Below are 72089 nucleotides of genomic sequence, written 5' to 3' on the forward strand. Positions count from 1 at the left end.
GATACTAAGTGCGACTTGAGCTGCCGCCCAAAGCGGAATTGGGCCCACGAGTACTTGGATCCTGGAATGGTTCTCCAATTCAAAGTCTTCAGGTTTCTCTTATTAAACGTCAGCTCATCCAGGCTCGAGGTCAGGGCCGTAATGATCACGGCGTTTATATAACCCTGAAGACCGATCACTTGGTATGAGGTGCAGTAATTAGTTGTGTCGGGGACAGTGGTGAAAAATGGATCGAACAGGATACCCTGAGTGACCCCGCCAGTGCAATAAAACATGGCTTGGACTGAAGCATTGGCCGAAATGACCAAGGGGTTAGTGGTGCGTATGGGGATTTTTACGACCTGCCCTCCTTGCATGATTAGTCTTTTGCGGAGGGGCCCCGAGGTATAGTCGACATAAGTAGCTTGAGATGCACTGACGTAGGCAATATCAGAACCTGTCTGGAACGGCAAAGGAGAAAGGACATACTCCTTGCCCCAGCTGGTCACTGGGTCCAACTGTTCATACACATGAAAGCATTGCTTATTCAGCCAGGTACAACTATCTCCACTCAACACAGCCACCGGCTTTGTAGACACGATCCTCGTTCCCGATAGGTCGTTATTGCTCTGCAACTGAAAGGCTTGTTGAGGTTGCAGTTCCACGCTGAGCGGTTGTCCCGAGGAGTAGTTTTTGCCCTGAAACATCACCCAACCTTTGATGAAGATCTTCACGCTCGTTGGCCACCGAGAACAGATCACCGCAAATTCTTTTAAATTATTAAATGCCCCTTCGCTTGGGATCACGACGTAGTATTCAGTGCCGAGGTCTTCGGCGGGATAGACGACTATTCGGGAAACGGACAACGACTTGGAGTTCATAGCGGTCACCGATATGGCTTTGTTTGAGATTATGGAAACGGTGGAGTTGAAGACCCCGCTTCCGATCATCTCGGCGCCGTTCGGCAGTATTATCATCCTCGATTCTGAAGCGCTGAGAAGCAGAGGCACCGTGAATGGGGGCTGTTTCATTCTGATTGTAACCAATGTGTTGTTTTTAAAGGCGGTGATGGTTATATTAAGGTTGGCGTTGGGTTTTGTGTAATTTCCATTCTGGAGGAAGGCAGTGATAAATTCCTGGCCAATATGGACACTTAAACTTGAACCTAAAAGAGAAGAATGCATTTATATTGCTCATACTACGCAATATAGTACAGGTATGGGATCTGTTATCCGGAAACCCGTTATCCAGAAAGTCCTGAATTACGGAAATGCCATCTCCCATAGACTCCATTATAAGCAAATAATCTAATTTTTGGAAATAATTTCCTTTTCTCTGTAATAATAAAACTTAACCTTGTACTTGATCCCAACTAAGATATAATTACCCCTTATTGGGGGCAGAACAGCCCTATTGGGTTTATTTCATGGTTAAATGATTCCCTTTTCTCTGTAATAATAAAACAGTACCTGTACTTGATCCCAACTAAGATATAATTACCCCTTATTGGGGGCAGAACAGTCCTATTGGGTTTATTTAATGGTTAAATGATTCCCTTTTCTCTGTAATAATAAAACAGTACCTGTACTTGATCCCAACTAAGATATAATTACCCCTTATTGGGGGCAGAACAGCCCTATTGGGTTTATTTAATGGTTAAATGATTCCCTTTTCTCTGTAATAATAAAACAGTACCTGTACTTGATCCCAACTAAGATATAATTACCCCTTATTGGGGGCAGAACAGCCCTATTGGGTTTATTTAATGGTTAAATGATTCCCTTTTCTCTGTAATAATAAAACAGTACCTGTACTTGATCCCAACTAAGATATAATTACCCCTTATTGGGGGCAGAACAGCCCTATTGGGTTTATTTAATGGTTAAATGATTCCCTTTTCTCTGTAATAATAAAACAGTACCTGTACTTGATCCCAACTAAGATATAATTACCCCTTATTGGGGGCAGAACAGTCCTATTGGGTTTATTTAATGGTTAAATGATTCCCTTTTCTCTGTAATAATAAAACAGTACCTGTACTTGATCCCAACTAAGATATAATTACCCCTTATTGGGGCAGAACAGCCCTATTGGGTTTATTTAATGGTTAAATGATTCCCTTTTCTCTGTAATAATAAAACAGTACCTGTACTTGATCCCAACTAAGATATAATTACCCCTTATTGAGGGCAGAACAGCCCTATTGGGTTTATTTCATGGTTAAATGTTTTTCCTTGTAGACTTAAGGTATGGAGATCCAAATTACGGAAAGATCCCTTATCTGGAAAACCCCAGGTCCCGAGCATTCTGGATAACAGGTTGCATATCTTTAATAGCATTCCTGTTAACTTTAAACAAAATACAGGTATCGGACCCCTTATCCGGAAACCCGTTATCCAGAAAGCTCCGAATTACGGAAAGCCTATCTCCCATAGACTCCATTATAAGCAAATAATTCAGAATTTTAAAACTGATTTCCTTTTTTTATGTAGAAATAAAACTGTACCTTGTAATTGATCCCAACTAAGATATAAATAATCCTTATTGGATGCAAAACAATCCTATTGGGTTTAATTAATGTTTTATTAATTTTTTAGTAGACTTAAGGTATGGAGATCCAAATTACGGAAAGACCCCTTATCCGGAATACCCTTGGTCCCGAGCATTCTGGATAATGGGTCCTATACCTGTATAACACTTAAAGGGGTTGTTCGTCTTGAAATGAACGTTTAGTATGATGTGGGTATTGATATTCTGAGCCAATTCGTAATTGGTTTTCATTGCTTTTCATTTATTTAACTTTTTGTTCAGTAGCTTTCCAGTTTGGAATTTCAGCAGCTATCTGGTTGCTAGGTGCTTGGTTACCTTGGCAACCAGGGAGTGGTTTGAATGAGAGACAGGTATATGAATAGGGGAGGGGACTAAATAGAAAGATAAGGGATAAAAAGTACCAATAACAATAAAACTGGAGCCTCACAGAGCAATAGGGTTTGGCTGCCGGGGTCAGTGACCCCCATTTGAAAGCTGGAAAGAGTTGCTAGGGTCCAAGTTACCTTAGCAACCAGGGAGGGGTTTGGATGAGGGACAGGTATATGTGTAGGGGAGGGGCTGAATAGAAAGATAAGGAATAAAAAGTAACAATAACAATAAAACTGGAGCCTCACAGAGCAATAGGGTTTGGCTGCCGGGGTCAGTGACCCCCATTTGACAGCTGCAAAGAGGCAGAAGTAGAAGGCAAATAATTCAAAAACTATAGGAAAATAATAATGAAAAGTTGTTTACAATAGGTCATTCTTTAAGATACTAACAGTTAAATTAAAGGTGACCCCCCATGTGTATTTAATGCTGCTGCTCATTGTGATGCCCGCATTTACTTTGTTGTTGCGGTCAGGGATAGACTGGGGGGTACAGGGCCCATCTGCACAGCCACCCCAGGGGCCCCATACCCCCCAATGTGCCCCTGCTGGCGCTGGGCCTACCCAACCGATATCTGGCCTAAAATTAGCCAGATCTTGATTGGGCAGATTTGAGTTTTGGTCGGATTAAGGGCCAGGAAGGCGGGCATATCGGGAAGGCGGTCATATCTGGAAGGCAGGCATATTGGGAAGGCGGGCATATCTGGAAGGCGGGCATATCAGGAAGGCGGGCATATATGGAAGGCGGGTATATCGGGAAGGCGGGCATATCGGGAAGGCGGGCATATCTGGAAGGCGGGTATTTCAGGAAGGTGGGCATATCGGAAGGCGGGCATATCGGGATGGCGGGCATATCGGGAAGGCTGGCATATCGGGAAGGCGGCATATCGGGAAGGCTGGCATATCGGGAAGGCGGCATATCGGGAAGGCGGGCATATCGGGAAGGCAGGCATATCGGGAAGGCGGGCATATCGGGAAGGCGGGCATATCGGGAAGGCGGGCATATCGGGAAGGCGGGCATATCGGGAAGGCGGGCATATCAGGAGAAGATCCCAGGGTAGGAATTAGTTGTTGGCATAAGATGCACCTGCCTAGGGAGCGGGGGCACCAAGTAAGCGCCTCCTCTTTCACCTACCCCTAGTTCTGGGCCCTTTCAACCACCACATCACCCCCCTCCAGCAGCCCTGGCAACCCCTACTCTGTGTCTGTGCGGATACCTGGGGGGGGTGCCAAGCCGGTCAGGTTGCCTAGGGCACCCGGCACTGGAAGATCCGCTCGTTGGCCGACTTTGCCAAGTACATGCCCACCTTTAGCCTGGGGACTAGTTGTGATTTCTGACAACCTCTCTCTGGTACGGTACCAGGCTTACGGCTTCAGCAGCAGCGCTGAACTATAACGGCCCAGTGACTGATTACTGCAGCCTTTTGGCTCACATACGCAGTTATACAAGTACAACATGTAGTGAAATGTACCCTGATTGGTCCAAGGCTATTAAAGGGCATGCAAACCTTACATTTTCCTCCCAAACTGCATTATCTGTGCTGTGTATATCCCCTCGGCCATTTTCCCTCTCACACATCTTCAGTCACATTTACATCAGCACACATTCTCTTTAAAGTTTATGCAATGAAAAATGCAGGCTTACACAGGCAGAACATAGTTTGATAAAAAAAAAAAAGTCCTGCTTGGACTCAGTGCTGTTATGGTTTAGCTCAGCTCAGGAGAGGAGGTTAGGAGAAAAAACATGTGCAAAGCTAGAGCAGAGTTTCTATGGAAACCAGCAGTGCCATCTCTTCATTGGCTGCTAGACTGGAGGGTGTGTTTGGTAACCTGAGTTAAGGAGAACTGAGCATGCTCAGTAGCCAAGAGCCAAAGCAAATTCCTAAGGGAGGGGGCCGAGTGGGTTACAGTAGGAGAAGGAATCCCAAGTGATTAAGGGGGTGTTGCAGCCTTACTATTAACCTTGGAACAACCGGAGTGGCAGGTATGAACGATTTCAAAGAGGCTATTCACTGATAAACATCATAAACCAAATTTTATTTAAAGGAGAACTAAACCCTAAAAGCGAATATGAATAAAAATACCATATTTTATATATTGTATTGCACCAGCCTAAAGTTTCAGCATCTCAATTGCAGCAACGCTCCATTGCTTCAAACTTGTCACAGGGGGACCCCATCTTGGAAAGTGTCAGTGGCACTGCACATGCTCAGTGGGCTCTGGGCTCCCTAAGCTCAGATAAGTGACAGCAGAAAAGAAGATGGGGGGCTACTGGGGGCATTTTTGGGGGCACAGATCTTCCCTGCTAAAGGCCTGTGGTTGGTACAGAAGCCCAAAACATAATCTACAAAATTTCTACCCTAATTCCTTAGTTAGGCTTTAGTTCCCCTTTGAACAGTTTGAAAAATAAGCATCTTACCACAATACTAAAGATACATGAAATAAATACAAGTCAAGATCTAATGAACTCACCGCACAACAAACTCACGCAGAGCAACAGTCGGGAGAGGATGGGGGGCGCCATTTTGGAGAGCAATACCCTGCAACACATGGATGAGAGTCAGTACATTCTATTGGGTAACATATTGATACGGGAGAAAATGTATTTTCACCACAGAAGAATTCATTTATTTCCATTTAAAAAAAAATTTGAGTGCAATTTACCCTTCCCCTATCCCCATGTGTTTTCTTTAGCATATTTTATCCAACAGAGAAGCACCCATAACTCCAAATGCTGCCCCCTATATGTTTTTGTATTCATTGATTCATGGGTCATTTTTTTCCATTGCCTGTGGGTCTAGATATACACGTGTAACCCTTTCTTTGGGCTGTATACTTGCTTTAACGGGAGATTTTGTTCTCTTAGAAATGTAAAAGATACAGGTATAGGACCCATTATCCAGAATGCTTGGGACCAAGGGTATTATGGATAAGGGGTATTTCCGTAATTTGGATTTCCATACCTTAAGTTTACTAAAAAATCAATAAAACATTAATTAAACCCAATAGGGCTGTTCTGCCCCAATAAGGGGTAATTATATCTTAGTTGGGATCAAGTACAGGTACTGTTTTATTATTACAGAGAAAAGGGAATCATTTAACCATTAAATAAACCCAATAGGGCTGTTCTGCCCCCAATAAGGGGTAATTATATCTTAGTTGGGATCAAGTACAGGTACTGTTTTATTATTACAGAGAAAAGGGAATCATTTAACCATTAAATAAACCCAATAGGGCTGTTCTGTCCCCAATAAGGGGTAATTATATCTTAGTTGGGATAAAGTACAGGTACTGTTTTATTATTACAGAGAAAAGGGAATCATTTAACCATGAAATAAACCCAATAGGGCTGTTCTGCCCCCAATAAGGGGTAATTATATCTTAGTTGGGATAAAGTACAGGTACTGTTTTATTATTACAGAGAAAAGGGAATCATTTAACCATGAAATAAACCCAATAGGGCTGTTCTGCCCCAATAAGGGGTAATTATATCTTAGTTGGGATCAAGTACAGGTACTGTTTTATTATTACAGAGAAAAGGGAATCATTTAACCATTAAATAAACCCAATAGGGCTGTTCTGCCCCCAATAAGGGGTAATTATATCTTAGTTGGGATCAAGTACAGGTACTGTTTTATTATTACAGAGAAAAGGGAATCATTTAACCATTAAATAAACCCAATAGGGCTGTTCTGCCCCCAATAAGGGGTAATTATATATTAGCCTCCTCTATACTCTATACTAGCCTCCCCTGTACTCTATACTAGCCTCCTCTCTATTCTATATTAGCCTCCTCTATACTCTATACTAGCCTCCTCTATACTCTATACTAGCCTCCTCTATACTAGCCTCCTCTATACTCTATACTAGCCTCCTCTAAACTCTATACTAGCCTCCTCTATACTCTATACTAGCCTCCTCTATACTCTATACTAGCCTCCTCTATACTCTATATCAGCCTCCTCTATACTCTATACTAGACTCCTCTATACTCTATACTAGCCTCCTCTATACTAGCCTCCTCTATACTCTATATTAGCCTCCTCTATACTCTATACTAGCCTCCTCTATACTCTATACTAGCCTCCTCTATACTCTTTACTAGCCTCCTCTATACTCTATATTAGCCTCCTCTATACTCTATACTAGCCTCCTCTATACTAGCCTCCTCTATACTCTATACTAGCCCCTCTATACTAGCCTCCTCTATACTCTATACTAGCCTCCTCTATACTCTATATTAGCCTCCTCTATACTCTATACTTGCCTCCTCTATACTTTATACTTGCCTCCTCTATACTCTATATTAGCCTCCTCTATACTCTATACTAGCCTCCTCTATACTCTATATTAGCCTCCTCTATACTCTATACTAGCCTCCTCTATACTCTATACTAGCCTCCTCTATACTCTATATTAGCCTCCTCTATACTCTATACTAGCCTCCTCTATACTCTTTACTAGCCTCCTCTATACTCTATATTAGCCTCCTCTATACTCTATACTAGCCTCCTCTATACTAGCCTCCTCTATACTCTATACTAGCCCCTCTATACTAGCCTCCTCTATACTCTATACTAGCCTCCTCTATACTCTATACTAGCCTCCTCTATACTCTATATTAGCCTCCTCTATACTAGCCTCCTCTATACTCTTTACTAGCCTCCTCTATACTCTATATTAGTCTCCTCTATACTCTATACTAGCCTCCTCTATACTAGCCTCCTCTATACTCTATACTAGCCCCTCTATACTAGCCTCCTCTATACTCTATACTAGCCTCCTCTATACTCTATATTAGCCTCCTCTATACTCTATACTTGCCTCCTCTATACTTTATACTTGCCTCCTCTATACTCTATATCAGCCTCCTCTATACTCTATGCTAGCCTCCTCTATACTCTATACTAGCCTCCTCTATACTAGCCTCCTCTATACTCTATACTAGCCTCCTCTATACTCTATACTAGCCTCCTCTATACTCTATACTAGCCTCCTCTATACTCTATACTAGCCTCCTCTACTTATGCTAGCCTCCTCTATACTCTATACTAGCCTCCTCTATACTAGCCTCCTCTATACTCTATATTAGCCTCCTCTATACTCTATTCTAGCCTCCTCTATACTCTATACTAGCCTCCTCTATTCTCTATACTAGCCTCCTCTATACTCTATGCTAGCCTCCTCTATACTCTATACTAGCCTCCTCTATACTAGCCTCCTCTATACTCTTTACTAGCCTCCTCTATACTCTATACTAGCCTCCTCTATACTCTATACTAGCCTCCTCTATACTCTATACTAGCCTCCTCCTGTATACTCTACACTAGCCTCCTCTATACTCTATACTAGCCTCCTCTATACTCTATACTAGCCTCCTCTATACTCTATACTAGCCTCCTCTATACTCTATGCTAGCCTCCTCTATACTCTATACTAGCCTCCTCTATACTAGCCTCCTCTATACTCTATATTAGCCTCCTCTATACTCTATACTAGCCTCCTCTATACTCTATACTAGCCTCCTCTATACTCTATACTAGCCTCCTCTATACTCTATACTAGCCTCCTCTATACTCTATACTAGCCTCCTCTATACTCTATACTAGCCTCCTCTATACTCTATATTAGCCTCCTCTATACTCTATACTAGCCTCCTCTATACTCTATGCTAGCCTCCTCTATACTCTATACTAGCCTCCTCTATACTAGCCTCCTCTATACTCTATACTAGCCTCCTCTATACTCTATACTAGCCTCCTCTATACTCTATACTAGCCTCCTCTATACTCTATACTAGCCTCCTCTATACTCTATGCTAGCCTCCTCTATACTCTATACTAGCCTCCTCTATACTAGCCTCCTCTATACTCTATATTAGCCTCCTCTATACTCTATACTAGCCTCCTCTATACTCTATACTAGCCTCCTCTATACTCTATACTAGCCTCCTCTATACTCTATACTAGCCTCCTCTATACTCTATACTAGCCTCCTCTATACCCTAATTAGCCTCCTCTATACTCTATACTAGCCTCCTCTATACTCTATGCTAGCCTCCTCTATACTCTATACTAGCCTCCTCTATACTAGCCTCCTCTATACTCTATACTAGCCTCCTCTATACTCTATACTAGCCTCCTCTATACTCTATACTAGCCTCCTCTATACTCTATACTAGCCTCCTCTATACTCTATACTAGCCTCCTCTATACTCTATATTAGCCTCCTCTATACTCTATACTAGCCTCCTCTATACTCTATACTAGCCTCCTCTATACTCTATACTAGCCTCCTCTATACTCTATACTAGCCTCCTCTATACTCTATGCTAGCCTCCTCTATACTCTATACTAGCCTCCTCTATACTCTATACTAGCCTCCTCTATACTCTATACTAGCCTCCTCTATACTCTATATTAGCCTCCTCTATACTCTATACTAGCCTCCTCTATACTCTATATTAGCCTCCTCTATACTCTATGCTAGCCTCCTCTATACTCTATACTAGCCTCCTCTATACTCTATACTAGCCTCCTCTATACTCTATACTAGCCTCCTCTATACTCTATATTAGCCTCCTCTATACTCTATACTAGCCTCCTCTATACTCTATACTAGCCTCCTCTATACTCTATACTAGCCTCCTCTATACTCTATACTAGCCTCCTCTATACTCTATGCTAGCCTCCTCTATACTCTATACTAGCCTCCTCTATACTCTATACTAGCCTCCTCTATACTCTATACTAGCCTCCTCTATACTCTATATTAGCCTCCTCTATACTCTATACTAGCCTCCTCTATACTCTATATTAGCCTCCTCTATACTCTATGCTAGCCTCCTCTATACTCTATACTAGCCTCCTCTATACTCTATATTAGCCTCCTCTATACTCTATACTAGCCTCCTCTATACTCTATACTAGCCTCCTCTATACTCTATATTAGCCTGCTCTATACTCTATACTAGCCTCCTCTATACTCTATACTATCCTCCTCTATACTCTATACTAGCCTCCTCTATACTCTATATTAGCCTCCTCTATACTCTATACTAGCCTCCTCTATACTAGCCTCCCCTGTACTCTATACTAGCCTCCTCTCTATTCTATATTAGCCTCCTCTATACTCTATACTAGCCTCCTCTATACTCTATACTAGCCTCCTCTATACTCTATATTAGCCTCCTCTATACTCTATACTAGCCTCCTCTATACTCTATATTAGCCTCCTCTATACTCTATACTAGCCTCCTCTATACTCTATATTAGCCTCCTCTATACTCTATACTAGCCTCCTCTATACTCTATACTAGCCTCCTATATACTCTATACTAGCCTCCTCTATACTCTATATTAGCCTCCTCTATACTCTATACTAGCCTCCTCTATACTAGCTCTTATACTAAGCCTCCTCTATACTCTATATTAGCCTCTCTATACCATACTCTATACTAGCCCCTCTATACTAGCCTCCTCTATACTCTATACTAGCCTCCTCTATACTCTATACTAGCCTCCTCTATACTCCATATTAGCCTCCTCTATACTAGCCTCCTCTATACTCTTTACTAGCCTCCTCTATACTCTATATTAGCCTCCTCTATACTCTATACTAGCCTCCTCTATACTAGCCTCCTCTATACTCTATACTAGCCCCTCTATACTAGCCTCCTCTATACTCTATACTAGCCTCCTCTATACTCTATATTAGCCTCCTCTATACTCTATACTTGCCTCCTCTATACTTTATACTTGCCTCCTCTATACTCTATATTAGCCTCCTCTATACTCTATACTAGCCTCCTCTATACTCTATATTAGCCTCCTCTATACTCTATACTTGCCTCCTCTATACTCTATATTAGCCTCCTCTATACTCTATACTAGCCTCCTCTATACTAGCCAATCAATATAGTGCAGTGGTTCTCAACCTTCCTAATGCTGCGACCCTTTAATACAGATCCTCATGTTGCGGTGACCCCCAACCATAACATTATTCCTAAGACCATCGGAAATATGTGTTTTCCGATGGTCTTAGGCGACCCATGGGAAAGGGTTGTTCGACCCCCAAAGAGGTCCCGACTCACAGGTTGAGAACCGCTGATATAGTGGTTTGTTTGGTACATAACCATGATGCTCCATAGCATAAACCAAAAGACTTACTGCTATAATTATTACATCCCCCCTCCGCGTCTTTCACCAAAAAACCCCACATTGCTACCCGTACTTTAGTCTGCAAAGATATTGGGGCAGATTTTTCAAAATGTGACATTAGAGCTTAATACATACAAACCCACCCATGTTCTAATCATTCCTATGGGATTTTTAGAAGTGTATTCATCAATGGGTAAAGAATTTTATTAATACACTTCCAAAAACTTCTAAAAAAACATTTCTATTAAATGACCCCGATGTGTATAAAGTCTACACTCCATGTTCCCACTGGTGCTAGAGTAATACTCATGTACTACTTACTCTTTGTGGCATCTAAGAATTTGAGACTTACCTGCATCAGGTACCTTCCCCAAAATGAACTTGACTTAAGCATCGTTGGGCTATATAAAGACTTCCCCTACATACACCGACCAATTGGAAAGGGTTTCAGTCCCCTTGGTAATTTCAGAAGGAAAAGTACGATCAAAGAATACATTAAATGAAGCCGCCTCCCACTCTGGCTATCGGGGAAGCATTCGGCGGAAGGAGACCTGTATAACGAATGAGACTATTGTTGTGTGACCTGATCTTCATCAGGGCTTGAAGCTACACTACCTTCATTTATACGAGAAATTAATGAAAACCGACAAAACAACTTCTGTGAGAACAAACTACAGAATACGGAATTTTTAAGGGCAAACTCTTTATTTGTCATTATAATAGGGCTTTAAAGGTAACATTAAACCTAAATGAATACATTGGTATTTTGTTGTGTCTGTTTTGGGTGGCTTATCTTCTATTTTGCCCCATCTCCTTGGTAGGACATTAATTCTCCATTAATTAAACTCCATTATATACAGTATTACATTGTGTAACACTATAGATTTACTCCTCTCTTCATTCCCTCTGGTAGAACATGGGAGCTCCTTACTCTCAGTCCACGGTAGATCTAAAGGGGGGTATCATGGTGGCACATTGATGTAATGACACAATAATGGGCACCAGTGAGGGGATTACAATGGGCAGGGGATCAGAAATCACGGGGCCCCGCCCAACCAAGCTCCGCCCACCCCAGCCATCTGGTCCCTCCCACCTATGAGTGCTAAAACAGGAAAAACACTTTTGCCACCAAGTCAAGGTTTACTCTTTCAGCAGGTACCTAGTCTAACCTCAATATTACAATTTGTTCTACTAATGTACAAATAAAAGCCATTTGGTGTAAATAACAAGAACCAGTGGTGGCTAGGGCCCCCTACACAACTAAAAAAACATTGCTGGCCAGGGGCCCCCATACACAAGGTAAACCATCGGTTGTCCTATACAAGTTTCAAAATTGTTGGCCAGGGTTCCCCTGAAAAAACAAAAAAACATTGGTGGCCAGGGCCAGGATATACCTAAGGGTTGCATTGGTGGCCAGGACCAGGATATACCTAAGGACTGCATTGGTGGCCAGGGCCAGGATATACCTAAGGGTTGCCTTGGTGGCCAGGGCCAGGATATACCTAAGGGTTGCATTGGTGGTCAGGGCCAGAATATACCTAAGGGTTGCATTGGTGGCCAGGGCCAGGATATACCTAAGGGTTGCATTGGTGGCCAGGACCAGGAGATTACCAAAGGATTGCATTGGTGGCCAGGGCCAGGATATACCTAAGGACTGCATTGGTGGCCAGGTCCAGGATATACCTAAGGGTTGCCTTGGTGGCCAGGGCCAGGATATACCTAAGGGTTGCATTGGTGGTCAGGGCCAGAATATACCTAAGGGTTGCATTGGTGGCCAGGGCCAGGATATACCTAAGGGTTGCATTGGTGGCCAGGACCAGGAGATTACCAAAGGATTGCATTGGTGGCCAGGGCCAGGATATACCTAAGGATTGTATTGGTGGCCAGGGCCAGGATATACCTAAGGACTGCATTGGTGTCCAGGGCCAGGATATACCTAAGGGTTGCATTGGTGGCCAGGGCCAGGATATACCCAAGGACTGCATTGGTGGCCAGGGCCAGGATATACCTAAGGGTTGCATTGGTAGCCAGGGCCAGGATATACCTAAGGGTTGCATTGGTGGCCAGGGCCAGGATATACCTATGGGTTGCATTGGTGGCCAGGGCCAGAATATACCTAAGGGTTGCATTGGTGGCCAGGGCCAGGATATACAGTGGTGTGAAAAACTATTTGCCCCCTTCCTGATTTCTTATTCTTTTGCATGTTTGTCACACTTAAATGTTTCTGCTCATCAAAAACCGTTAACTATTAGTCAAAGATAACATAATTGAACACAAAATGCAGTTTTTAAATGAAGGTTTACATTATTAAGGGAGAAAAAAAACTCCAAATCTACATGGCCCTGTGTGAAAAAGTGATTGCCCCCCTTGTTAAAAAATAACTTAACTGTGGTTTATCAATTTCAATTTTCAATTTCAATATCAATTTCTGTAGTCACCCCCAGGCCTGATTACTGCCACACCTGTTTCAATCAAGAAATCACTTAAATAGGAGCTACCTGACACAGAGAAGTAGCCCAAAAGCACCTCAAAAGCTAGACATCATGCCAAGATCCAAAGAAATTCAGGAACAAATGAGAACAAAAGTAATTGAGATCTATCAGTCTGGTAAAGGTTATAAAGCCATTTCTAAAGCTTTGGGACTCCAGCGAACCACAGTGAGAGCCATTATCCACAAATGGCAAAAACATGGAACAGTGGTGAACCTTCCCAGGAGTGGCCGGCCGACCAAAATTACCCCAAGAGCGTAGAGACAACTCATCCGAGAGGCCACAAAAGACCCCAGGACAACATCTAAAGAACTGCAGGCCTCACTTGCCTCAATTAAGGTCAGTGTTCACGACTCCACCATAAGAAAGAGACTGGGCAAAAACGGCCTGCATGGCAGATTTCCAAGGCGCAAACCACTTTTAAGCAAAAAGAACATTATGGCTCATCTCAATTTTGCTAAAAAACATCTCAATGATTGCCAAGACTTTTGAGAAAATACCTTGTGGACCGACGAGACAAAAGTTGAACTTTTTGGAAGGTGCGTGTCCCATTACATCTGGCGTAAAAGTAACACAGCATTTCAGAAAAAGAACATCATACCAACAGTAAAATATGGTGGCGGTAGTGTGATGGTCTGGGGTTGTTTTGCTGCTTCAGGACCTGGAAGGCGTGCTGTGATAGATGGAACCATGAATTCTACTGTCTACCAAAAAATCCTGAAGGAGAATGTCCGGCCATCTGTTCGTTCAACTCAAGCTGAAGCGATCTTGGGTGCTGCAGCAGGACAATGACCCAAAACAAACCAGCAAATCCACCTCTGAATGGCTGAAGAAAAACAAAATGAAGACTTTGGAGTGGCCTAGTCAAAGTCCTGACCTGAATCCTATTGAGATGTTGTGGCATGACCTTAAAAAGGCGGTTCATGCTAGAAAACCCTCAAATAAAGCTGAATTACAACAATACTGCAAAGATGAGTGGGCCAAAATTCCTCCAGAGCGCTGTAAAAGACTTGTTGCAAGTTATCGCAAACGCTTGATTGCAGTTATTGCTGCTAAGGGTGGCCCAACCAGTTATTAGGTTCAGGGGGCAATTACTTTTTCACACAGGGCCATGTAGGTTTGGATTTTTTTTCTCCCTAAATAATAAAAACCCTCATTTAAAAACTGCATTTTGTGTTTACTTGTGTTATCTTTGACTAATAGTAAAATGTGTTTGATGATCAGAAACATTTTGTGTGACAAACATGCAAAAGAATAAGAAATCAGGAAGGGGGCAAATAGTTTTTCACACCACTGTACCTAAGGGTTGCATTGGTGGCCAGGACCAGGAGATTACCAAAGGATTGCATTGGTGGCCAGGGCCAGGATATACCTAAGGATTGTATTGGTGGCCAGGGCCAGGATATACCTAAGGACTGCATTGGTGTCCAGGGCCAGGATATACCTAAGGGTTGCATTGGTGGCCAGGGCCAGGATATACCCAAGGACTGCATTGGTGGCCAGGGCCAGGATATACCTAAGGGTTGCATTGGTAGCCAGGGCCAGGATATACCTAAGGGTTGCATTGGTGGCCAGGGCCAGGATATACCTACGGGTTGCATTGGTGGCCAGGACCAGGAGATTACCAAAGGATTGCATTGGTGGCCAGGGCCAGGATATACCTAAGGGTTGCATTGGTGGCCAGGGCCAGGATATACCCAAGGACTGCATTGGTGGCCAGGGCCAGAATATACCTAAGGGTTGCATTGGTGGCCAGGGCCAGGATATACCCAAGGACTGCATTGGTGGCCAGGGCCAGAATATACCTAAGGGTTGCATTGGTGGCCAGGGCCAGGATATACCTAAGGGTTGCATTGGTGGCCAGGACCAGGAGATTACCAAAGGATTGCATTGGTGGCCAGGGCCAGGATATACCTAAGGGTTGCATTGGTGGGCAGGGCCAGGATATACCTAAGGGTTACATTGGTGGGCAGGGCCAGGATATACCTAAGGGTTGCACTGATGGGCAGGGCCAGGATATACCTAAGGGTTGCATTGGTGGCCAGGATATATCTAAGGACTGCATTGGTGGCCAGGGCCAGGATATACCTAAGGACTGCATTGGTGGGCAGGGCCAGGATATACCTAAGGGTTGCACTGGTGGGCAGGGCCAGGATATACCTATGGGTTACATTGGTGGGCAGGGCCAGGATATACCTAAGGGTTGCATTGGTGGCCAGGACCAGGATATACCTAAGGACTGCATTGGTGGCCAGGGCCAGGATATACCTAAGGGTTGCACTGGTGGGCAGGGCCAGGATATACCTAAGGGTTACATTGGTGGGCAGGGCCAGGATATACCTAAGGGTTGCATTGGTGGGCAGTGCCGGGATATACCTAAGGGTTACATTGGTAGCCAGGGCCAGGATATACCTAAGGACTGCATTGGTGGCCAGGGCCAGGATATACCTAAGGACTGTATTGGTGGTCAGGGCCAGGATATACCTAAGGGTTGCATTGGTGGCCAGGGCCAGGATATACCTAAGGGTTGCATTGGTGGTCAGGGCCAGGATATACCCAAGGACTGCATTGGTGGCCAGGGCCAGGATATACCCAAGGACTGCATTGGTGGCCAGGGCCAGGATATACTGTTGGTGGCCAGGAGTTTAAGAAAATTGGTGTTCAGTGGGACTTACCTTTAAAGTTTGCCATGGACCTTATTCCTCCTCAGCAATGTCTTCTACTTTTTCTTTGGCAGCTTCAGCTTATTCGGCAGCTTCTTAAGCTTCTCTGACAGCTTCTTTGGTGGCTTTGGTGGTCTCCTGCAGCAAAGTCCTTCTCCAATGACACCTCTACACTTCTGTCTGTATGTGGCAGGTCACAGCCCCCTGTTATTCGGTTGAACCCCATGTGTACTGACATCATACGTAGGCATGGGATGCAACCAACCGGATTAGCTGCTGACTACCAATGAATTTTAATCTGTCAAACATTAAGGAGCACAGGGTCCATATTGGATTAGGTAAACGGGGTCGGCTAATCAGAAAAAGGCAGCACAGCTGGGCCCCCCTTAAAACTGGAAATCCTCTTTGCCCCCTTGATGGCGGCCCTGACAATAGTTTTAAGTGAATAGCCATCAGGTAGGGTAGTCATGTTGGTGTTTCCCATCAAAGTTTACCTGAACCCTCCAAGTACGAGGCTCTACTGGGAACCCAACCAGGAACCTCTTGGGTATTTCCTACTCTTCCTTATCCATTGAGCCAGGAGTGCAGCATAAAGGTCCCTGGTGGATTTGGCCTTATCACCTGCCTTTCCCATTGAGTCCCAGCAGTCTTGTTGGTGATTTAGGGCCAGCCAATCAGAGCTGTTTGTACTCCATTTAGTCCTTTTTTCCTGGCTGACTTCCACCTGACTCTGGGGTTTCCTGGCTTACTGTGTCTTGTCCATTGTCCTTAGTTTTCGAACAGATTTACATGGCCGACTCAAAGGGGTTCAAACTCATATCCAATACTGGAACATCATTTCATCTGAACACCCCCCAAGTAAGCTTTCCTTGTAGGTGGAAATTAATCTTAAGAAATCATTAAAGGAAAACTATACCCCCAAACAGTGTAGGTCTCTATAACAATATATTGCATATGTAAAACCCTGCTTCATCTAAATAAACCATTTTCATATAAATATACTTATTTAGCAGTATGTGCCATTGGGTAATCCTAAATAGGAAACTGCCATTTTAAGTACTAAGGGCCGTCCCCTGGGATCATAGGAGTCACGGTGCACACAAACAAGCCAAGGCACACATACATGCTAGGCCCCATCAGCCAATGAATGGGCAGAGTTCTGCCTTTTGCTCCCACACTACTTCCTGTTACAGTTAGAGCTGCATCACTTCCTGTCAGCTGATCTCTGAAGGCACACAGCCCATCACTAAATGGCGGCTCTAGGGAAAGGATGTGAAAGGGCAATATTTACTGATATATATATTCCAGTTTGGGGAGATTCTTTAATAGGCCACTTAACATAATATAAACTGTCTGTTGGTTACGTATTCATTCTGGGGGTGTAGTTTCCCTTTAATGCGGTTTATTGTTCTACTGATAATTAAACCTGGGAAATGAGAAATGTACCTTTTATTTCTTTATTTTTCCATCAAAGGCTCGAGTGGTAAATCAAAGTGCGGGGTGACTCCGGGCCTCAGGGCCTTATTGTATCTGTTCACTCAGCTGCTATAAAAGCCATTAGATTAGAGCTGCTTAATGAGCCATTCATTCCCCGCGGCCATGTTGGCCATTAGGTGGACTGATACAAATTAAATGGGCATTATGGGGCCCAATTACTAAGGTTTTTTGAGAAAAGTTCAATTTTTTTTTGTATTTTGTTTTTTACGAGATTGGCTTCGGTGGTATACGATTGTTTCATTTTCATTTTCTCTACAAATTTGAGATAATTAGTAATGAGCAAATCCGTCCCATTTTGCTTGGCCGGAAAACTCCTGAAACGTCAGGAAAATTAGGGAAACGGCGGAAAAATCAGCGAAACGCGTTTGTCGTGACTTTTTTGTCGCCCGTGCCCATTTTGCCGCAACCCCACTTATATTGATGCAGCCGCAACTTTTTTTTTTGACACACAATAGATTTTTCCATGGCGAATTTTCTCTGAAGCAAAACAATTGAAATGTGGAAATTTGCTGCAAATCTAGGCCTGGTCGAAAAAATTTGCTCATCACCAGAGATAATTCGGAGTATTTTTTTTACAAATGTTTTATAAAACTTTATGTGACTTTTTTAGACTGACAAAAAATATGTCAGGTTTAAGCTGGTGAGAACCATTGAGGCCTATGGAGGCTTAGAATAGTAGGGGAATAGAATAGTCAGTGTCAGCCTGTCCTTGGCACATTTTCAAGGGGAAGTTAAACACATTTTTGTTTTCTGTTTCACACACTTTCAAGTGGAAGTAAATCACCCAGTTTCAAGGGAAAGTTGATCTCATCATTGTGTAGGGGATCAGAGAACTCTGTCCCCTGTTTCTCAGGCTGTGACATCATCCAGCCTTGCTACAGACTGGGGAGGGACCTGATTGGCTGGATGCCCCAGTGCACATCTGGGAGGAGGTGTGGTTAAGTTTGGAGCCAAAAATCAAGGGGCAGGCCCAGAGTTGATAAAGGGAGCCCCTGTTGTTTTGCCAGTTGTTGGAAGAGAGATACAGAGTGAGCAGCCAGTACCAAGTGTTATGAGTTCAGACTGAAACGATAATGCTTGGTTGCCAGTGCTTACAAAGTCCTCTGTGGAATCTCTGTGAGTGTCCCCTGGTGGTGAGAACAGGTATTGCTTAATTGTCTGCTACGTGGGAGCAGCCATCTTTCCATAGGGGAAGGTACTCTGGGGCAGGTAGCGCTACCTGGGGGGGCTTAAGAGCTCTTGGGGAAGGGACTGAACTGATTTAAGGGTTGTGGGTCTATCCGGATCCAAGTTGGGACTGGGCACCTACAGAGACTGTGCCAGGAGTGGATAGACTGCACGGGTTCCTCAGGGCGGGATAATCAGTTATCCATAAAGTTGTGCTACATTCTATTTCAACAGTTATATAAAGTTTGATATTGCTGCAAAACTGTGTGTGATTATTCCTAGTGGAAATCCCCTAGAGGTGTGTTCCTCAGTGTCCACTAGGGGGAGGCACTGCGCTAAATTTCCAGTTCCCAGTAGCTTTATAATTCAAAGAGAACGAAAATCTCCTGTACTAAAGCCTATATACAGCCCAAATTAAGTGAGTGTGCCAAGAAAGGGCCACAATTGTTTTCTGTTTCACAAACTTTCAAGTAAAACTGAAAGACGTTTATTGCCAATGCTCCTAAAGCCGCTGCTTTCTGGGAAAAATAAAGAGAATTCATGGCAAACGAACGACCAAAATTCTCTGCTTTTTCGTGAAACTTTCATATGATCAACTAACAAATGATCGTGACTATTATTAAATACAATTAAAATACATTAAATACATCATTGATCACATTTTTTGGTTTTTAGGAGTTTCTAAAAACAAAAACAAAAATCGATTTTTAGTAAATCTGCCCCTATGGTTGGATACAGTCATTTCCAGGGACCTCTATAATGTTAGGGTATAGGAAGCTTTTGGAAATGAAAGACCTTTATGCCTACAGTATCTGGTTGCATCGGCTTGTTGAGGTCCATGGTCTGACAGCCCATATACTCGCCATTATAATTTGATTGTTTTGCCAACTACACCTGTTTTTTGGCACTTTGCACCCTGCCTTGAACTTAGTAAATGACTCCTTATGTATAATTCCCTAAAAAACTATTAGCAGTCGCCCTATTACACACACTTACACAAGCATAAATGTGCTGCTCTATGTTCATTGGGGTTAAACAGATATGTCGAAGGCGTCAATTGTTTGCCCAAGTGGTTGAAACAACTGTGCCAGTTGGCTATTTCTCTTAGCAAGATGAATGACCAAAGACAAGCAAACAATACACAGCTATGGCTGATAAAGCCCTGGCCCTCGACCAGACTCAGGGAACCATGAAATTGAGCAACGAGGAGGACAAACATTGGCTTTATCACTGTGTATGCACATTTCACTGGAAAGATCTATGACTTGTGCAAGACTTATCTAGATGAGGTTACAGATAACATGTTATTGAACATTATATGCTCCTAGGGCAGTGGTTCTCAACCTGTGGGTTGGGACCCCTTTGGGGGTTGAATGACTCTTTCACAGGGGTCGCCCAAGACCACCGGAAAACACATATTTCCGATGGTCTTAGGAATAATTTTGGGGGTCACCACAACATGAGGAACTGTATTAAAGGGTCACAGTATTGGGAAGGTTGGGAACCACTGCTTTATATTGATTGACTAGTATAGAGGAGGCTAGTATAGAGTATAGAGGAGGCTAGTATAGAGTATAGGGGAGGCTAATATAGAGTATAGAGGAGGCTAGTATAGAGTATAGAGGAGGCTAGTATAGAGTATAGAGGAGGCTAGTATAGAGTATAGAGGAGGCTAGTATAGAATATAGAGGAGACTAGTATAGAGGAGGCTAGTATAGAGTATAGAGGAGGCTAGTATAAAGTATAGAGGAGGCTAATATAGAGGATACAGTTATGACTCAAAGTTGCAAATCTATAAAGTGTTACAGATAAAACCTTAACAGTAAGGTAAGTAGGCTAGAAGGGGTCATGGTGGTCCAAATGGTGTTCTTGATGGACAGAAGACTTTTAATATGTATGAAACAATGCAGCTTGGTAAGCTATCACTAGATCCACCGAGGGTGGGATAGAAGTACTAGATAGACAGTGCTGGGAGATATAGAATTTCCACTAAAACAGGAATCCAAGGAATTCAATCATGGATTCAGCCAAAACCCTGCCCTGCCAGAAAAGGCCGAATCCAAATACCGAATGGAATCCTGGATTTGGTGCATCCCCTATATTAACCCTACATTTTCCTACCATTTATATAAGTTGGGCACGTCTCCCCTACCCACAATGCATCATTTGTACTGCATCATCAGTGCCATTTACATCTGCAAACAGCACGTGTGCGCTGTAGAGTTCATGCAATGAAGAATGCAGGCTTACACAGGCAGAACTTACTTTGATAAAAAGTTCTGCTTGGACCTAGCACTGTAGGAGTGCACAGCTAAAGCAGAGTTTCTATGGACACTGCTCCTCTAGGGTTGGGGGGTCACCACAACATGAGCTACTGTATTAAAGGGTTGCGGCATTAGGAAGGTTGAGAACCACTGCCCTAGGGTATTCCCACCATAGCAAAATGCATTGATTGGTGCAGCAGCTCATGAGGTTTGATGTTCTAGACTTGCAAGGGCTGCAATTTGCTTCAAGTTCCTCCCACAAACAGAGTTACGTCAAATCAAATCCTATTCTTGCCTACCCAAACCTCTATACACCTCAGTTGTGACTTACCTGCCACCTACCTATTCTGAACTTTGGCTTGAACATGGACTCCGCATGAACTCTGGCAAGCTGCTCAGTAGCCTATGACTATGGGGATGAAGAAAAGAGAAATGAGGTCTCCGCACCCTAAGACTTAAGCTAAAAGAAGTAGATGTTTCCGCCTGATGAGTTTCCAGCCTATAATTAAGGGCAAATGCGCCCAAAACATCTGATGCTGCCTGTTTTTCTATTGTTCCAATTAACATCTACTTCTTTTGACTTAAGTCTTGGAGGGTGGAGACCTCGTTTTCTCTTTCTTCATGTTGATAGACCTGGAGTGCCCAGAGGAGCTTTCACCCAACTTTCTCATTAGGACACCTTTCAACGTGCTGCATTTTCCCCCAAAAAGTTGCCTGTTGACTTCAATGGGTTTTGCTTATTTTTCACCATTTCACGAATTTAGCAGCAATTTCGCTAATTTTACGGCAAAGCTAAACGGGGACAGATTCGCTTATCACTAGTCCTGAAACTACAGTTCTTCCTAGCTCTTCAGTCTAGAGGCTACTGGATTAAAGCCTATCAATTCCCACATTTCAGGCATAACCTTTGATTTACCCTGGTCTTGCCCAGATGCCCCAGTTACCCCAACCTCACCCTTTTTCCACTAAACCCTGTCCAATTTGGTGTGTATAATGGGTCTGTTCTTTCTGTGTATTGTTATATTCTTTCTGCCTTGTATTCAGGGTCAGACTGGGGGGTGAAGGGCCCACCGGGGCTCCCGGCCCAGGGGCCCTGCAGGTGCCCCCGCCAGCCGCGTCCCCTACCCCCCCCCCCCCTGCAGGGCCCCCCACCCAACGTCCGGGTCAGGCAGGGGGAGCACCAGCAAGGGTCGGGTCTGGGCCGCCGGGGCCCACCGGGATTTTCCCCGGTGGCCCGGTGGCCCAGTCCGACCCTCCTTGTATTAATTAGCTAGTAATTAGCTCTGTTTTTAAATATAGCCTCAGAACATTGACAAAAATGATGCTCACACAATACAAATTGGATGAAAATGTATTTTATATATAATGATGACATACAGTATAACAATATAAATGCACTTTTTGTATCTGCACACAGGATTGGCCCTTGCCATAAACAGACTCTAAAGGTGGAGCTTGTTAGAAATTTAGCCGAGGGATTGGCCAATTCCAATTTCCAGAGAAAACATTTGAAGCGTGCAAGAACATGGGGGAAGCAATGAAGCATTTGTATAATGTATAATGGTGGCCATACAGGGTCAGATTTCAGCTGCCAATTTGGGTCCTTTGTGGCTTATCTGCCTGTGTATGGGGCCCTCCGACAGGCCTCTCCATCCAATTTCTGGCCAAAAATTGGCTAGATGTCGATCGGACAGGCCTGATATTTAGTCGGATGGGGGCTGCATCAGCTCATTGATGTGCTCCTCGCTCCGATTTTCCAATCCCCATCATTACTGTGTGATCGTTTGGCCCTAGGCCCAAGGTGGAGGAAAGATTTGCTCATTTAGTGACTTCGCCAAACGAGCAAATCTTACAGTTTATGGCCACCTTAAGTCCACAGCTTCAGAAGATGATTCTAACTTGCAGCGCAGCAGTAAAGTGAGACTGAAGTTTATCAGAGCACAGGTCACATGGCTGTGGCACCCTGGGAAATGAAGAATACGGCTAGCCCCATGTGACATTTCAAAATTAAATACAAAAAAATCGGTTTCTGTTTTTGAAAAATGGATTTAAATTCTGGAGAAGCAGAATCTTTTGATTTTTAGCTCTAAAAATTGCAGAAAAAAAAGTTGTTGCTTTGTCGAGGTTTACTAAGCATCCAAATGGCTAAAAATCCAAATCCGACAATTCTCCGGCTAAAATCGAGATCATGTAAAAGACATGAAAGATCCTTCTTTTGCCTCGAAACTTTAGAGGTTCCAGATTTTTTACACCGGTTTTTGTGCGACAATTCAAAAAATTGAGTTTTCGGGTTGACAATTCGAAAAAGTCACAGTTTCTGCTACTTTTTCCCACGCAGACTTTTTCAGTTTGGATGGTTTTGTCATGAAACGAATATCAGACATTCAGGGAAATGAGTTAAGTGGAAATTATTCAAAATAAAAACATGAGAAATTTTTAATTTTAGAAAAGAGTTTTAGTAGATCTGCCCCTTACAGACCACAAGTCCATAGAAAAGTCCATAGAAAAGTCCATAGAAAAGCTGAGATATCCACCAGCCTCCATCAGCGTTACTTAGTCCAAGTGCCGAGAGATATATTTTCAGAACCTTTTGTACAGCATTTTCCTTGGATTCTAGAACTTTTTGGTTTTGTTAAAGCTCCAATGATATTTCCAGGCACCTCACGTTGGGCTATAAAAGAAAAAAAATGTTGTTACAATAATTATCCATTGGTTTGGATATGTTTGCATCGTTATACTTAATTTGAAAAATAATTAGAGATACATTCAATTTCCTCCTGTCTTGTCCTAAACTTGAGAAGGAGCAAAGCAAATGAAGGATCTGGGCAAGGCAATGGCAGGGTGGAGCAGATAAAGGATCTGGGACAGGCAGGAGCAAAGCGAATGAAAGATCTGGGCAAGGCAACAGCAGGGTGGGGCTAGATAAAGGATCTGGGACAGGCAGGAGCAAAGCGAATGAAAGATCTGGGCAAGGCAACAGCAGGGTGGGGCTAGATAAAGGATCTGGGACAGGCAGGAGCAGAGCGAATGAAGGATATGGGCAAGGCAACGGCAGGGTGGGGCACATAAAGGATCTGGGACAGGCAGGAGTAGAGCGAATGAAAGATCTGGGCAAGGCAACGGCAGGGTGGGGCACATAAAGGATCTGGGACAGGCAGGAGTAGAGCGAATGAAAGATCTGGGCAAGGCAACGGCAGGGTGGGGCACATAAAGGATCTGGGACAGGCAGGAGTAGAGCGAATGAAAGATCTGGGCAAGGCAATGGCAGGGTGGGGCAGATAAAGGATCTGGGACAGGCAGGAGCAGAGCAAATGAAGGATATGGGCAAGGCAACGGCAGGGTGGGGCAGATAAAGGATCTGGGACAGGCAGGAGCAAAGCGAATTAAAGATCTGGGCAAGGCAATGGCAGGGTGGGGCAGATAAAGGATCTGGGACAGGCAGGAGCAGAGCGAATGAAGGATATGGGCAAGGCAACGGCAGGGTGGGGCAGATAAAGGATCTGGGACAGTCAGGAGTAGAGCGAATGAAGGATATGGGCAAGGCAACGCAGGGTGGGGCAGGAGCAGGACTGAGCAGGAACAGGGCAGAGAGCAAGGACAAAATCCAGAGCAAGGACTAGAGCGCTAGGGTCATGCCACAGTGCCCAGGAATAAGGCCAGTGCTCAGGCACAGTAAGTGAGGTGAGCTGGGCTTTTATAGGGCAGAGTCAGTTCTAATTGGCTGGCCAACCCCACCAATAAGGCTTCTGGGACAGAATAGGAATTCCAGGTGAAAAGGAGAGTGATAGAGTGAAAGAGAGGGGAGCTTGTTGGCTGCTCTCCTGGCCTAGTGGTTAAGGAGCAGCCAGCAATCAGGAGGTCCCAGGTTCAAGCCCAGCAAAGCCTTACAATGGGTCATTCCATGACACCATGCACATAGTAAAGGGGATTATGGGACATGCCGATTCTCCATGTTGCTTGGTTGACCAACACTTGAGTAGTATTCATTTGATAGACCACACAAAGACCAAGGATCTACAGATTGAAGTTCCACTGAAGTAAATCCAAGCGATAATTACCATGTTGAGAAGTAACTGGCCGCCCAGGACTGGATGACGTGAGTGATGCTACTCGCTGCTTTCCCGCCATTCAGGATTAGGTCATCGATTGCATCACGATTAAAATTCCCACAAGCCCCGCATATTTCTCCCGACATCTTTTCTTTAGCTGTCAGTGTTACTTCACCTTCTTCACCTAAAACCACTGCGATTTGGTCAACAATTGTAACTGTCACTTTGTCTGCGGAAACCTGAACCTGCACAGAACCGTCTCCGATGGCAGTTGGGGGTTGAAGCTTCCATCCGTTCAGCTGAAAAAAAATTGCAGAAAAAAATAAATACAAATAGGAGTTGGAAATGGTGCTTCCCACACTATTGCTTTCTATTTCACCCAGTTTCAAGGAGAAGTCAATTACAGCATTGTTTTCTATTTCACCCAGTTTCAAGGGGAAGTTAATCCCATCATTGTTTCCTATTTCACACAGTTTCAAGGGGAAGTTAATCCCATCATTGTTTCCTATTTCACACAGTTTCAAGGGGAAGTTAATCCCATCATTGTTTCCTATTTCACCCAGTTTCAAAGAAAAGTTAATCCCATCATTGTTTTCGATTTCACCCAGTTTCAAGGAGAAATTAATCTCATCATTGTTTTCTATTTCACACCGTTTCAAGGGGAAGTTAATCCCATCGTTGTTTTCTATTTCACACAGTTTCAAGGAGAAGTTAATCATATAATTGTTTTCGATTTCACACAGTTTCAAGGAGAAGTTAATCCCATCATTGTTTTCTATTTCACCCAGTTTCAAGGGGAAGTTAACCCCATCATTGTTTCCTATTTCACACAGTTTCAAGGGGAAATTAATCCCATCATTATTTTCTATTTCACACAGTTTCAAAGGAAAGTTAATCCCATCATTGTTTTCTATTTTACACAGTTTCAAGGGGAAATTAATCCCATCATTGTTTTCTATTTCACACAGTTTCAAGGGGAAGTTAATCCCATCATTGTTTTCTATTTCACACAGTTTCAAGGAGAAGTTAATCCCATCATTGTTTTCTATTTCACACAGTTTCAAGGGGAAGTTAATCCCATCATTGTTTTCTATTTCACACAGTTTCAAGGAGAAGTTAATCCCATCATTGTTTTCTATTTCACACAGTTTCAAGGAGAAGTTAATCCCATCATTGTTTTCTATTTCACCCAGTTTCAAGGGGAAGTTAACCCCATCATTGTTTTCTATTTCACCCAGTTTCAAGGAGAAGTTAATCCCATCATTGTTTTCTATTTCACACAGTTTCAAGGGGAAGTTAATCCCATCATTGTTTCTTATTTCACACAGTTTCAAGGGGAAGTTAATCCCATCGTTGGTTTCTATTTTACACAGGTTGAAGTGCAACTTAAACACATTATTGTTTTCTAAGAATAAGCGCCAGTGCTCCTAAAATGGCCGCTGGAGCACTTCCTGTTTAGGAAAAATAAAGAGGATTCATGGGAATGAACGTCCACTTGAATTTCATTATTTTTTTGAGACATGGTAATATATTCTCAAATCGAGAACATTTTTCGGATAAAATAAAACAAAATTTGAAACTTTAATACGATCGACTCACAAATGATCATGACTATTAATAAATACATTACCGGTCAAATTTTTTTAATCAAGAAACTCTCAGGAGTTTATGTTAGTTTCTAAAAACCAAAAACTCAGACTTTTAGGAAATCTGGCCCTAAGTGTTATAAGCTGTTTTTGTTTGGACTATGGAACGTCCCACACTTGACCTGCTTCCATCTAAGGCAGTGATCCCCAACCAGTGGCTCGGGGGTAACATGTTGCTCCCCAACCCCTTGGATGTTGCTCTCAGTGCCCCTAAACCAGGGAGTTATTTTTGAATTCCTGACTTGGGGGCAAGTTTTGGTTGAATACAAACAAGATTTCCTACAAAATAAAGCCCCTGTAAGCTGATAGGGTGCATAGAGGCTGCCTAATAGCCAATCACAGCCCTTATTTGGCTCCTCCATGAACTTTTATGGTGCTTGTGTTGCTCCCCAACCCCTTGGATGTTGCTCTCAGTGCCCCCAAACCAGGGAGATATTTTTGAATTCCTGACTTGGGGGCATGTTTTGGCTGAATAAAAACAATATTTACTGCCAAATGAAGCCCCCTGTAAAGGTGCCCATACACCTTAAGATCCACTCGCTTGGCGGGTGGGCGATATCGGGAGAATCCAGGCTAATTTGATCGAATTATGATGACGGGTATAGGCAAAGTTGGTCCGGGGACCGCATCAACGAGCAAATACGGTCCCCGATCCGACTAGATTTTCTAACCTGCCCGATCGAGATCTGCCTGATTTCATACCAGATATCGGTCGGGCAGGCCCGTCGGTAGTGCCCATACATGGGCCTATTAGCTGCCGAATCGGTCTAAGGGACCCCTATCAGCAGCTAGAATTGGCCGAATATGGGCACCTTTAGATGATAGGGTGCATAGAGGCTGCCTAATAGCCAATCACAGCCCTTATTTGGCTCCTCCATGAACTTTTATGGTGCTTGTGTTGCTCCCCAAGTCTTTTTTACATTTGACTGTGGCTCAGGAGTAAGAAATATTGGGGAGCCCTGGTCTAAGGCCTGGTCTTCACCTTGTGGTGCTCCCTAGCATTTAATTGTTAGACAATGACAATAATAGAGATGTTCATCTTACCCAGCATTCCCTTTTGCCGTTCACGGTGATCAGCCCTTGGCTTGTGAAAACATGCAGAGCAGTCCCAGTTTTGAACTCTCCGTTGCATCTACTTCCAACCATTGTCACCATGAACTGCCCCTCTGCCGTTGCATTACAAGATGAGGATAAAACAAACCCTCCCTCTTGGGGGAAGTCCCCGGAGACACCATCAAACGTGGTCAAATGAAGCTGCTGGCTGATTGTACATTCGGATTCCCGCGAGTAGCAACCGCGCAGCCCGCCTCTCAGCTGGCAAATCTCATTGGCTGAACAGTTGGATTCCGTACAGGATACAATCCCCCCCCGACAGGTACAATTCTGCTGGCAGTCCTCCGACATAAAGGCTTCTTCTGCCTGCGGGAATCATGGGAAAATCCAGGGTTAGTCCTTCTGAGAAACCAAAAGTAGGTTCTTCAAGTTGCCTTTACTTGGAGAGGCCGGATTGGTGGAGATAGAACTGTATTTAAGTAGTTACTGTGACTTTATACATCCTTGGGTCTTACCCCATGTCAACGACCGTCTTACCTTTAAATATCTCCCTCTGTAGGCACAGCCGCAGTTATTGAGGCCCACGCATTTATGGCCATCGGAGACGTAACCGGCGTCGCATTCGCAGCCTTCGAAGCATCGGTCGGTGCAGGAACTGGGCGCCGAGATGCTGTAGCAAGTCGTTCCACATGTCCGAGTGCAGAGTTCATAATGGCTGTTGAGTGGGCACTCAAGCGCTGTGCCGAAACCAGAAGGAATAGCAGGGTTATAAGTTCTATATATACAGGACATTAAGCCATTCTGTGCCCCGGTCTGGCCAGTACTGCACTCACTCACCCCCTGTCTGGCCTGTCCTACACTCACTCACCCCCGGTCTGGCCAGTACTGCACTCACTCACCCCCGGTCTGGCCTGTCCTACACTCACTCACCTCCAGTCTGGCCTGTCCTACACTCACTCACCCCCGGTCTGGCCAGTACTGCACTCACTCACCCCCTGTCTGGCCTGTCCTACACTCACTCACCCCCGGTCTGGCCAGTACTGCACTCACTCACCCCCTGTCTGGCCTGTCCTACACTCACTCACCTCCAGTCTGGCCTGTCCTACACTCACTCACCCCCGGTCTGGCCTGTCCTACACTCACTCACCCCCGGTCTGGCCAGTACTGCACTCACTCACCCCCTGTCTGGCCTGTCCTACACTCACTCACCCCTGGTCTGGCCTGTCCTACACTCACTCACCCCCTGTCTGGCCTGTCCTACACTCACTCACCCCCGGTCTGGCCAGTACTGCACTCACTCACCCCCTGTCTGGCCTGTCCTACACTCACTCACCCCCGGTCTGGCCTGTCCTACACTCACTCACCTCCAGTCTGGCCTGTCCTACACTCACTCACCCCCGGTCTGGCCAGTACTGCACTCACTCACCCCCTGTCTGGCCTGTCCTACACTCACTCACCCCCGGTCTGGCCAGTACTGCACTCACTCACCCCCTGTCTGGCCTGTCCTACACTCACTCACCTCCAGTCTGGCCTGTCCTACACTCACTCACCCCCGGTCTGGCCTGTCCTACACTCACTCACCCCCGGTCTGGCCAGTATTGCACTCACTCACCCCCGGTCTGGCCTGTCCTACACTCACTCACCTCCAGTCTGGCCTGTCCTACACTCACTCACCCCCGGTCTGGCCAGTACTGCACTCACTCACCCCTGGTCTGGCCTGTCCTACACTCACTCACCCCCGGTCTGGCCTGTCCTACACTCACTCACCCCCGGTCTGGCCAGTACTGCACTCACTCACCCCCTGTCTGGCCTGTCCTACACTCACTCACCTCCAGTCTGGCCTGTCCTACACTCACTCACCCCCGGTCTGGCCAGTACTGCACTCACTCACCCCCTGTCTGGCCTGTCCTACACTCACTCACCCCTGGTCTGGCCTGTCCTACACTCACTCACCCCCTGTCTGGCCTGTCCTACACTCACTCACCCCCGGTCTGGCCTGTCCTACACTCACTCACCCCCGGTCTGGCCTGTCCTACACTCACTCACCCCCTGTCTGGCCTGTCCTACACTCACTCACCTCCGGTCTGGCCTGTCCTACACTCACTCACCCCTGGTCTGGCCTGTCCTACACCCACTCACCCCCGGTCTGGCCTGTCCTACACCCACTCACCCCCGGTCTGGCCTGTCCTACACTCACTCACCCCCGGTCTGGCCTGTCCTACACTCACTCACCCCCGGTCTGGCCTGTCCTACACTCACTCACCCCCGGTCTGGCCTGTCCTACACTCACTCACCCCCGGTCTGGCCAGTCCTACACCCACTCACCCCCGGTCTGGCCTGTCCTACACTCACTCACCCCCTGTCTGGCCTGTCCTACACTCACTCACCCCCGTCTGGCCTGTCCTACACTCACTCACCCCCGGTCTGGCCAGTCCTACACTTACTCACCCCCGGTCTGGCCTGTCCTACACTCACTCACCCCCAGTCTGGCCTGTCCTACACTCACTCACCCCCGGTCTGGCCTGTCCTACACTCACTCACCCCCGGTCTGGCCAGTCCTACACCCACTCACCCCCGGTCTGGCCTGTCCTACACTCACTCACCCCCGGTCTGGCCTGTCCTACACCCACTCACCCCCGGTCTGGCCTGTCCTACACTCACTCACCCCCTGTCTGGCCTGTCCTACACTCACTCACCCCCGGTCTGGCCTGTCCTACACTCACTCACCCCCGGTCTGGCCTGTCCTACACTCACTCACCCCCGGTCTGGCCTGTCCTACACTCACTCACCCCCGGTCTGGCCAGTCCTACACCCACTCACCCCCGGTCTGGCCTGTCCTACACTCACTCACCCCCTGTCTGGCCTGTCCTACACTCACTCACCCCCGGTCTGGCCTGTCCTACACTCACTCACCCCCGGTCTGGCCTGTCCTACACTCACTCACCCCCGGTCTGGCCTGTCCTACACTCACTCACCCCCGGTCTGGCCTGTCCTACACTCACTCACCCCCGGTCTGGCCAGTCCTACACCCACTCACCCCCGGTCTGGCCTGTCCTACCCTCACTCACCCCTGGTCTGGCCTGTCCTACACTCACTCACCCCTGGTCTGGCCTGTCCTACACTCACTCACCCCCGGTCTGGCCAGTACTGCACTTACTCACCCATGGTCTGGCCAGTCCTACACTCACTCACCCCCAGTCTGGCCAGTACTGCACTCACTCACCCATGGTCTGGCCAGTCCTACACTCACTCACCCCCGGTCTGGCCTGTCCTACACTCACCCCCGGTCTGGCCTGTCCTACACTCACTCACCCCCGGTCTGGCCAGTCCTACACTTACTCACCCCCGGTCTGGCCTGTCCTACACTCACTCACCCCCGGTCTGGCCAGTCCTACACTTACTCACCCTCGGTCTGGCCTGTCCTACACTCACTCACCCCCAGTCTGGCCTGTCCTACACTCACTCACCCCCGGTCTGGCCAGTCCTACACTCACTCACCCCTGGTCTGGCCTCTCCTACACTCACCCCCAGTCCTACACTCACTCACCCCTGGTCTGACCTGTCCTACACTCACTCACCCCCGGTCTGGCCAGTCCTACACTCACTCACCTCTGGTCTGGCCAGTCCGACACTCACTCACCCCCGGTCTGGCCTGTCCTACACTCACTCACCCCCGGTCTGGCCAGTCCTACACTCACTCACCCCTGGTCTGGCCTCTCCTACACTCACCCCCAGTCCTACACTCACTCACCCCTGGTCTGACCTGTCCTACACTCACTCACCCCCGGTCTGGCCAGTCCTACACTCACTCACCCCTGGTCTGGCCAGTCCTACATTCACTCACCACTGGTCTGGCCTGTCCTACACTCACCCCCAGTCCTACACTCACTCACCCCCGGTCTGGCCTGTCCTACACTCACCCCTGGTTTGGCCTGTCCTACACTCACTCACCCCCGGTCTGGCCTGTCCTACACTCACTCACCCCCGGTCTGGCCTGTCCTACACTCACTCACCCCCGGTCTGGCCAGTCCTACACTCACTCACCCCCAGTCTGGCCTGTCCTACACTCACTCACCCCCGGTCTGGCCAGTCCTACCCTCACTCACCCCCAGTCTTGCCTGTCCTACACTCACTCACCCCCGGTCTGGCCAGTCCTACACTCACTCACCCCCAGTCTGGCCAGTCCTACACTCACTCACCCCCGGTCTGGCCTGTCCTACACTCACTCACCCCTGGTCTGGCCAGTCCTACACTCACTCACCCCCAGTCTGGCCAGTCCTACACTCACTCACCCCCGGTCTGGCCTGTCCTACACTCACTCACCCCTGGTCTGGCCTGTCCTACACTCACTCACCCCTGGTCTGGCAGTCCTACACTCACCCCCAGGCTGGCCAGTCCTACACTCACCCCCAGGCTGGCCAGTCCTACACTCCCCGGCCAACTTTCCCTTTGTTGCTATAGGTTAGAAATTCTATAAGGTCAAGCCAACATCTCTATACATTTTCTAGTTATATGTCTTAAATAGGAAATGAGTTTGACCTTCCAAGAATAGTTTTTTATTTTAAAGGGGAAGTTCATCTTATACTTACTGTTGCTATAATATAGGCATTGAAATACTCAGACTCATTTGCAACTTACGGCAGTTTGTAGCATTCCTCCATGTATCAAGAAGGGCCCCCTTGGACTGGCATTCTGCAGCGTAGGCTTGTAGGTTCATGCATAGAACGTCCTTGCCCCCATTGCCAGCACAAACATCATAGATGCAGTTCTCAACATGCCCATCAGGGGGCAGTAACTCATGGCAACCTCTGAATGGACCCTGGGGATCTGCTAGCAGCCCGCACTTAGAAGGTGACTTGGCCAGTTCTTTTTGAAGTGGATCACAGACTGGGCATTTCCCTGCAGAGCAACCACTGCAGTCTGATCCATCTCTGGCCACAGCCCAGGAAGAACCAAAGTGACCTGGATCCATAGCAAGGCTGCCATTGGGAAGCTGGAAGTCATCTGACATATCACTATTAAAATTGCCACAGAGTCCTCGAGTTAATCCAATGAATGAGCTCGGGACCCAGACAGAAACATAGTACATTCGATCAAAGAGAAGCCTTAGACCAATCCTGCTCTGTAGAATAACATTGTTTCCTTCTTGGTTGAGCCAGACCTGACCGTCGGTGGATTGGTAAGGAAGGTTGTGTCTTTCGTTGTTGATCTGTGAGAAAATATGGAGAATCCCAATGATTTCCAGGGAAAATGTAAATATAATTGTATGTATATTAAATTCAATGTCTACAGTTAAAAGGAAAAACAAATATTTACAAGGAAAATGATATGAAAAAAAATATTCATAAAAATAGTAAATATACAAAAATTCCAAAATAGGAATATTTATATTATATTTATATATTTATACTATATATTTATAGAATGTTTTTCTGTATGATCAAATTGCAATTCTCCGCCTCAGAGAGCTGAGGGTTTTATGAACTTTGAAATTAAAAAAAAAAAGAGTAGTGATGAGCGAATCTGTCCCATTTCGATTCGGGGAAAAATTCCCGTAACTTCAGGAAAATCTGCGGAACACGTTTGTTGTCATTTGTACTCGTTTACGTCCACGAGTAGAGTAAGGAAAGTGCAATTTCTAGGTCTATTGCCATTTTTTGCGAAAATTTGCGAAATGCATGTTGACATGACCACGCCCAATTTGACGTGACCGAGCCCCTTTTTGCCACAACCACGCCCTTTTGTGACGCGGCTGCTCCCAATTTGCCCTGACTGCACCCTTTTTTGATGCGACTGTCCTGTTTCACTTTGCCATAAAATTCACGAAAACATATTAACCCGACAGTGCCCAATTTGACGTGACTACGCCCTTTTTTGACGCGACCGCACCCTTTTTTGAAGCGACAGCGCCCAATTTGCAGTGTCTGCACCCTTATTTTACACGTCTGCTCCCAATTTGATGCACAACAAAAAAAAATCCACGCAACAAATTTTTCCACTGCAAATTTTCACGGAAGTTGCAAATTTTCACGGAAGTTTCACAATACAATTCCCTAATGGCAAAATGAGGAAATTCGCTTTGAATCCATGCCTGGCGAAAAAATTCGCTCATCGCTAGTTCTAAACACAACTACACGGGAGTAGTGATGATTTTTTTCGCCAGGCATGGATTCGAAGCGAATTTCCGCATTTCGCCATTGGCGAATTGTTTCACAAAACTTACGTGAAAATTCACATCAAAAAAATTTTTCACTGATTTTTTTTTTGCGCGTCAAATTGGGCGCGGGCGCATCAAAAAAAAACGTGGGCGATAAAATATAGATGCTGGCAAAAAAAAAAAAAAATAGCCACAGGCGTCAAAAAAGGCGGGGGCGACAAAAAAATCGTTTTGCAAATTTTTCGCCATTTCACAAATTTTCTTGCCGTTTCACGAATTTTATGGTGAAGCGAAACGGGACAGATTCGCTCATCACAACGCTGGAGTAGGAAGAGCACATTTTGACACAACAGCCTTTAGGGGGTGATTTATCAACAGTTGAGTTTGATTTTTTTTTTTTCCTCCATTCGAAAAAATTTGAATTATGGTTCAAAACGTAAATGCATGGTATTTATGAAGTGCAAAAAACCTGAAAAAAATTTGCCATATAAAAAAATGCTTGCGAGTTTTTATAGAAGTCAATGAGAGTTGTCCTAGGTAAAGTCAAAACCACAAAGCGAAAAAAGATCTTCCAGTTGTAAAAGGAACATCTGCCATTGACTTCAACAGGTTTTGGATGGCATATTTTTTCTTTTGGATTCGTCATGGTTTTGTCACATAATACATCGCAAATAAAAATATGTTTTTTGACAAAATCAGATTTTTGGAATCAAAAAACCGGAACTGAAAAAAATCAAGCTTTAGTAAATGTCCCCTTAAAAGTTAATAATAATTTTAAAACAAAGTGGAAAAGTGAGAGTGTCCACAATTTTTGAACTATGGCAAGAAAAGATCTACTTCATCTGGCCTTATGGAGTATTCAGTCATAACCAAAATGAGGAAAAGAGTTTAGAAAAAGAAACAATAAATTAGATTAGTGATCCCCAACCAGTGACTTGGGGGCAACATTTTGGTCCCCAACCACTTGGATTTTGCTCCCAGTGGCCTCAAAGCAGGTGCTCATTTTTTTAATTTCTGGCTTGGAGGGAAGTATTGGTTGCATAAAAACCATGTGTACTGCCAAAGAGAGCCTTCTGTAGGCTTCCAATCCATATAGGGGCTATTAAGTAGCCAATTATAGCTCTTATTGCTACCCCAGGAACCATTTTCATGCTTGTGTTGCTCCCCAACAACATTTTCCATTTCAATGTGGCTCCCAGGTATAAGGTTGGGAATCCCTGAATTAGAGCCCTGGTACAAATCTCATACTGACCACAACGCTCCCGAGGCCACCTCTCTCCATGCGAATGGCCAGATCTCCAATAACCACAGTGACTGACTTGGTGACGGCCACATTTCCATCTCCGTAGGGTTCATGATCTACTGCCACAGAGAAAGCTGTACCGTTAGTATCTACTCGAACGAGCATGTAGGTGCACGTTCCCTGGAAGTCATACCGAACCCCATCGAAGGTCAAGAAGTGGGGATCCCCTGAAGCTGTGCATTGGCCAAAATGGGAAGCATGGCAGCCTAGGACACCTTGAACCACTCTGCATTCTTCATAAGGTCCACAGTTATTGCTTTGGCAAATGGCTTCCCCATTATTGCTGCATCGGCATTTCTTCTGGCACAGACCGTCGGCGTAAAACTCCTCCCCCGTTCCATAGTATTTTCCATTAAATACGCAGCCACATCGGCCAATAGGAACACATTCTCTTCCACTGAGGAGGAACCCGCTGTCACAGTAGCACCCCTCTGAGCAGGTCTTTTCACAGGATCGGGGAGAGGTAAGTCCATAGCAAGTGCTGGGACAACCGTCGCCACAGAGTTCATAGTGACTATTCGACGGGCAAGTCATTGCTGGGAAAAAAACAAATATGGTGATTTTTACAAACAAAAATTCACCTTCAAATAAATTATAAAGGGGTCTGTTTATAAAAAGTCAAATTTATATTTTTGCAGGCAAAAACAATTGTAAATTCAAATATTTTCGAAATTTTTTTTTCTTTTTTCTATAAATTAAAAAAAAAATCTCCAAAATGTGAATTAAAAAATGGCAGCTAAAATTTGCCAATAGCGAAATTAAATTTTGTAGCAAATCCACGTCTGCTGAAAAAATTTGCTTATTACTAGTGATGAACGAATTTTTGCAACAGGCATGGATTCGCCATTGGCGTATTGTTTTGCAAACTTCCGCGAAAATTTGCAGAGAAGAAAATTTGTCACGGGGCAAAAAAGTCATCGTCACGTCAAAATAGGCGCATCTCAAATTGCGTCAAAAAAGTTGCGCACGACAAAATGGTCACGCGACACATGCGTTTCACGCAATTTTTCGGCGTTTCACAAATTTTCCAGTAGTTTTGCTAATATCAGCAAAATGGACCAGATTCGCTCATCACTACTTATTACTAACACCTGTGCCTAAGGTCCATATTTAAAGGAGAAGGAAAGGCATTTTGGCATTTTACTACCAATAGATTCACCACATTAGTGCCACCTAGAACCCTATATTTATTCAGCAGAAAGCTTTACCATACCTAAGTAAACAGCCCTAGAATTTCATCTATTTGCTTAAGATTGAAGCTGCCATTTTAGCTTGGTCTCAGTAGCTTCCTGCTGCAGCTCTATCTGCTGGTAGCTCAGATTACACAGAGTTGGGAGGGGAGGGGGAGTGAATTCTGATGGGAGGGTGAGCAGGAGAAGGGAGGGGGTGAGATGAGAGAACTTCGCAGACTAATGCCCGTGCCCTAAAGGATTTTTCTGAGAGCAGGAAGTCTGACAGAAAGAAGACAAGAAATCCTGTATTTCTTTTGATAGATGACTTTCTTTTAAGTGCTTATGGCTAGTGATGAGTGAATCTGTCCAATTGCACTCCGCCATAAAATTCACAAAATGGCAAGAAAACTTGCAAAAATTTGCAAAACACATTTATTGCGCAATTTATTTGTTTTTGCCACCCGGGTCTATTTTGTCAACTGCATCTTTTTTGGTCGCCCATATTTTACGCGGCCCCACCCTTTTGTTGCGACCACGCCTATTTTTGACGCGACTGTGCCAAATTTTTATGCAACCGCAGAAAATTTTGGCGCCCAGTTTGACTCAAGACAAATTTTATCGGCGCGTGCTGAATTTTTCCACTGCGAATTTTCACGAAAGTTGCGCGAAACAATTCGGCAATTGCGAAATGCGGAAATTCGCTGCAAATCCATGCCTGCCGAAAAAATTCGCTCATCACTACTTATGGCTGTATTTACATAGATACAAAGCTTACTTTTTTTTTTTAGCAGTTTTGGCTTCTCCTGTCCTTCTCCATCTACCATCCTTTCTTTCCTTCTTATCCTTTTTCTGTCCTTCTCCGTCTACCACCCTTTCTGTCCTTCTTCTCCTGTCCTTCTCCATCTACCACCCTTTCTGTCCTTCTTATCCTTCTTCTGTCCTTCTCCATCTACCACCCTTTCTGTCCTTCTTATCCTTCTCCTGTCCTTCTCCGTCTACAACCCTTTCCGTCCTTCTTCTCCTGTCCTTCTCCATCTACCACACTTTCTGTCCTTCTTCTCCTTCTCCATCTACCCCCCTTTCTGTCCTTCTTCTCCTTCTCCTGTCCTTCTCCATCTGCCACCCTTTCCTTCTCCTTTAAGTTTAACCTCTGTCTGGCTTTATTTCCCCATTAAAGATACTAGTGACTAAAGAGCACAGCAACAGAGTAAATGACTATTAAATCAAATATGGAGCTTACGGCAGAAAGATGGGGTCCTCCAGTCCCTGATGATAACACCGTTTCTCTGGCATTCGAAGACATAGGAAGCAATGTTGTTGCAGTAAGCGGTTTGGTGGCCTTTATAATGGCAGGTATCAAAGACACAGTCTTCAAAATAAGGTTTTGGATCCACCACAGAACTGCAGAGATTGAAAGGCCCATCAGTGCTGGAAAGGAGCCCGCAGTACTTTTCACTTCTATATGGCTCCAGTTCCTGTTGGGTGCACACCGGACAATCAGGGCAATGATTTGCGCATCCTGGTACTTCCCCCACTTTCCAGTGGTTTCCAAACTCTTCAGCCGTTTTGGCTACGATTCCTTCTCCGACTGTGAAATCATCCAATGGATTCTGGTTGTTGTTGCCGCACAAACCAGTCATTACGCCAGCGTAGGCGCTCGGCAAGATCACTCTGGCATAACTGTTCCCATCGTAGCTCACGGTAACATCAAAATCTGTCTTGACGAAGGTGTGGCCCCCGCTGGTGTAGGCAATGATCTTTGTTGCTTCATAATAGTAAGGTAATTCCGTCAAAATCCCGTTGACCTATTAATATAAAAAAGCAAAAGTTAAATTAAAAAAGTTTCTCCACAGCAGTGCAACTTAATTTCATACTAAGGGGTGACAGAGCTCCGTGGAAACACTGAACACTAACACCTAATTGATTGGGTAGGCCTTGAAAAAAGAAGGAGTAATGCATTTATTTTAACACGAAGGATTCATATGGGAATTTGTACTGATTCAGTACGTTTGCTAAAATATCAGGTGCCCCAATTATTATCATTAGCCCATTGGTTGCCTGGCCTTCTGGGTGGGTAGGATCTGACAACAAGTAGAATAGGACCCCATACAATAATGTCAGGCTCCCGATTCCCATATCTGTTTCAAAACTGTCACACAAGCCCTGATATTACACCTTCAGTTGTCTTGGGGTCCCTCACTTTGGTACCCCCTTGATGCCAGTCCTGACTATTGTAAAATGGGGGTTCTGAAAGTACTTGCCCTGCTATTTAGCCCCTCCTGGACAACAGGATTCATGGGCTTTGTGAATCTGTCACATCTCTTAACTACCACCCCTTCTGCCCTTCTCCTGTCCTTCTCCATCTACCACCCTTTCTGTCCTTCTTCTCCTTCTCCTGTCCTTCTCCATCTACCACCCATTCTGTCCTTCTTCTCCTTCTCCTGTCCTTCTCCAGCTACCACCCTTTCTGTCCTTCTTCTCCTGTCCTTCTCCATCTACCACCCTTTCTGTCCTTCTTCTCTTTCTCCTGTCCTTCTCCATCTACCACCCTTTCTGTCCTTCTTATCCTTCTCCTGTCCTTCTCCGTCTACCACCATGCACAGCTATAGCTTTCATAACTCTAAACTCCCATTTTGGTAAGAACTACCTTAATCTTCTTGGGGAAGTCTTTGCTCATAGTTATTGTGTAGTTGTAGACCTCAAATAGGACATCTTTGGTGAATGACACGGCCTTGTTCCCCCGGTTGTCATTCTGAACATTAACCGTAAAACTCGTGAGTGTTGAATCGTTGGACACCACTCCAGCCATCTGATAGATGCAAGTACCCATGAAGTTGAACCTGTGTTGGTCAAATGTTGTATAATGAGGGTCATTGGATGCAGTGCAGGTGCTGTATTTGATTGGATAACAGCCTCGCCTTCCATTTACCACCCCACATGATTCACTGGCTTTGCAACGTGCTTGCTGGCACACCACCATACCCAAAATGGGATCACATTTGCAGAGTCCACTGCATTTATCATCTGCCCAGAACTCTTGGTGAGGCTCATAATACTGCCCTTTAAAGTGGCAGCCACAGCTTGATATAGGGACGCATTTGTCAACACTGAGGACAAAGTTATCATTGCATTGGCACGTTTCTACACAGGGCTTTTCGCATTGTTCGGGAGCATTTCTTTCCGAGCAGGTTGCCGGGCAAGCATTTCCGCAGGCTTCATAGTGACTGTTCTCTCCACATTTCTTATCTGAAACAACAGAAGGAAATAACATGATTACATATATATCTTACCAAGTAAATATTGTCCTTTTATATCCTTTCCCTTGAGCCGCCATTTAGTGATGGGCTGTGTGTTCCCTCAGAGATCAGCTGACAGGAAGTGATGCAGCTCTAACTGTAACAGGAAGTAGCGTGGGAGTAACAGGCAGAACTCTGTCCATTCATTGGCTGATGGGGCCTAGCATGTATGTGTGCCTTGGCTTGTTTGTGTGCACTGTGACTCCTATGATCCCAGGGGGCGGCCCTTAGTACATAAAATGGCAGTTTCCTATTTAGGATTACCCAATGGCACATACTGCTAAATAAGTATATTTATATGAAAATGGTTTATTTAGATGCAGCAGGGCTTTACATATGAGCTGTTTATGCAATATATTTTTATAGATAAATAGGTATAGTTTTCCTTTAAATCATATTACGTGATTCGTGTCCCACTAACATGACTAAATATATAATGAATGAAATCTTTAAACAATACTTACGACAGGCCGAAGGTGATCTCCAATCAGAGACATTAATGCCGTGTTTCAGACACGTACTCGCATAGACGCCCAGGGCTTGGCAAAGGATAACTTGGGCTCCATCATTCAAACAGACATCATGGACGCAACTGTCAAAGAAACTTTTGGAGGAGATATTAGTAACACAGTCACTAAAAGGTCCATCTTCTTTGAGTATCAGACCACAGAAATTTTCACTTTCGTACTGGTGCCTCTTGCTTTCTTCACAGCTCTTGCAACTTCCAGGGCAATAGTCCCAACAGAACTGGTCTCCATCATCAGTTCTCCAGCTTCCTGCCCATTCATTTATGGAGGCCATTTGGGTGTTATTGGGCGATAGAAACTCATCGCCGCGGTCTCCATTGAAGTTCCCACAAAGGCCAGAAACGTTGTTGTGGTAGCTGCTGGGGAGATTAATGACCAAGTACCAGTTCCAGTCATATTTCACGACAAGGCCGAAATCGGTTTCCAGAACCGCGCTGCTGCCGCTTTGGCTGACTTTTAACTTCCCGCCTTGCAGAGTGAAGGGCAGATTGGTTGAGATACCATTGACCTGTCAATTGTAAAGGAACACAATATAAATATGAACTAAATCAAGTTTGGTAGGTTCATAGTTATAATCCTTCATTAAAGCCTCATTTACAAAGTGTTGGGGACAGTGCAAAGTGCCAAAAACTGGGGCAAACCAAGTTTTTTGTACATTTGCATCCTTTTTTGCACTTTGCAGAACAGCTACAGGTCTTTGTGCCCCAAAATGGAACACAAAGACCTTAGTTAGCCTCTTGAATGTTGACCTCCCTGTGCATGGCTCGATCATCTACAGAAAAAGATGTAAGCTGTCTAAAAAAGGGCAACTAAGATGTCTAAGGCACTCAATAGTAACTCTTATCATAAGAGCCTGTGAAGGTTCTCATTCATCTAGGTCAGGGTATATCTATAGTGATAAGTCATGTCAACTGGAATTGCTGTGTTTTTCTTGAAGACATTTAGCTAGTCATCCAACTGGCAATCTATTTCTGAATGGAGAAAGCCTGTCAGATGACCTAGATGGTTCTCATTCATCTAGGTCATGGTATATCTGTAGTGATAAGTCATGTCAACTGGAATTGCTGTGTTTTTCTTGAAGACATTTGGCTAGTCATCCAAATGGCAATCTCATTTCTGAATGGAGAAAGCCAGTGAGATGACCTAGATGGTTCTCATTCATATAGGTCATGGTATATCTATAGTGATAAATCAAGTCTACTGGAATTTCTGTGTTTTTCTTCAAGACGTTTGGCTAGTCATCCAACTGGCAATCTCATTTCTGAATGGAGAAAGCCAGTCAGATGACCTAGTGGTTCTCATTCATCCAGGTCATGGTATATCTATAGTGATAAGTCATGTCAACTGGAATTGCTGTTTTTCTTGAAGACATTTGGCTAGTCATCCAACTGGCAATCTCATTTCTGAATGGAGAAAGCCAGTCAGATGACCTAGTGGTTCTCATTCATCCAGGTCATGGTATATCTATAGTGATAAGTCATGTCAACTGGAATTGCTGTTTTTCTTGAAGACGTTTGACTAGTCATCCAACTGGCAATCTCATTTCTGAATGGAGAAAGCCAGTCAGATGATCTAGATGGTTCTCATTCATCTAGGTCATGGTATATCTATAGTGATAAGTCATGTCAACTTGAATTGCTGTGTTTTCCGTTACTCTTGGCTAGTCATCCAACTGGCAATCTCATTTCTGAATGGAGAAAGCCAGTCAGATGACCTAGATGGTTCTCATTCATCTAGGTCATGGTATATCTATAGTGATAAATCAAGTCTACTGGAATTTCTGTGTTTTTCTTCAAGACGTTTGGCTAGTCATCCAACTGGCAATCTCATTTCTGAATGGAGAAAGCCAGTCAGATGACCTAGTGGTTCTCATTCATCTAGGTCAGGGGTAGGGAACCTTGGCTCTCCAGCTGTGATAAAACTACAAATCGCAGCAAGCATTTTCCTTAATTAACCATGACTGTGGCTGTCAGACTCCTGCAATGCATTGTGGGACTAGTAGTTCCATAACAGCTGGAGAGCCAAGGTTCCCTACCCCTGATCTAGGTCATGGTATATCTATAGTGATAAGCCATGTCAACTGGAATTGCTGTGTTTTTGTTACTCTTGGCTAGTCATCCAACTGGCAATGTCATTTCTGAATGGAGAAAGCCAGCAAAATGTCTTCAAGAAATAGCAATTCCAGTTGACTTGACTTATCACAACAGATTTATCACAAGACCCTTCAAGACCTTTACTTTCTGGTTCTACATGTAAATAAACAACCAAGAACACTGAGTAATAATCAACAACTCCAAAAATAAACTTACCTGTATTTTGCCGACCTCTCCAACATGGATGCTTATCTTACTCTCATAGATCATGACATTTATTTGTCTGACATAAGAAACTGATTGGCTGCCTCTGTTTTCATTTTTGGCCTCAATATGGAACGGTTCCAGGCTAGAGTCTCCTCCAGTGTAATTGACTAGCGTGTAGGTACAAGTGCCTTGGAAATCAAAGCTATAGGAGTCAAATGTGACATAATGAGGATCTCCCCAGGCGATGCAGGTCCCGGTGAAACTGGGAAGACAGATGGCTTTTCCATCTTGGACTTTACAGGTTTCCATAGAACGGCAGGTTTTGGACTTACAGGGGTCTGTAAATGAGAAAAGCAGGTTTAAGGCTCAGATAGGTATGTATTCATGCTAAATGAAGATAAACTTCACCCTTTGACATTTTTCCAAACTTGAACTTTTTGTTCCAGAATCCAATTGGCATCAGGGCACATTGATTGGCACAGGCAGTACCGTTCATTTTGTTTCCCAAAGCAGCTGAATACATTCCAACAAACTGAAACAGGTATCACCTGTGATAATGGTATCAATTCATTAAATTGTGATGAACTGCAAAACAGATCAATCTGGTGGGAATCCTTTTGGGTCCCCTGTCAATAGCAAATCTGCCCCAAAGAATCAGTTATTATTATTAAAGTGACCCCAGTGTCTGTGAGCATTTACCTCTCTTATTGATATGACTCAAGTGCTAATTGATTCTACCATTTCAAATTTTATTCTTGAATCAATAAATGTATTTTTGTTTATCTGTAATATTGGTGTGTAGGCGCCATCTCAGTGCATTGTGCCTGAGTCTGAGCTTTCAGCCAGCGCTACTCATTAGAACTGCTTTCAGCTAACCTATTGTTTCTCCTACTCCCATGTAACTGGAGGAGTCCCAAGCCGGACTTGGATTTCTTACTATTGAGTGCTATTCTGATACCTACTGGGAGCTGCTATCTTGCTCCCTTCCCATTGTTCTGCTGATCGGCTGCTGGGGGTGAGGGGGGGGGGGATATCACTCCAACTTGCAGCGCAGCAGTAAAGTGTGCCTGAAGTTTATCAGAGCACAGGTCACATGGTTGTGGCACCCTGGGAAATGAAGAATATGGCTAAAAACAGGTTATGGTCCTCTTATGAGCACCATAAGGACACTTACCAATATTGATGCAGGACCTTACACCATCGACAATCTGACAACTCTCCTCTTCATTACAGACAGTGTTACGGCACAGCAGCCCTGAGATTGGGTTGCAAGTACAAGCAGAACTGCAGCTCTCGTTCAGCACTGTTTCATTTGGCTACGGGAAGAAAAAATATTAGAGAATTGGCTTAAGTTCCTGGATCTGATTGGACTTAAACATAGAGTGAATGGACCTAGCAGCAAAGCTTCCCTCCCACCTGATCTCCTACATTTGTTGCGTACAACATTTTGGACTGCAGATTTTGTCTGTTCTTTGGTGCCTAAACCTCCCTCTCTAAGGCTAGAATAGTTATAGTGAAGCCAGCTGAGAGTCATAATAGTCAAGGGTGAGTGCGCTGCTCCTCTGATTTTCACCCGCCTAAAGTTGCTGTAGATGTAAAAAAAGGAGAATAAGATACTGTAAATGGAGTAAATGACACAATGGGGGTCATTTATCAACAGTGGGCAAATTTACCCATGGGCAGTTACCCATGGCAACCAATCAAATTGCTACACTCATTGTTTTACCTGCAGCTGGCTGAAAAAAGGTAATCACTGATTGGTTGCTATGGGTTACTGCCCATGGGCAAATTTGCCCACTGTTGATAAATGAGCCCCAATGTATAATATGAGACAGAGACACAAAATGAATGTTTAAAATTAGAGTGGAAGCACTTAGCACCATACCCTGGATGTAATAGATTACCCCTGTGGTAGGGGGGAAAGGCAGTGGATAAGGCAGTGATCCCCATCCAACTCACCACCCCTTTGGATGTTGCTCCCAGTGGGTGCACCAATATAACATTTCTGGCTTGAAGGCAAGTTTTGGAAGCCCAGAGATAAGGTCCCCATACACGGGCCGATTCTAGCTGCTGATATGGGTCCCTTAGACAGATTCGGCAGCTTATCGGCCCGTGTAGTGACGCTACCGACGGGCCTGCCCGACCGACATCTGGCCTGAAATCGAGCAGATCTCAATCGGGCAGGTTAGAAAATCTAGTCAAAACGATCGAATTATCCTGGATTCTCCCGATATCGCCCAACCGTAGGTGGGGATATTGGGAGAAGATCCGCTCACTTGGCCACGTCGCCAAGCGAGCGGATCTTCCAGTGTATGGGGACCTATACAGTTTTACTCCAAGCAGAGCTGCCTCCAGGCCAGCAGTCCCCATGTGGCTACCAAATAGCCAATCATAGGCCTTATTTTGCATCCTCAGGGACTTTTTTAAAATTCTTATGAGCAAAAAGGTTTGGGGCTCCCTGGTATAAGGGCTGAGGGACTAGGGAATAGGGAAAGCAGCAAATAGAGATGCACGGGAATGACGTGAACGTGGGAAGCAGCAGAGACTGGCACATGGTGGCAGATCAAAAGGGAAAAGACAGAGAGCGGAAAATGGGTATAAGTAGAAAGTAAAGCACAGAAGTAGCAAAGAGTGGAAAGGTGTAGGGGAAAAGAGAAGATAGTGCCACCTGGATAGTGATGAGCGAATCTGTCCCATTTCGCTTCGCCGAAAAAATCATGAAACGGCGAAAATGTTGCGCGTCAAAAAAAACTGTCACCTGCGACTATTCTTTTGTCGCTCACGGCTATTCTTTTGTTGTGAGGCTATCCTTTTGTCACCCGCGGCTATTCTTTTGTCGCTCACGGCTATTCTTTTGTCACCCGCGACTATTCTTTTGTTGCTCACGGCTATTCTTTTGTTGTGAGGCTATTCTTTTGTCGCTCAGGGCTATTTTTTTGTTGTGAGGCTATCCTTCTGTCGCCCGTGGCTATTCTTTTGTCGCTCACAGCTATTCTTTTACCGTGAGGCTATTCTTTTGTCGCCCGCGGCTATTCTTTTGTAGCGCGACTATTCTTATGTTGCCTGAGGTTATTCTTTTGATGCCCGCGACTATTCTTTTTTGATGCGTGACTATTGTTTTGACGCGGGCGTCAATTTTTTGATGCGCGGCGAATTTTTATGCGTCAAATTATTTCATCTGTTTGCCAAAACAATCCGCCAATGGCGAAGTGCGGAAATTCGCCGTGAAACATTTCGCCCATCACTACACCTGGATGAAGAAAAGACTTGAAGTGGAATACAAAATGGCGGACAGTGGTGGAAGTAACAGCGTTTTGAGCATGGCAACTGGTTAAGATGGTAACATTTCATTCTTTCTGCCCTTCTGTGTAGAAAAATGTCCATTTTCCTCAGGATTTACTCTTTAGGCATCGGACAATACCATTCAACGTCAGTACCTTGTAATATCTTCCATTCTGAAAGCAGCCACACTCTTGTAATGGGACGCAGCGAGCGCCATCAAATAAATATCCTTCATCGCATTCACATCCTTCCTCACAGAGGCCGGGGCAGCGGTACGAGCCGGAGAGAGCGGCACAGCTGGAGGAGCAGAGATCTGCACATTGGCTGTAGTGGCTGCGGGCCGAGCACTTCATATCTGAGGGGGAACCAACAAACAAGTGAGGACTCCTGTATTTAATTATTATTTATATTAATTACATTGATGATAGAAAATGTGATTGAGTCTTTCTTACCACAAAATGATTCTGTCCTCCATGTTATATTTCTGACTCCGGCCTCCTTACATGCAGCAGCATAAGCAGCCACATTGTTGCAAAGCATGATGGTATCCCCGTTGGCTTGGCACAGGTCATATATACAATCATTTAGGAAAGGAGCAGGGTCCACAACTGACTGGCACGGGGCAAATGGTCCTGCGGTGGAACTAAGGATTCCGCAGTAATTGTTTTGAGAAAATACTTCCATCTTCGGTCCTGGGCATGTTGGGCAAGGGTTCTCCACGCTGCCACAGCCGGCTTCACACTTCTCTTCTGTTTTCCACTTTTCTCCAAATGCAATGATATCACTTGATGTTAAACCGACATCGTTCATGGGATTGCTGTCGTAATTCCCACACAGACCACAGGTTTGGTTTCTGTAGTTGCCCGGAACCCTGACGGTGGTGTGGTAGGAAAGGTCATATGTCACCACAAGACCGAAATCAGTCCTTACAAGAACTCCTTGACCATAGACCTCAACGAGAATTTTACCCGACGATAAAGTGACTGGCAGTCTGGCATCAGCTCCATTTACCTGAAATAAGATGGCATTCTATGAATTTATCAACAACCCAAGAGTCTAATTCTAGAAACTCATATGGGGTCCTTTACCATGCCCCATGTGGTGTACAGTGAAGGCCGTAATTGGACATGTTTCTGCACTTTGTCCACTGCCTGGGGCATTGGGCAAATAGGCACAGGTCTCTGAGCTCCAAAAGCTATGGACTGCACCTTAAATGAGTACAACCAGCATTAAACAGAGCTCAATTAATAAGAGATGGGTGTGAAACAGTTTAGTTTCCTATTATTCCTATGGACTGGCACCCAAAACTGCACTTCATACTCAAGATGAGAGCATACTGCCATTCTATGATGCTTCATCCCTTGGACCAATGCCCAAGTCAGTGTAGAAAAATCCTACCTGGAGTCTCAGGTATCATTAGCAAACCCCCAAACTGTACTTACAATGGCAACTACAGGTTGTTTTTGAATTTAAAAGCCAATGATTCATGGGTAGACAAATTATAACAATATTGGTCCATCTAGAAAACTTTTGATTCACCGCCACTTTTTGTAATCTTTCAGCTCTCTGTACAAGTACAAATAGGCCAAAGTCAATGTTCCTTAGTTTAATTAGTAAGTTTCTGTTCAGTAATTATATCAAATGTTTAAGGAAAACAACTGAGTAAATCACATCCACTAAAACTCTGTGGTCCATGTTTCTGCTCATATCTTCTAGCAGGATCTACTGCACATGAAATATGTTTGCATATACTTATAATGTGATTTGAAATGTATTCCAATAGCTTTTTTTTTTTAAAGCTTTCCTACCACAGAGACCAAACTATCGATCTCTTGCAAAGCCAGACATCAACGTATCATGGAAGTTTGTGTAGAGTAACAGAACTGAGCCCCATAAGTACCCTGGTGTAAATATGAACAGGTCGGAATTCAAATATTTTCTTTTTCCCGAGTCAGCCAGCAAAATAATTTTTCCTGCAATCACTAAGTACTAACACACTCACCTGTACAATTCCTCTTCGGCTTTGTATCAGGGTAAGAGTTTGGCCATAGACCTTCACGGTTACAAGGCTGACTAGTGACGCACTGCTGCCGAAATGATCATTTTTGGTAATAACTACAAAGTCAGTTAAGTTTCTTCCAGTTTCAGAAAAGCTCTCTCCACAGCTCATAGTCAGCACGTACTGGCACACTCCTTGGAAGTCGAAGGCTCGTCCATCAAAGGTCCTGTAATGAGGGTCTCCAGAAGCGGAGCAGACGGCTGAGCCTACAGGATAACAGCCAAGCACACCATTCTCTTGACGGCATTCTTCGTTGATGGAACAAGATGATGGGGAACAGATCATATGCCCCCCCTGGCTACAGGTGCATCTCTCCTCACAATTCTCCCCAGTGTAGATAGTCTCACCAACCGGATGGTAGAAACCTCCATAAACACAACCACACTGGGAGATGGGGACACATGAACCACCACTAAGGACAAACCCAGCATCACAGACGCATCCTTCTCTACAAGTGGACTGGCAGCCAGCTGGGGGAATGAGGTCTTTACAAGTCACGGGACAGCCATTACCACACACTTCATAGTGACTGTTTGCAGGGCAGATATAACCTGGAATTGAGAAACAAAGAAACATTCAGGGCACTACATGGAAAAATTGCACAGTGCTGGTTCTGATTGTGTCAAACCGAGTCTGTCTCTGGAAGAAAAGGCCTCACTGACCTATAAAATACCAACCATTCATAAATTGGCCCCTAAGTAACCCTGCCACCAGCAAGCCAACAGTCATCCACCCTACCACCAGCAAGCCAACCGTCATCCACCCTACCACCAGCAAGCCAACAGTCATCCACCCTACCACCAGCAAGCCAACAGTCATCCACCCTACCACCAGCAAGCCAACAGTCATTCAACCTACCACCAGCAAGCCAACAGTCATCCACCCTACCACCAGTCAAGCCAACAGTCATCTACCCTACCACCAGTCAAGCCAACAGTCATCCACCCTACCACCAGTCAAGCCAACAGTCATCCACCCTACCACCAGCAAGCCAACAGTCATCCACCCTACCACAAGCAAGCCAACAGTCATCCACCCTACCACCAGTCAAGCCAACAGTCATCCACCCTACCACCAGCAAGCCAACAGTCATCCACCCTACCACCAGTCAAGCCAACAGTCATCCACCCTACCACCAGTCAAGCCAACAGTCATCCACCCTACCACCAGTCAAGCCAACAGTCATCCACCCTACCACCAGCAAGCCAACAGTCATCCACCCTACCACCAGTCAAGCCAACAGTTTTCATATAAGTATTAATGCTAAAGACATTAACAATTATGAAATAAAATAATAATAAATATTAAAACTGGCATCTATTCATCTTACTGCAAAAACCGTCACTCCTCCATGGGTAGACAGTGCCTCCAGCAGACTGGCACGCTTGGGCATAGGATGACATAACTGAGCAGAAGACAGTTTGACGGCTTTGTAGAATACAATAGTCATAAACACAACTTTCAAAGAATGGTTCTGGATCCACCAGTTTGTGGCAGTCACGAAAAGGTCCTTCACGTCCTAGTAAAATGCCACATTCGGTGCTTCCATCCCTCTGCTTCTTCTGCAGCTCTTCTAACCCAGCACAAACCGGGTTGCCACCTTCACTGCAGCCAGACGTACCTCCAACTTTCCAGGTTTGAGCAATGGAGATCGCTGACTCTAAAACTGATTCATCTCTTGAGGTCAAATCATCTACTGTATCTTTATTGAAATTGCCACAAAGTCCACAGACTGCCCCACTGTATGTGCCCGGGATGGTGACCGTTACAACACTGTACCAATCAAAGGTGACAGTGAGCCCAAAGTCAGTGCTCAGCACAGCCGATCTAGGGTTCTGGTACAGAGAAATGCGACCATCTGTAGAACTGTATGGAAGATGTTTGAGAGAACCATCAATCTGTAGAGACATGGGCAAATACAGTCATACAGTTGGGTAACTGTGTAATTTAATGTTTAGGGCAGGTACATATTATATGCAAAAAATTCAAAAATTTCACTTTAGCCTATACTAAACTAACAAATAGCATTTTGATGGAGTCAGGAATGATTTTTTCCCCTCTGGGGCAAATTAGAGAGGCTTCAGATGGGGTTTTGCCTTTCTCTTGATCAACTAGCAGTTAGGCAGGTTATATATAGGCATTATGGTTGAACTTGATGGACTTATGTCTTTTTTCAACATAATTCACTATGTTACTATGTAAGATTTAGTGATTGCTGGTAGAAACCAGCATTGGTGCCACCAAAGAAGTGGTCTTGGTCAAGAATTAGAATGACTCGTGTCTGGTACTGTGGATGTCTAAGTGTGTTCCTTTTGCTTTATTGCATATGCATATACTGTATACCCAATAACACTTACTGTTACTTGGTGGGGTTGTTGCATGCTGATTTGGACTTCTTTACCATAAACTTTGACGTAAACATCTGAAGCAAAAGAAACTCGAAAGTCTCCTCTGTTCCGGTTCTCAACATTGACCTGGAAGTCAGTAAGGTCGCGGCTATGGTTACACAATGCTGAAAGCTGGTATTGGCAGGTCCCTTGAAAATCATATCGTAGTCCATCGAAGGTAAAGTAGTGAGGATCTCCAGAAACGGTGCAAGTGCCAAATGAGATTGGGTAACAGTCTCGTAGGCCTCCTTTTACAGTGCACTCTTCACCTAGTCTACAAGAGGTCTCCTTACACTCCACCTTCTGGCTCCTCCCATTGCAAGTGCACTTAACCTGACATTTTGTGTCTTTCCAGAATGTCTCATTGGCAGAAAAGGATCGTCCTTCAAAAAAGCATCCACAGCTTTCTATGGGTAAGCACTTTCCTTGTATCAAAACAAAACCTGGGTTGCACTCACAGCCCTCTATACATGGAGCAGTGCATAATAGTGATGCATCTGGGTCCTGGCATGTGGCCGGGCATGCACTTCCACAGGAATTGTACTTGCTGTTACTGGGGCAGGAGAAGGCTGTAGAAAAAAGGAAAAAAATGGCTTACTTATACCTCAAAGACTAATCCTGAACCTTGACAATGGAAAGCTTCATGACAGTAACTGATTCCCATCTTCCCCTCATGTCTCATCTCTATACAGTACTGAATGTGGATACAGTACCAAATTGGTGTATTGTGTATTAGTACTTCAGCCATAGTTCTAAAAATATCTAGGGCTGCAAACAAACATTCCCCATAGTTTGGGGGCCATGGTCCCCATAGTTCGGGGACCATCGCTGTAGGGAAACCATCATCCACCACCCCTGCCCTTCCAATGATGCTCAGCAGATGCTGATAGAAGTATTTGCTAATCCAGTGATCCCCAACCAGTGGTCCAAGAGCAACATGTTGCTCATCAACCCCTTGGATGTTACTTCCGAGGGCCTCAAAGTAGGTGCTTATTTTTGAATTTCTGGCTTGGAGGCAAGTTTTGGTTGCATAAAACCCAGTGTAAAGCCAAACAGAGTCTTCTACAGGCTGCCATCCACATAGAGTCTACCAAACAGCCAATTATAGCTCCTATTGGCACCCCCCTGGAACACAATGTAGTACTTACGGCATCCAGCTCCATCTCTCCACTGACTGATATTGAGGCCCTGTCTCTGGCACGCATCTGCATATGCTTTGAGGGCTCGGCATGAAAATTGTTTGTAGCCATCATTGAGGCATACATCGTACACACAGTTCTCAGAATACATTTTTGGATTGACAATTGAATGGCATTGGCTGAAGGGCCCATCAGTTTTATCCAAGAGTCCACAGTAGGCGTCTGTCGTGTACTTTTCTGCCATATTTGGGGGGCAACTGAGGCACGGACCATGGCAATCGTCCCAGCATGTTGTGTTGTCTTCTACCTAGAAGTGAGAAGAAAAACAAATACTGACCAAACCAAGCCTTCCATAGGACTCAATGGTACTCAACAGATCAAACCTGATTGTTAATAAATCTAGATTTATACACGTTATTTTCGAAAAATATACATTTTTCGGGAAACATTTCTGAAAAACTCGAACTTTTCGAGAAACAATATAGGAAAAATCAAGTTCTGACGAAAACTCATTTGTAAATCTCAAGAATATCTAGAAGTAAAAAAAAAAAATTTGACTTTTTCTCAAAATTGCTTAGTAAATTGAACTTGGGCTCCTAAGGCTAGGAAAGTGGTTGTCATGCCTTTTTCTTTTTGTTCCACCCAATCCCACTATTGTTGATCTTCATGCTTAGAAGAGCAACTAGGCATCCTCCTCAAATCTGAAATCTCAAACTAATTGTAGGGTCATGTGTACAGTACTACTAAGGCACCCAAGTTGTCCTTTTATACCAAAGCCAAGCATTTGGCTGCTAGGGCCATGACAGATGATAGAGGCATAGAGGCAGGGCAGGCAATATATGATTGACAGCTAAGATTTTTAATGACAGTTACTTTCACTTTCCATTTAGCACTTCCTAGATATCACCTAGATGGCAAATGCATAAGAATTTGGGGCGATACAAAGCTTTTCCTTAATAACAGTGTACACAAAATGGTGGCTGCCTGCTGGCTGTGACCGTAAATTCCAAGACTAAAGGAACAAGAAATTCAATAATTAATTAAAGTATATTATGCTCTACTACCATGATACAAAAGGATTTGGTATTATTTATTGGGGTGACAGGTCCCCTTTACAGCATTGTAGTTCCATTTTCACATTGTGCTAATGCTGAAATTCCGTTGAGGCTCGTAGAAACTGGCCGGACCTGGAACCTGGAAATATCATAGACTTCTATCTCTTATGGGGTTCCGGATTCAGCTTTGCTTATAACCAGCAATGCACAAAGGGAGCTTGGTGTTCAAATACTCTACCGCAGTGGTTCTCAACCTTCCTAATGCCGTTCCTCATGTTGTGGTGACCCCCAACCATAAAATTATTCCTAAGACCATCAGAAATATGTGTTTTCCGATGATCTTAGGCAACCCCAAAGGGGTCCCGACCCACAGGTTGAGAACCACTGCTCTACAGTATCTGTAATGCTCAGAATTATTGCTGCCAGCTCTTACCTTCCAGCTCTTGCCAAAGGCAACAACTCCGTTTGCTTGTGGTCCATCAGGAGTCTGGAAATCATCTGATGGATTCTGGTTGTAGTTCCCACACATCCCACACACAGCTTTGGCATAGCGAAGACTGAGCTCAACAATCGCAACATGGTTCCAGTCGTAGGACACTTGGACGTCGTTCCCGTATTGGATAACTACTGTGTTCCCGCTCTGGAATATCCTCAGAGTTCCATTAATTAGAGACACTGGGAGTGAGGATCGAGACTTGTTCACCTGTTATCCAATGAGTAAACCACCACAAATCAAGTCTGCTCATCACCATAAGAATAAATAAAGTGTAACGAGACAATTGGCCACACAATTCTCATTACTTGTACTCATTTCAGGCTTTTGGAGTGAATTATGCCCTGCAATACACCTGCTTGGAAAGTTGTACCCATTTACTTCTCACCTGTTGTACAGTTGCCCCACTGGGTATAGTTGCTGCATATGTAAGTTCAGTTTCTGGGCTACTCTGGTTCTTGCCCAAGCACCGACTCATTCCACCCCAGAGATTGCCACTCCCAAAAACCATCAGAAGGTAAAAGAGGTGGCTCTTTTATCTTCTGATGGTCTTTGGGGGTGGCAATCTCTGGGGTGGAATGAGTCGGTGCTGGGGCAAGAACCAGAGTAGCCCACGTGCATCTCAATAACCTGACTGCTAAATTAGTGTTACATTAATGTGTTCCTAGCAGTTATTTACCCAGTTTATCCACTACAACCATCTACGTGCCAACCGTGAGCGTAAACTTGAAGCAACAAGGCAAGGGGTTTCTATTGCCACCATAAGTGAAACCAGTACTTTTGCCTGGAAATGGGCAGTCCAATCACACTTCTGTGCATTAATAAAGAGCAGAAAGTGGGGGTAGATTCTGATTCTAAATACGGTAGAGAATAACTAGTCTACTTTTGCGTTGGCAACTAATCGGCAGGGGGTGATTAAGGGCAACTAAGCCGGTAAAGGGTATGGGAAGTCTCAGTTATGGGGAAAGGCTGGCCCAGTTGGGTCTGTTTACACTGGGGAAGAGGCGCTTAAGGGGGGATATGATAACTATGTATAAATATATAAGGGGATCATATAATAACCTTTCTAATGTTTTATTTACCAGTAGGGCCTTCCAACGGACACGAGGGCACCCACTCGGTTTAGAAAGGTTTGTTACAGTGAGAGCTGTGAGGGTGTGGGATTCCCCCCCTGAATCAGTGGTACTGGCTGATACATTGGATAGGTACAAGAAGGGGCTGGATGGCTTCTTAGCAAGTGAGGGAATACTGGGTTATGGGAGATAGCTCTTAGTACAAGTTGCCCCAGGGACTGGTCCGATTGCCATCTTGGAGTCAGGAAGGAATTGTTTCCCCTCTGGGACAAATTAGAGAGGCTTCAGATGGGGTTTTTTGCCTTCCTCTGGATCAACTAGCAGTTAGGCAGGTTATATATAGGCATTATGGTTGAACTTGATGGACATATGTCTTCTTTCAACCTAACTTACTATGTTACTATGGTTCACAGGCTTCCCACTGTATAAAATCCAGATGGGTTCCTAAAGCATAAGGACAAATTTGCTAAAGACAATAAGGCTCCAGAGAATACAAGCTCTGGTTGTAGTGTGGAATACTCTTTACTTTTACCCCTTATACCGTTTGAAGATTCACTTTTAATGTGTATCTATTCTAACAAATACTCACCCTCACGTAGCCAATCTCTGATTTCTTCACATCGATCACATGGTCGTTGACTAGAAAGCTGACCTGCCCCACGTAGGAGACACGCACATTCCCACGGTTCTCATTCTTGGCCAGGACGGTGAACTTCGGAAGAGCGCCCCCAAACTTTCCACACACGGAGACAAGGGTATATGTACAAGTGCCCATGAAGTCGTAATACCTCCCATCGAAGGTGCGGTAATGGGGGTCTCCAGATGCCCAACATAAATTTACTTTCAGTGGGACACACTTTGGAACCCCTCTCTCCATGATACACTCTTGTCGTGGGGGGCAAGTGATGGAGCTGCAGGAAGGGGGTGCCGGGGTTGTGGTTGGGGGTACAGTTGGGGGAACGGGTTCTGAAGCTGGAAAATGCAAACTTGGTTATTTCATGTGCAACATTCTGTTATTCCTATGAACTAGAAATTACAGCTGCCACCGCCTACCCAAAGGTATTATGGGAGAAAAAAAGTGGCAATATATGTATTTATCTATATTAATTATACCCTTGGTTGTTATGCTTAAAGCAGTGCATCCATTCATGGGGCCATATAAATCAGAAATAGGAGCAATCATGGAATGTTCTTTATAGTCCTACATAGTGGACCTTTCTTAAGACACACAAGTTGAGTATAATATTCACCATGGGGGCTGTGTGGGAATGGCTGTCCAAGATGGTGGTAGCTCAAGTGTTCCCCAGGGGCAATAGGTGCAATTGTCATAATTTAATTTATTTTCAACCTGAAGATAAACCATACCCTGTGTAGGGAACTGGCAAATTGTACCGTTTCTAACTCTGTGGCCCCTAGTATTTTGACAACATGAAGGGTCCTTAATGTAATGGGAAGTAAGTCCCTGCTCCTGTGTCATAGCATGAACTTTTGTGCAGTTCCAAAGTTTGGCCATAAGGTGGCACTGTGGTATAAAAGGCTGAGCAGCCATGAGGCTGGAGGCCATTTTGTGAAGTCTCTGCCTGAGCAAGCAGGCAGAGAGATACTGTGGAATCTGGGAATAGGAAGGTCCAGACAGAATAGGCAGCCCCTGTTATAGGTCACACTAGGTGTGATAGACAGGCAGGGCTAGCTAGTGAGCAGCATTTTGGCTCCAACCAGGAATTGTAGAGGGATTATAATCCCGGGTATAACACTGCCCAGAGTAGGGTTACCAGTGTACAGACCTAGGGTTAGATAGTAATCCCCCAGGTTCCACTGGAAGCATATACCTGAAAGCTGGGGGTTAACACATTGTGCCCTGCAGCTAAAGAGTTATTGTGACTATTCCTTGTTAGTACTGCCTGTCACCCCTGGGCAGATCATTCCAAACCCCAAGCCCCCCATGTTACAGCCATGATACGTCAACATATCTCACCTTTCACACAGGTAGCCATTGAACCGTAACTGTAGAAAGAACCGACTCCGACGCTTTGAAGACCAAATGAAACATTGGAGTGCGCTACTAAATGAGACGTTAACGTGTTTCCATAATAGTACTCGTACCATACGTAGTCGGTTCCCTGTATGGGATTATACCGTGAAACCCTTGGGGATCCTCCCTCAAACGTGATGCCGTCGACTGAAGTTTTCTTTGCTACGACGATGGCGTAATTATCGGTGCCACTTTGCCCGTAAACGTAATAGGAAGAGCAGTAACTGTAGATGTCCATGATATTCATGAGCATCGGGCTATATTCAGATCTTTGAACTCTCCCACCGGTGTAGAAAACCGTGACCTGCACCGCGGCGCTGGCCGTAATTCTAAGAGCAACATTTGACATCTCGATTTGAGTCACTTGGCCGGCCACCATGACTACATTAGTTTCAGAGGTCCCTAGGACATAGGTCAATTGGGTTGGCCTTGATGCAGTCACAAACACCGTGTCTGTCTTTGTCTGAAAACTCAGAGGAACGACAAAAAATGCAGTTCCCCAATCAGAAACGGGTAGAAGTTGTTCATAGGTAAGACTACACCGAGTATTGGCCATAGCGCAAGAATGTCCACTCAACACAGCCACGGGCTTCTGAGATATCACTCTAGATCCTGACAGATCATCTGAACCGAGAAGCTGAATCCCTTGGAAGGGCTTTAGAACAACAGTAAATACGCTATTAGGTGGATAATTCTTGTTCTGGAAAGTTAAACCTCCTTTTAAATGGACGGCAACAGATGTTTCATCCTTAGAAGCCACCACTGAGAAGACTTTAGGAGACCCCATATAACCATTTTTAGGTGTTATTAAGTAGTATTCCATTCCGAGGCTAGCCAGAGGGTAGACAATGGTGGTTTCTCCACTGTATGACCTGTAGTTAAGGGTAAGGACGTTGATTGGTTTGTTAGATGTGATACGGATGGTGTTGCTGAAGATCACGCTGCCCCTTATCTCCACGGAGGGTGGAAGTTGGACGGAAATGGTCCGGTGACTATTTAAGTTGAGATTTCTGCTGAATCCACCATCAGAAGAACTGATGGACACAGAAGTGTTGTCATGGTGGCTCGTTATACGGAGCTCCTGCCTTGGTTGTGTATAGCTTGGGAACGCATTCTGTAAAAAAGTGGTGATAAAGTCTGTTCCTATGGGACTTGCGCATCCCACACCTGTTAGAAGGGACACAAATAATGATACAGAGATTTAGGGTAAATTAAATTTGTCATATGATCTGTTGTTATTGCCAAGAGCTCCCTGGCTCCATTTTGGGAGGGAACTTCAGGCTGGGCCCCCTTAGCTCATAACAAGGTTACAGATATATAGAAACATTGGGGTAACAGTCACCCCGCTATAGTTCCAGGGGTACCCAGGGCACAAATAAGCACTCACCATAAATCCCCCCCTAACTGGCCTTCAGGCTGGGCCCCCTTAGCCCATAACAAGGTTACAGATATATAGAAACATTGGGGTAACAGTCACCCTGCTATAGTTCCAGGGGTACCCAGGGCACAAATAAGCACTCACCCCAAATCCCCCCCCTAACTGGCCTTCAGGCTGGGCCCCCTTAGCCCATAACAAGGTTACAGATATATAGAAACATTGGGGTAACAGTCACCCTGCTATAGTTCCAGGGGTACCCAGGGCACAAATTAGCACTCACCCCAAATCCCCCCTAACTGGCCTTCAGGCTGGGCCCCCTTAGCCCATAACAAGGTTACAGATATATAGAAACATTGGGGTAACAGTCACCCTGCTATAGTTCCAGGGGTACCCAGGGCACAAATTAGCACTCACCCCAAATCCCCCCCTAACTGGCCTTCAGGCTGGGGCCCTTAGCTCATAACAAGGTTACAGATATATAGAAACATTGGGGTAACAGTCACCCCGCTATAGTTCCAGGGGTACCCAGGGCACAAATAAGCACTCACCCCAAATCCCCCCCTAACTGGCCTTCAGGCTGGGCCCCCTTAGCCCATAACAAGGTTACAGATATATAGAAACATTGGGGTCACCCTACTATAGTTCCAGGGGTACCCAGGGCACAAATAAGCACTCACCCCAAATCCCCCCCTAACTGGCCTTCAGGCTGGGCCCCCTTAGCCCATAACAAGGTTACAGATATATAGAAACATTGGGGTAACAGTCACCCCGCTATAGTTCCAGGGGTACCCAGGGCACAAATAAGCACTCACCCCAAATCCCCCCCTAACTGGCCTTCAGGCTGGGCCCCCTTAGCCCATAACAAGGTTACAGATATATAGAAACATTGGGGTAACAGTCACCCCGCTATAGTTCCAGGGGTACCCAGGGCACAAATAAGCACTCACCCCAAATCCCCCCTAACTGGCCTTCAGGCTGGGCCCCCTTAGCCCATAACAAGGTTACAGATATATAGAAACATTGGGGTAACAGTCACCTCGCTATAGTTCCAGGGGTACCCAGGGCACAAATAAGCACTCACCCCAAATCCCCCCCTAACTGGCCTTCAGGCTGGGCCCCCTTAGCCCATAACAAGGTTACAGATATATAGAAACATTGGGGTAACAGTCACCCTGCTATAGTTCCAGGGGTACCCAGGGCACAAATATATATATATAGCCATTCCCACAGTTTGTAACCATTATTTCTTACCTCCACAAACAGCAATCCATAAGCAGAGAGACAGTAGCCCCTGGGAACCCATTTCTCCCTGGGGGAAAAAAACAACAGCAGTCAGTTTAACCCTGTGTTTCTCCTATTGTTTATGGCCCAGCAATTTCACTGTACAACATAATTATAATTACTATAATAACCTGTAGCTGTATATTCATACAAATAAATAATTAATGTTGATCATGATTAATGTGTTGCCATATTATTGCCCAACGTCACTATTAAGTTCTGTTTAAACACAGAGGGACCCGCAGTGCACCAAACCCCCACTAGGGTGCAGCGTCACCTCGCAGAAAACCATCTTTCCTACACCCAATAAATCACTGCAGGTGACAGGCAATTAATCATCATTTCCACCAAAATTCATTGGTGCAATTAAAAACAAATTTGTATTTTGAAAAAAGGCCAAGAGGTGAATAAGAGGAAGACAAGGGCTGCAACAGGGAATGAATAGAGACACCTATCAAGGCAAAATTAATCATTGAAAATAAATGTTTTCAGACAATTCTGTTTCCTTGGTTGGGATCAAACTCAAGGCCCCACTGCTGTAATTGGAACCACTGAGCCACCGTACTAGTCAGCTTATATATGAAATGATACATCTCTCCAGCAATAAAAAGGAAGGCATATTTCTATGAAGCAGGGCACAAACATTCCCCCCCCCCCCCGTGGGGGTCATTTATAAAGTTCACACAGTGCATAATTTTGCAATTATGTTTGCACATGAAATACACCAATCTTGTAGGGAATCTGTGATTTAAGCAGTAGGTGGGACTAGAACACTGATGGCAAATTCCTTACTCCTCCCCCATAATCTGCCATCAGTGTTCTAGTCCCACCCACTGCTTAAGTCATAGATTCCTTACTCCTCCCCCATAATCTATGACTTAAGCAGTGGGTGGGACTAGAACACTGATGGCAGATTATGGGGGAGGAGTAAGGAATCTATGACTTAAGCAGTGGGTGGGACTAGAACACTGATGGAAGATTATGGGGGAGGAGTAAGGAATCTATGATTTAAACAGTGGGTGGGACTAGAACACTGATGGCAGATTATGGGGGAGGAGTAAGGAATCTATGACTTAAGCAGTAGGTGGGACTAGAACACTGATGGCAGATTATGGGGGAGGAGTAAGGAATCTATGACTTAAGCAGTGGGTGGGACTAGAACACTGATGGCAGATTATGGGGGAGGAGTAGGGAATTTGTGATTTAAGCAGTGGGTGGGACTAGAAAACTGATGGCAATTTATGGGGAGGGGAAGGGAATCTGTGACTTAAGTAGTGGGTGGGACTAGAACACTAATGGCAGCTTACAGGGGGAGAAGGTAAGAATACTCTTTATCTCTCTCTGTTGCTCACTGTCTGTATCACTTCGTATATTTCCTCCATCTCTATCTCTTCCCTCTCCCTCTTCCTCACTCTCCATTACTCTCTCATTCCATCCAGGGTCGGACTGGGGGGTGCAGGGCCCACCGGGGCTCCCGCCCCAGGGGCTCTGCAGGTGCCCCAGCCGCATCCCCTAACCCCCCCCAGGGGCCCCCGCCTGACGTCCTCCCCGAGCGCGTATAAATTGAACGCGTCGGGGAGGAACAGTCAGTAGGGGGAGCGCCGGCAAAGGTCGGACTGGGCCGCTGGGGCCCACTAGGGCCGGGGCCCACCGGGATTTTTCCTGGTGTCCCGGCGGCCCAGTCCGACCCTGATTCCATCACTCTCCCTGCCTTTCCCCATTACCCCTCTCTCTCTCTCCCATCTTTCTATAGAATCCTGTGATCTCTCCATTCAACTCTGCCAGTTTGTCTCTAACTATTAGCTAAGGACCAATCAAACTCAAGGCTCTTCAGGAATAAAATGAAAGAATAACAACCCAACAACAAAGACCCAAGATGTATAGTTACCCTTTATTGTGCGATGGAAACAATATCCCTTCCGGGCGGTTAAACCATTATTAAGCCAATTCCGTGTGTTACAGAATCCCCGCAGAGTTATGCAAAGGGCTCATAGTGTAGAGATGGATAACAATAAGGTAAATATCATATTTAATGGGCAAGAGAATAGAGTGTAAGTGGGAGACGGAGGCTCCCAAAAATCTGCTGAGTGTGGAAAAAGTCACGGTTGAGTCAAAAAAGTTGCCCATGTAAAAAATAGTGGTAGCCAAATTTTCAGTGAATCAAAATGAGACTGATTCGCTCATCACTACTCATGACTGGCAGGACTATAACTCTGTAAAGCAGATACATACACATATGCGTGTAAATTACACAGAACTTGTGCCAAATATGAAATATACGTTTCATTTCACACAAGAAACACAACCCCACAGAGATACCATGAAAGCGATACCCTACGTATTGTGCCTCAGTGTAATGGAGCAATGATACCCCAGGGGGAACGTAGTAACCCAAAAGGAGTTATTTACAAATCCCCAGGGCACAAGAGAAAAATCTCTCTGTAATAATAAAACAGTACCTGTACTTGATCCCAACTAAGATATAATTACCCCTTATTGGGGCAGAACAGCCCTATTGGGTTTATTTAATGGTTAAATGATTCCCTTTTCTCTGTAATAATAAAACAGTACCTGTACTTGATCCCAACTAAGATATAATTACCCCTTATTGGGGGCAGAACAGCCCTATTGGGTTTATTTAATGGTTAAATGATTCCCTTTTCTCTGTAATAATAAAACAGTACCTGTACTTGATCCCAACTAAGATATAATTACCCCTTATTGGGGCAGAACAGCCCTATTGGGTTTATTTCATGGTTAAATGATTCCCTTTTCTCTGTAATAATAAAACAGTACCTGTACTTGATCCCAACTAAGATATAATTACCCCTTATTGGGGCAGAACAGCCCTATTGGGTTTATTTCATGGTTAAATGATTCCCTTTTCTCTGTAATAATAAAACAGTACCTGTACTTGATCCCAACTAAGATATAATTACCCCTTATTGGGGGCAGAACAGCCCTATTGGGTTTATTTAATGGTTAAATGATTCCCTTTTCTCTGTAATAATAAAACAGTACCTGTACTTGATCCCAACTAAGATATAATTACCCCTTATTGGGCAGAACAGCCCTATTGGGTTTATTTAATGGTTAAATGATTTTTTAGTAGACTTAAGGTTTGAAGATCCGAATAACTGAAAGATCCCTTATCCAGAAAACCCCAGGCCCCGAGCATTCTGGATAACAGGTCCCTACCTGTAGAAACTTTATATTTTGCCAAAAGTGTATAATCTGAGCCGCCCATAGAGTTAGCGGAATTAACCCCTCGTGTGCATGCAGTAGTGCAAATAAAATGCCGATGTGTGCAGCTCCGGGGGTGAATCAGTGCACGTATCACACAAGGACATTATTGCACAAGAATTAATTTCTGCATGTTGGGAAATCTGTCAGTTAATTGCCTCAACTGTTATTAAATAAGAAGGAAATTGTTGGCTAATCCTCCGCCTCGTACTGTATATACCCCTTATATACAGGCATGGGGGGCTTCCGTCTGGGTTGGAAATCAGCTACAAATACTAGTGTTTGGAAATGGGTTATTAATTAAATCTGAGTATCACTCATGTATTATAAGGGATAATGTACCCCCTACTGTAAATGATAAGGATATTAGCAGTCACTGAGGGGTTCTGTGCCCCCCATATAAAGGCACAAGGCTGCAGGCTGAGTTATACAGGGAACTCCGAGTATCACTCATGTATTATAAGGGATAATGTACCCCCTACTGTAAATGATAAGGATATTAGCAGTCACTGAGGGGTTCTGTGCCCATATAAAGGCACAAGGCTGCAGGCTGAGTTATACAGGGAACTCTGAGTATCACTCATGTATTATAAGGGATAATGTACCCCCTACTGTAAATGATAAGGATATTAGCAGTCACTGAGGGGTTCTGTGCCCCCCATATAAAGGCACAAGGCTGCAGGCTGAGTTATACAGGGAACTCTGAGTATCACTCATGTATTATAAGGGATAATGTACCCCCTACTGTAAATGATAAGGATATTAGCAGTCACTGAGGGGTTCTGTGCCCCCCATATAAAGGCACAAGGCTGCAGGCTGAGTTATACAGGGAACTCTGAGTATCACTCATGTATTATAAGGGATAATGTACCCCCTACTGTAAATGATAAGGATATTAGCAGTCACTGAGGGGTTCTGTGCCCCCCATATAAAGGCACAAGGCTGCAGGCTGAGTTATACAGGGAACTCTGAGTATCACTCATTTATTATAAGGGATACTGTACCCCCTACTGTAAATGATAAGGATATTAGCAGTCACTGAGGGGTTCTGTGCCCATATAAAGGCACAAGGCTGCAGGCTGAGTTATACAGGGAACTCTGAGTATCACTCATGTATTATAAGGGATAATGTACCCCCTACTGTAAATGATAAGGATATTAGCAGTCACCGAGGAGTTCTGTGACTTTATAATGTAAAAAAGTTGAATGCCAAGTACTAGGTCATAGAATCCCAAAGTGATTTCCAATATCCTCATATTTCACAAAAGTTTGTATTAAAAAATATATATACAGTATATACTTTGCTGATGTGTAGGTATATTTATATGGCAGGTACACAGTGCTGAACATCAAAATACAATATAAAAACAGATGGGGAAAAATACAATAACAGAACATGAATAAATACAAAGACACAATTACTTTCAAAATTAAATGTGAGGAATAAGGTCCCTGTCCCAGAGAGCTTACAATCTACGCACTCTATTACAAACAAGGCCCCGAGCATTCTGGATAACAGGTCCCTACCTGTAGAAACTTTATATTTTGCCAAAAGTGTATAATCTGAGCCGCCCATAGAGTTAGCGGAATTAACCCCTCGTGTGCATGCAGTAGTGCAAATAAAATGCCGATGTGTGCAGCTCCGGGGGTGAATCAGTGCACGTATCACACAAGGACATTATTGCACAAGAATTAATTTCTGCATGTTGGGAAATCTGTCAGTTAATTGCCTCAACTGTTATTAAATAAGAAGGAAATTGTTGGCTAATCCTCCGCCTCGTACTGTATATACCCCTTATATACAGGCATGGGGGGCTTCCGTCTGGGTTGGAAATCAGCTACAAATACTAGTGTTTGGAAATGGGTTATTAATTAAATCTGAGTATCACTCATGTATTATAAGGGATAATGTACCCCCTACTGTAAATGATAAGGATATTAGCAGTCACTGAGGGGTTCTGTGCCCCCCATATAAAGGCACAAGGCTGCAGGCTGAGTTATACAGGGAACTCCGAGTATCACTCATGTATTATAAGGGATAATGTACCCCCTACTGTAAATGATAAGGATATTAGCAGTCACTGAGGGGTTCTGTGCCCATATAAAGGCACAAGGCTGCAGGCTGAGTTATACAGGGAACTCTGAGTATCACTCATGTATTATAAGGGATAATGTACCCCCTACTGTAAATGATAAGGATATTAGCAGTCACTGAGGGGTTCTGTGCCCCCCATATAAAGGCACAAGGCTGCAGGCTGAGTTATACAGGGAACTCTGAGTATCACTCATGTATTATAAGGGATAATGTACCCCCTACTGTAAATGATAAGGATATTAGCAGTCACTGAGGGGTACTCTGAGTATCACTCATGGGAACTCTGAGTATCACTCATGTATTATAAGGGATAATGTACCCCCTACTGTAAATGATAAGGATATTAGCAGTCACTGAGGGGTTCTGTGCCCCCCATATAAAGGCACAAGGCTGCAGGCTGAGTTATACAGGGAACTCTGAGTATCACTCATGTATTATAAGGGATAATGTACCCCCTACTGTAAATGATAAGGATATTAGCAGTCACTGAGGGGTTCTGTGCCCCCCATATAAAGGCACAAGGCTGCAGGCTGAGTTATACAGGGAACTCTGAGTATCACTCATGTATTATAAGGGATAATGTACCCCCTACTGTAAATGATAAGGATATTAGCAGTCACCGAGGAGTTCTGTGACTTTATAATGTAAAAAAGTTGAATGCCAAGTACTAGGTCATAGAATCCCAAAGTGATTTCCAATATCCTCATATTTCACAAAAGTTTGTATTAAAAAATATATATACAGTATATACTTTGCTGATGTGTAGGTATATTTATATGGCAGGTACACAGTGCTGAACATCAAAATACAATATAAAAACAGATGGGGAAAAATACAATAACAGAACATGAATAAATACAAAGACACAATTACTTTCAAAATTAAATGTGAGGAATAAGGTCCCTGTCCCAGAGAGCTTACAATCTACGCACTCTATTACAAACAAATACAGTTAGTAGAATATAAAGCTTTTCCCTTATCCCCCATCCTGACCAGTATGACCAAAGCAAAACCAGAGATCTCATTATCCCCCAGGCTTTTCCCGCTGCAGAATTAATATTTTTCATTCTTACCCAAATGCCTGAGTTTTCTTATGTAACACTCACCCTCAGCCTGGGACTCACCTGCCCCGGCAATCACATGCCCCGTATATATAAGGGATACGGTTACATACCTGCCTCGTTACTCAGCTCATTTGCATATCTCAGATCAAGGACCCGCCCATCCAACTACCGAAAATCAAACCCAAGCCCTGTCCCAGCAACCGGGGGAGAGTCTCATCAAGCGAGAGCGCAGGGCTACCTGCTGTGCAACCCTCATAACTCCCTGCATTGTGTAACAGCTTAGCATCTATATACCTATCACTTACAGCAGGGAACTGCCCGGGGCAACTGGGAGTGAGAAAGTACTGTAAGTCTCTATATGTATGGGAGGGGCATGATCCATATGTAAAGAGAAGGAGAAATAGATTTAAACATAGACTGATGCAGGATAGAGAGAAAGACAGATAGATACTCTGTATACCTATAGATGACAGATAGATAGATAGATAGATAGATAGATAGATAGATAGATAGATAGATAGATAGATAGATAGAAAGATAATAGAGATAGATAGATAGATAGATAGATAGATAGATAGATAGATAGATAGATAGATAGATGTAGATGATAGATAAATGATAGATAGATAGATAGATAGATAATAGATAGATAGATAGATAGGTAGATAGAAAGATAGATAATAGATAGATAGATAGATGTAGATGATAGATAGATGATAGATAGATAGATAGATAATAGATAGATAGATAGATAAATAGATAGATGATAGATAGATAGACAGATAGATAGATAGTAGATAGATAATAGATAGATAGATAGATAGATAGATAGATAGATAGATAGATAGATGTAGATGATAGATAACTGATAGATAGATAGATAGATAGATAGATAGTTGTAGATGATAGATAAATGATAGATAGATAGATAGATGTAGATGATAGATAAATGATAGATAGATAGATAGATAGAAAGATAGATAATAGATAGATAGATAGATAGATAGGTAGATAGTAGATAGATAATAGATAGATAGGTAGATAGATAGTAGATAGATAGATAGATAGATAGATAGATAGATAGATGTAGATGATAGATAAATGATAGATAGATAGATAGGTAGATAGGTAGATAGAAAGATAGATAATAGATAGATAGATAGATGTAGATGATAGATAGATGATAGATAGATAGATAAATAGATAGATAATAGATAGATAGATAGACAGATAGATAGATAATAGATAGATAGATAGATAGATAGATAGATAGATGATAGATAAATGATAGATAGATAGAAAGATATAGATGATAGATAGATGATAGATAGATGATAGATAGATGATAGATAGATATAGATGATAGATAGATGTAGGACAGATACACCTGTGCGACTATCTGCGACTATCTATTAATCTCTGGTATTTTGGAGTCAGTGACTCACAATTACTCCTTCTGTATCCCAATATGCCCAACCCTTAGTAAACACACACACAAAGCATTAGCAGGACATTTAAGTGAGCTGAGCAATAAACTCACTAACATACGTGCTAAACTACACCAGTGCAGTTGCCCAATTCCATGTATAATACCCCAGAACCCACAGCAGGATAAATACAGTGCCAATTCCATGTATAATACCCCAGAACCCACAGCAGGATAAATACAGTGCCAATTCCATGTATAATACCCCAGAACCCACAGCAGGATAAATACAGTGCCAATTCCATGTATAATACCCCAGAACACACAGCAGGATAAATACAGTGCCAATTCCATGTATAATACCCCAGAACCCACAGCGGGATAAATACAGTGCCAATTCCATGTATAATACCCCAGAACCCACAGCAGGATAAATACAGTGCCAATTCCATGTATAATACCCCAGGACACACAGCAGGATAAATACAGTGCCAATTCCATGTATAATACCCCAGAACACACAGCGGGATAAATACAGTGCCAATTCCATGTATAATACCCCAGAACCCACAGCGGGATAAATACAGTGCCAATTCCATGTATAATACCCCAGAACCCACAGCAGGATAAATACAGTGCCAATTCCATGTATAATACCCCAGAACCCACAGCAGGATAAATACAGTGCCAATTCCATGTATAATACCCCAGAACCCACAGCAGGATAAATACAGTGCCAATTCCATGTATAATACCCCAGAACCCACAGCAGATAAATACAGTGCCAATTCCATGTATAATACCCCAGAACCCACAGCAGGATAAATACAGCGCGAATTCCATGTATAATACCTCCTACTGTTTGTTATCAGAAGTTCAGTAGTGGCGCTTTTGGGACACTTATATTTCCATTACTTTATACAAAGGCAGAATATTCCCATTCACATTTATCTGTATCTAAATCCTGAACTACAATTTATGTAATTACTCAATTGATGCAATGTTACTTTATGTTACATAATTCAGTAACGGGCGTTTGTACCAGAAAGAGGAGAAGACCATGGATTATTATTGATGCAACATAACAGGATCCTTGCTGCAATAGATAAAGTTACATGTACAGAACAGATGCGGTAAAATGTGGTAAATAGGGGGGGTAAATAGGGGAAGGAGGTTAAGAAATAGCAAAGACTTTCTCTACTTACAAGTAGTTTAGTTCATACTTATATTTGATGAACCTCCGGGTCATACTGCATAGAATATGACACTAGTGGGTTAAACATAAATAATTAGACACAGATAGGGGCGGGGTCGAACTGGGGGGGCAGGACCCACCGGGTCCCCACACCCCCAAAGGTGCCCCCACCAGCCGGGTCACCCGCACCCCCGCAGGGGAGGACATTGGTGACCAGGGGAAGCGGCAACAAGGACACCGGGTCCACTGGGTTTTTTCTCGGTAACCCGGTGGCCCAGTTCGACCCTGGATAGGGGCAGGTTTACTAAATCTCCATCATTTCTCATTTTAGTAAAATTTTCAAATACGACTAAATTAGTTTTCCCAAATATCTAATATTTACTTAAAAAAGTCGCAAGGAAAAACTAAATTTTTCTAATTGTCTGCAAAATTCCCGACTAGAAAAAGTCGAGTTTTCGGACAAAACACAGCGAAATATCTAAAGTTTCAAGAAAAAGGAAAGAACTTCAAGGAAAGAGAAGGGACCTCTACCGGTGACTTCTACATGAACTCGGAAAGTTTAACCCGACAAATTTCCGATTTGTAGCCGTTTAGACACATAGTAAATCGCAGCATTTTTTCTCTGCAACTTTTTCAGAAAAAATCTGACTTTTTGTTCACATTTTTTCAATTCAGATTTTTTGTTAAATCACTGCCATTCGTGGAAATGAGTTTATTTGGGGTTTTAAAAAAAGGTAAAACTATGAAAATTTTAATAAATAGTTAATAAGTTAATAAATCCCCCCCACCCCCATATCTCAATACAAAGCTACATTTTCAATAGGGTATATTTAAATACTGTATATATTTCTGATCCAGAAATGGTTGTATAACTTTCCATTCCTCAGACTAAATTATTGATTGGTTGACTTTTTTCCCTGAAGAAGGTCATGTAATGTTTCTGATACATTGGGGCTCATTTATTAACACTAGGCAAATTTGCCTATGGACAGTAACCCATAGCGACCAATCAGTGATTGGATTTTTCCTGTCACCTGCAGACAGAACAACCAATGCAACAATTTGATTGGTTGCCAATGAGGGTCATCTATCAACCCTGGGCAAATTTGCCCAGGGTTGATAGATGACCCTCATTGGGTCTATAAGTCTTGTTGAGAAAAGTACCTGGGGCTCTTTGATGACATCATTATTAGTTTCCCACTGAGACCTAATTTTTTGGCTTTTTTTTATTAACTGGTTAATTTTATATTCTCTTATTTATAAAAACCATTTTTACAGGAGGGGTAATAACAAAAACCGATGGCACAGCTAATAGTTGCGGAGCAGTAAAAGGAAAAAGAAAAGAAAAGAAATCACATGACCAACGTGGTGATTACCCATACACTTACCTACCTGATGCCTGTGAGTAACCAGTTGGCATCGGTTTTATGTTCAACAAATAAACAAGAAAGCTTAATTCCTTGGAACGGTAACAGGAACAAGATTTGTATCTGCAGGAACTGGGGCAGCCCCATTCCTATTAATTGGCTTTATACACAATAGGGTGTGGCCCCAAGCCCTCAGGCATTAGATGGTCACCAGATAAATCCACTATTGGTCCTTCAGGGACCACTTGGAAATGAATGTGCAGCAATGCTTGTACCTACTGCTGCCTTCACTCATGATATTCTATGAAATGATCTTCAATCCACATCTCCCAGCTTTTTATAAGGCTTTGCATTCTTTTTCTGGATTATGGGAAGGGGTGGTATGAAAATAAAATTTCAGTAGAGGGTCAGTAGCAACAGAAAATTAGCAATGCATGGAATCAATGAATTTCAGTTATGGTCTAATACCGAATCCCTGACAAGACATCTGGATGAATCCCAAAGCCAACTTTGCACCTGATTTATATATATACAGTGGAGGAAATAATTATTTGACCCCTCACTGATTTTGTAAGTTTGTCCAATGACAAAGAAATGAAAAGTCTCAGAACAGTATCATTTCAATGGTAGGTTTATTTTAACAGTGGCAGATAGCACATCAAAAGGAAAATCGAAAAAATAACTTTAAATAAAAGATAGCAACTGATTTGCATTTCATTGAGTGAAATAAGTTTTTGAACCCCTACCAACCATTAAGAGTTCTGGCTCCCACAGAGTGGTTAGACACTTCTACTCAATTAGTCAACCTCATTAAGGACACCTGTCTTAACTAGTCACCTGTATAAAAGACACCTGTCCACAGAATCAATCAATCAAGCAGACTCCAAACTCTCCAACATGGGAAAGACCAAAGAGCTGCCCAAGGATGTCAGAGACCAAATTGTAGACCTGCACAAGGCTGGAATGGGCTACAAAACCATTAGCAAGAAGCTGGGAGAGAAGGTGACAACTGTTGGTGCGATTGTTCGAAAATGGAAGGAGCACAAAATGACCATCAATCGACCTCGCTCTGGGGCTCCACGCAAGATCTCACCTCGTGGGGTGTCAATGATTCTGAGAAAAGTGAAAAAGCATCCTAGAACTACACGGGAGGAGTTAGTTAATGACCTCAAATTAGCAGGGACCACAGTCACCAAGAAAACCATTGGAAACACATTACACCGCAATGGATTAAAATCCTGCAGGGCTCGCAAGGTCCCCCTGCTCAAGAAGGCACATGTGCAGGCCCGTCTGAAGTTTGCCAATGAACACCTGAATGATTCTGTGAGTGACTGGGAGAAGGTGCTGTGGTCTGATGAGACCAAAATAGAGCTCTTTGGCATTAACTCAACTCGCTGTGTTTGGAGGAAGAAAAATGCTGCCTATGACCCCCAAAACACCGTCCCCACCGTCAAGCATGGGGGTGGAAACATTTTGCTTTGGGGGTGTTTTTCTGCTAAGGGCACAGGACAACTTATTCGCATTAACGGGAAAATGGACGGAGCCATGTATCGTGAAATCCTGAACGACAACCTCCTTCCCTCTGCCAGGAAACTGAAAATGGGTCGTGGATGGGTGTTCCAGCACGACAATGACCCAAAACATACAGCAAAGGCAACAAAGGAGTGGCTCAAGAAGAAGCACATTAAGGTCATGGAGTGGCCTAGTCAGTCTCCGGACCTTAATCCAATAGAAAACCTATGGAGGGAGCTCAAGCTCAGAGTTGCACAGAGACAGAAACCTTAGGGATTTAGAGATGATCTGCAAAGAGGAGTGGGACCAACATTCCTCCTAAAATGGGCGCAAACTTGCTCATCAATTACAAGAAACGTTTGACCTCTGTGCTTGCAAACAAGGGTTTTTCCACTAAGTATTAAGTCTTTTTTTGTTAGAGGGTTCAAAAACTTATTTCACTCAATGAAATGCAAATCAGTTGCTATCTTTTATTTAAAGTTATTTTTTCGATTTTCCTTTTGATGTGCTATCTGCCACTGTTAAACCTACCATTGAAATGATACTGTTCTGAGACTTTTCATTTCTTTGTCATTGGACAAACTTACAAAATCAGTGAGGGGTCAAATAATTATTTCCTCCACTGTATATATACAGGTATGGGATCCCTTATCCGGAAACCCGTTAATTATAAGACAGTACCTGTACTTGATCTCAACTAAGATATAATTACCCCTTATTGGGGGCAGAACAGCCCTATTGGGTTTATTTAATGGTTAAATGATTCCCTTTTCTCTGTAATAATAAAACAGTACCTGTACTTGATCCCAACTAAGATATAATTACCCCTTATTGGGGGCAGAACAGCCCTATTGGGTTTATTTAATGGTTAAATGATTCCCTTTTCTCTGTAATAATAAAACAGTACCTGTACTTGATCCCAACTAAGATATAATTACCCCTTATTGGGGGCAGAACAGCCCTATTGGGTTTATTTCATGGTTAAATGATTCCCTTTTCTCTGTAATAATAAAACAGTACCTGTACTTGATCCCAACTAAGATATAATTACCCCTTATTGGGGCAGAACAGCCCTATTGGGTTTATTTCATGGTTAAATGATTCCCTTTTCTCTGCAATAATAAAACAGTACCTGTACTTGATCCCAACTAAGATATAATTACCCCTTATTGGGGCAGAACAGCCCTATTGGGTTTATTTCATGGTTAAATGATTCCCTTTTCTCTGTAATAATAAAACAGTACCTGTACTTGATCCCAACTAAGATATAATTACCCCTTATTGGGGCAGAACAGCCCTATTGGGTTTATTTCATGGTTAAATGATTCCCTTTTCTCTGTAATAATAAAACAGAAGGTTTATTCAATATATA

At 44.1% G+C, this 72089-nt stretch overlaps 1 protein-coding gene across 1 annotated transcript; it reads right to left on the reverse strand.

The window, feature by feature from the left end:
* Positions 1–22472: 22472 nt before the first annotated feature.
* Positions 22473–58842, reverse strand: LOC100493184 (IgGFc-binding protein). Its single transcript, XM_031905217.1, has 21 exons — positions 58786–58842; positions 56100–57323; positions 54714–55096; positions 52992–53261; positions 51513–51810; positions 50335–50933; positions 49308–49875; positions 47921–48528; positions 46371–46929; positions 46074–46273; positions 43811–43952; positions 42646–42974; positions 40274–40844; positions 39161–39759; positions 37754–38318; positions 35291–35877; positions 32520–33090; positions 28419–28618; positions 27873–28247; positions 25192–25481; positions 22473–23804 (listed from the first exon to the last, which is right to left on the reverse strand). Exons 1-21 carry the CDS (start codon positions 58835–58837, stop codon positions 23795–23797), a joined length of 9000 nt encoding a protein of 2999 aa, XP_031761077.1. The 5' UTR covers positions 58838–58842; the 3' UTR covers positions 22473–23794.
* Between the last annotated feature and the right edge of the window lie 13247 nt (positions 58843–72089).

Source organism: Xenopus tropicalis, chromosome 7 (assembly GCF_000004195.4).
Source record: "Xenopus tropicalis strain Nigerian chromosome 7, UCB_Xtro_10.0, whole genome shotgun sequence".
Lineage (NCBI taxonomy): Eukaryota > Metazoa > Chordata > Amphibia > Anura > Pipidae > Xenopus > Xenopus tropicalis.

Coding starts and splice junctions, on each gene's coding strand:
- LOC100493184 (XM_031905217.1), bottom strand. CDS start 58,837: ATGGGTTCCCAGGGGCTACTGTCTCTCTGCTTATGGATTGCTGTTTGT. Junction 48,529..49,307: donor GAGGAGTGACGGTTTTTGCA/GTAAGATGAATA, acceptor TCTCAATTCCAG/GTTATATCTGCCCTGCAAAC. Junction 35,878..37,753: donor GAGGACCCCATCTTTCTGCC/GTAAGCTCCATA, acceptor TTTTTTTCCCAG/CAATGACTTGCCCGTCGAAT.